Source organism: Ylistrum balloti, unplaced genomic scaffold (genome assembly GCF_031769215.1).
Source record: "Ylistrum balloti isolate Yb309-2 unplaced genomic scaffold, AGI_CSIRO_Ybal_v1 Utg370726, whole genome shotgun sequence".
NCBI lineage: Eukaryota > Metazoa > Mollusca > Bivalvia > Pectinida > Pectinidae > Ylistrum > Ylistrum balloti.
In genome coordinates, this window is record NW_026782430.1 from 6,106 (window position 1) to 78,194 (window position 72,089).

At 38.8% G+C, this 72,089-nt stretch overlaps 1 protein-coding gene across 1 annotated transcript; it reads left to right on the forward strand.

Annotated features, from left to right (window-relative positions):
• Nucleotides 1-4,014: 4,014 nt before the first annotated feature.
• LOC132557794 (spermidine synthase-like) lies at nucleotides 4,015-37,145 on the forward strand (the record flags this gene model as incomplete). Its single annotated transcript, XM_060222321.1, has 8 exons — nucleotides 4,015-4,040; nucleotides 4,672-4,792; nucleotides 18,172-18,261; nucleotides 20,192-20,345; nucleotides 21,569-21,652; nucleotides 21,851-21,996; nucleotides 22,617-22,739; nucleotides 33,854-37,145. Coding segments are annotated over 8 exons (792 nt in total), but the record flags the coding sequence as incomplete, so codon positions are not given.
• Nucleotides 37,146-72,089: the final 34,944 nt, after the last annotated feature.

The window sequence follows — 72,089 nt, forward strand, 5'->3', positions numbered from 1 at the left end:
TGCGGAATCCCCCCAGTGTTCTGCTACTTCGGGGGCCTTGTTGGCCGGTCCTATAAAGGTTTGCCAGACCTTAAGGACTTCCGCCTCCAGCGCGGACCCGTCGGTCTCCTGTTCCCAGGGGTCGGCTTCGGGGCTCCGACCCAAGCCTACAGCTACGGCTGTTGGTCGCGCTGCGTCCAAATGCCATAAAGAGGAGTTCCCCTCTGCAGAGATGGCTCCTCTGGCGGCCCCTGTTCCTCCCAAGGGGACTTCGGTCTCTATTGAGGAGGAGATGGACATCGAGGGTGCGGGCTCGGCAGAGGAAGACGATGTCATTCATCTTTCTCCTGGGCCAAGAGGGTTTACAAGGGGAAGATGGCCCTGAGACTGCTGAAGCCGAGGCTCAGCATGTGCTTTCTGGGATGCGGGTCCTCCGGGCCAGCATCTCCCAGATTCTCAGGGTGGAGGTTTGCCCACCGCCTCAGCATCGTCGGCGCCTGAATCCACCATCATTCTGGGTTCCCTGGTGGCTCCTCGGGCTTCCGTTCGCTCAGATCGGTCTCTGCCAGAAGGCAATATCATGTCTTCGGTTCTGGCCACGGCCCGGGCTCCGGTTTTAGAGAAAGACTCCTTCTCTACCCGTGCTCCCGGGTTTGTTGGTCTGCAGCTCAGTGTTGGTGAATTGTCGGAGGCTTCAGCTTCCGACTATGCCACACATGATGGGCAGCTGGCCTCTCAACCAGCACAGCTGGAGTTGAGACAGCTGGCTGCCTGGCCGGCAAATCAGTGAACCAGGTGGTGCTCGATCCCAAAGAGCACCACAGGATGGAGAGAATGTTGCACCTCTCCATCCAAGTTCTGTCATACATAGACTTCCTGACAGTTTGTCTATACAGGGTATCCGATTTGCCTGAGTGTCGGTTATCCTAGACAGAACAGCTGACATACAGGACACGGCAGCCTTGCAGGTTCTCTGCTCGTCAATGCCGTGTTGGCTAGGCAGTTTTCAGTTCTGAAATTCTGCCCAGTCCAGTAACCCTACCGTTTCCGCTTGTTGAATGCCCCCTTCTAGGGCTCTACCCTGTTCAGGGGAGCTCTTCCTTGGGTTCAGAAGGATATGAAGGAGGACTCGGTCGCCTCAGCACTTCTGGTGAAGAGGTTTCAGGCTGAGAAGGCCAGTGCCTCGCAGGGGTCAGTGCCTCCTAAGAAGAAGGCAAAGTCTTCGGCTGCTCAGTTTTCTGCACAGCCCAAGTCCCAACCTCACTTCAACGGCAACAAGGGGAAGGGTAGGAAGGGTAAGAAACCTCCTGGGGGCAAGAAGAAGGGTTCCTGACTATTTCTGCTTCTTGGCCGCGAAAGGCGAAGGGTATGGCCGGGTGGACGGTGGTTCTCCTTTCCCGGGCTCATGTCCTTCTCCCGCAGGCTCAGGCTCCGGGTGGGCAGACGATTCTCTGGTCTGGCAGGGGCTCGATCTGCCCCATCCGGAACTCCCTGTGGGCGGACGTCTCTCTGCTTTCCTTTCCCAGTGGCAGGATATTACAGATGACGCTTTGGCTTTTGTCGGTGGTCAGGGAGGGTCTAGGTATTCCCCTTCTTCAGGATTCGTCCCTCGCCTCCTGGCCGTTTTTGTTTCTTTCCTCCTCCCGGGGATTCAGAAAGGGCACGGGTGCTCCAGGAGGAAGTAGGGACCATGCTGCCAAGGCAGAGATGCCCTTGGGGCTCACGACAGCTCCTTTGGTGTTCACCAAGTTGCTGCTGGTGTTTCCTTCACTCACGCAGAATAGACGTCCACATCTATTTCGACGACTCCCCCATGCCTCTTTTGGTGTGGGAATCATTAGTGAAGGACACTCGTCTGGTCCTGAAACTCTTGCTCAGAGTCGGCTTCATTCCTTCCAGAGAGAAGTCAGAGGTTCCTTCATATTAGGACTTCTTCTTCCTGGGGAACCATTTTGACATGGTTCGGGGCTTAGCCCTTCCACCTCTGGAGAAGTTTGAGAAGGTCAGGGCTCTGGCTCTGACTTTCATCACTTGGTCGCTTGTCCAGGTACATTGGTTCCTCAGTTTTCTGGGGTATCTCAACTCCTTGGCATATGTGGTCCCCCTAGGGAGGATTCACATCGGACCTCTCCAGATGTTCCTCCTGTCTGACTGGGTTCCGTCATCCAGGAGGCCTGGATCCCGCTTACCCAGTCGGTCAGGGAGTTCTCTTGCTGGTGGACCATTCAGGAGAACGTTTTCCACGGGGTACCTCTGACCAAGCCTATCCCCTCTATGATCCTGTTCATGGACGCGTTCATGACAGGAATGTGAGCTTACCTCGATGGCCAATGCCACTCGGGGAGTGGTCTGGCGAACAGCTCTCGGAGCACATCAGTGTACTCGAGATGAGACTGTTCATTTGGCTCTGCAGTCCTTTAGGGGTATCCTGCAGTCCAAAGTGTGGCTACCGACAACAGTTGTCGCGTATCTGGAGAGACAGGGGCCACCAGGTCTCATGTCCTGTGTGCCCTCTCCATCCACATCCTTCTTCTCTGCTAGGACATGCAGTTGACCATAGCGGTCAAGCATCTTTCTGGCAGGCTGAGTGTGTTGGTGGCCACTCTCCAGGTGCCACCAGCCGGTGTTGACGGAATGGCAGCTGTGTCCCTTGATTTTCAAGGGGAATTGTCAGGCATGGGACAGACCTATTATAGACCTGTTTGCCACTTCCCTGAACAACCAGCTGCTAACCTTCGTCTCCCCGGTCCCAGACCGTAAGGCGTTGGCTGTGGACGCCCTTTCTCTGGAATAGGAAGGGACGTATGCATATGCATTCCCTCCCTTCAACCTGGTGGGCAGGGTTCTACAGAAGTTCTGGGAGCATCACTGCTCCTTACTTCTGAGAGCCCCTCTGTGGCCGAGGCAAGCTTGGTTTCAGGAGCTCTTGTCGTTTCTGGTGGAGGAGCCCTTGGCTCTCCCCACCAAACCGAATCTCCTTCGCCAGCCTTGGCCCAGAACGACACACTCTTGACCAGAGATCCTCCACCTTCACGCGTTGAGGCTATCTCTGGAAGCCACGCCAAGGCAGGCTTTTCTCAAGAGGTGTCAGATTGCATTGAGCAATCAATCAGGGCTTCCTCTTCTGCCGTCTACCAGTCACGTTGGATGGATGATCTTCTGTGCCCATTGGTGTGTCGGTTTCCAGGTGGGTTTGCCAGGTGATTTAGTATGCTTACGAGCATTTTGATGATCTGGCTCGGGCGGGGCTCTCGATCCCGTCTGTTTTGCCCATTAAACAGGGACAACGAGATATCTCCTCCCAGTCGGTTTCCAGGTGGGTTTGCCAGGTGATTTAGTATGCTTACGAGCATTTTGATGATCTGGCTCGGGCGAGAGCGAAAGCGCGGTCTTACGAGGTCAGGGCCCTTGCTTCATCCTGGGCCCTTCTCTCAATGAGTCCTCCTTTCAGGAGGTCATGTCTGCAGTATTCTGGCAGGACAGGGATACCTTCACAGATTTTTACCTGTGATCCCTAGCTTCCCACTCAGAAGGCCTGTATTCATTGGGACCTTTGGTGGTGGCATAGTCAGTGGCTGGGCCTCCTCGTTAGCCCCGGGCCATGTCTTTCCGTACGGCGGCATGTGGGTACACCTGCTCTTTCACAGAGAGGTCCCTTCCTTCACTTTAGCACTCTGTTCTCCCTCCCTACTACTTTGGTTGTGCTGAAGGGGCTGCCTGGCTTCTAGTCACCACTACGGTAAGACGAATTCGCATACTAAAGTTATGGTAATTATTACTGAAATGAAATTGAGGTTTTTTAATGTAAAACCAATTTTCATGATGTAATACTTACCATAACTTTATGGAGTTCCACCCTATCCTCCCCTCTTCCTTGTCTGCCTGGCTGCCCCTCTGTGGGGTTTACGCCATAAAGGTTATTAGAGGAAGGGAGATCACTCTGCGTTCCTGCCGTGATGGCTCATGGATCGTAGGGAGGGCGGGATTGTTTTTCTTTTGAATCTTTTGTTGTTGGGATACAAAGATGGGTGTAGGTACTGTATTTGCATACTAAAGTTATGGTAAGTATTACATCATGAAAATTGGTTTTACATTAAAAAACCTCAAAATCACAGTCCTTTAGTAAACAAACTCAAAAATTAGTTTCCCTTGAAATTGTGGGGATCAGATTTCGTCAAAAGGTTCTTACTGGTGTGAGTTTCGTTTTTATGATTCCTGAAGATGCACACAACCAAGCTAAATGATTTCATGTCATGTGTAAGCATACTACCTTTTTAACATGCGGGTAAGTCACTGCTACAGGATGGTTACACTAGTTAAGAAGCCAACTTTTAAGTGGATAATTAAATTGATAATTAAGAGCTAGAGACGGAGTATTGTGTGCACGATTGACCCATATACAGATTTTATCAGAAGTTTCGACAAAAAATAATTTTTAGTTAACCAATGACTTTTCCATTGCTTTATAATTGAAGGAACTGAAAAATTACTTCAGCTCAACCGAAGTTTCGACACAATGAAATATGACTCGTCCAACCCCGAACTAAAATTATAAAGATATAGAAGAAACAAAATTGGGACCTAATTCGACTCAAATGGAATTTCGACTCCAGCAATTTGGAGTTTCAACTATACTTCACATTTTTCTTTTCTCCTCTTGTGTAATTTCTAAAATTGTTTTTGTTTTTTCAGCAAATCTTTTGGAAATGTCTTGGTCCTGGATGGAATAGTACAGTGTTCAGAGCGGGATGAATTTGCCTACCAAGAAATGATTGCTCACTTACCACTCAACTGTCATCCTCACCCAAAAAAGGTCCATTTTTAAACTTAAAACAAAGTTTTCTGACATTTTCTATGATTTATCTAATTCAAGCTGTAAGGTTCTTCTACAAGTGTATATTATATTCAATTACCAATTTTGTATAGAAATGAGATCTCTTTCTACATGGCCTCAACTAACTACATATCTATATATAGGAGAAAAAAGGTGTAAAAAAAAAAAAAAACAAAGAAAAGCCAGGAAAGAGAAGTAAAAGTCATTATGGTGACTTGCTTATTGAATGTAATATTTGAAATAATTTGATGCAAGTCATTATAGCAAAATTATACTGCTAGTAAAATCAAAACTAGTGATTTTGCATGTATACATCTGCATCCAGATAATCATCATTTCTTGTTTTTTCTTTCTCCTAAACTTCAACACAAGAGTCCTCCCATCTCAATTTACTCTGAAATTTTTTCTCTGAGGGATATGTCTGGTATAACTCTACTTCCTGTATAAACAGTTAACTCTGAGGGATATGTCTGGTATAACTCTACTTCCTGTATAAACATTTTTATTTAACATCTGTTTTTTACTTCCTACATCATTACTTACCATGAGATATATTGCCTGTGAATTCATGGATATTTCAAATGCACATCCTGTGCTAATTGCAAGTCTGGACATCTGTTCTATGTATATGTACAGTATCATAAGGACTGCACTACATGGTGCATTAATTAAACTCTGGTGAATTCACTTAAGGCCGTATATAAGAAATTCTTTGATTTCTACTTGAACAATATTAGTAGTTATGATTGTTTTGAATGAATATATTAGTTTGGGGAAGGAGAATTTTTTGAGAAATTTGCAAAATATCAACAATGTTTTAGGTGTTTTATCAATATGAGGAATTACAATCAATACTTATTCCAAGCTTTACATTTGATTTCTTGTTATGCCGTTTTGATTTTTGGATAAAGTAGAAAAATAATATGGCTGACAGGTGGCAAAATGACTAACAGGTGCCCATCTTTTGTTTGACAATGGATTATTGTTATTGTTTTTCTTGAGAAATGCTAGTTGGATCTTTCCTAATTTTCACATAAAGATTAGGGTAGTTGTGCCATCTTGATTTTAAGACTGATAAAATGGCTGACAGGCCGCCATGTTGGATTTTGTCAATGAAATGTTGTTATTGCTATTTCATGGGAAATGTTGAATCTTTCACAGATTTGACTTTAGGACAGATCAGGAAAATATAATGGCTTACAGTTCAAGATTATCTTTACAAAAGAAAAGATCCAACTTTTAAATACCAATTAAAGATCAAACAAAAGTAGGCACCAAGATCCTTGCAGGATCTCTTTTTTGTTTCTTTTCTTTTTGCTTTTTTATGCTAAGAGCATTTTCAATGCTATCCAGCATGTTGCTGTCGCCCCTGGCCCTGAGTATCAGTACTTCGTTTTCATTGGTTCATAAATCGAAAGTTTACTCCTACTCCATCTGCCGGACATTACTGTAATCATTGGATTATCGCCCCTACAAGTTGCTGATGCTAGTCATTAAATGAAACAAACTTATCGACATTTTCTTCATTACTTGTACATCAAGAAAACGTTTTGTGTTGTGTATTAATGATAATCAGACATCGAAATTTGTAAATACAATGACAAAGACTCACGTTTATGGTGGTAATTTTTGCGAGGCGATGCCAATATGGCGACTTAACTTTCTTTTCCGCGCGATGCATTGTGGGTGTCATATACATGTATATCTTTTTTTTTCTTTTTCGAAAATTTACTTCCCGTTTAATACTGTTGAAAACTATTAAAAATACTGAAATATGTAGTTGAAAATAAAAATGAAACTAAAATAAGAATGATTTAGAGTAGCATAAAATTTTGACGGAAACAGCTGGGGTGCTCGGTGCTGCCCCGGAAAGAAGACGGCGGCTGAAAGAAGATGGCGGGTAACTTATGTAGGTAAGTATCACTATATATATATATATAAGCTGAATTTAATGTCAATACTTATACTGAACTAGCAATTGCATTTTTTGCAACAATTCATTTGAAATGAGCCATCGCATGTATTGAATTTAGGCTCGACGGCGATGCGCAAGCTGGGCACTGCCGCCATGGCACTTTTTTCAAAATATTTTCAAGACTTTTCCTTTGAAGCAGTATGCATTTGAAAAAATGTTATGTAAGCATCTAGCACATTTTTGTTGCTTCCGTAAAGTATTTCAGTGTTTTGAAATGAATTTATTTTTGAATGATCATTTCATAATGGTCTCATCGCAGTCACTTCTGTCCGTGGCCCAACAGATCGGAAATTAAACAGAAAAAACTTATCCATAATATTGTACTGTACTACTTACGCTACTGTGAATAGATCTAGGAATCTATCGGTGTAATATATTGATTTTACTTTAAAATATCAGTCACTGTCCGTGCTATTGTAGATCTAGCTCTTTCAAATTTCTGATCGGAGATAATTTATAAGTACCCCAAGTCCAGGGTATGAAATCGTATGGGAACTCTACAGCTATGCCAATTGTAAGGTTTACATATGAAGTTTATATATATAGTTTTAGCTTAAATTTAGTTTTTGTCTTTCTGACATGATGTCTCGTTGATTCTGTTGAAGAGTGATGCATGTGAACGATTACAATATGAAAATTGGGAATAATGAAGATGTCAATTAACATCTGAATCCCGGAAAGTGTTTTAATGAAGATTAGGATAAACCTAGCAAAGTGTTAGATCCCAGTGTGAATGTGTAAAGTGTAAGGTCCCAGTGTGAATGTGTAAAGTGTAATTGGTACAATTCTTATTATGCCTGAACTTTTAATATATGTACTGTATTTGTTCATCTCAGAAATTTCAGTATTATGTCAACTGCGTCAACTTTCAGTTCAACACTTGATTCATCAGTTTTACACAGCCCTAGGCTCAATATTTGTCGTTAATTGTCGACTGTTTTTAAGCGTTTTAGAGTTTTGTTTCCATGGTGAATGGAATGAAATGGGATAAATAGTCTAACCAATACCCCTCGAGAGCTTATTAAGACATTGCAGTATTATCACTTTGGGCCTTATTAAAAGTCAAATTGAAACTTTAAGAAACTCAAGTGACTGGAAGTACAACAATAAGATGTCGATAATGAATAAAATTGATTAATTGAGACGACATTTTCTTAGTACAGTTAACCAGGCTTTGTAGTGGTTTGTTCAGAACTTTCAGTTACAATGACGTACATTTTTGAAATACCTCTACTGTAGCTAAATGTGGCATTTGTAATAGACATAGTCAAAGTTAATTTTGTGATCGACGTAGCCAAAGTTAATTTAGGATCAGTTAGGACGGCTACTGTTTGTAACAGGCATGGGTTCAATTACATGATGATGTAATTAATTAAATTACAATTACATTATGAAAATGGCATTGCCATTACAGGTATTTTCAAAATAATTAAATTGCCGTTACATGACAGTCCATTGTAATTAATTAAATTACACATTACTTTTTAAGTCAAAATGATTTTTGAAATACAAATGTCAAATTAAATTATCATACTGCACAGATTTAATTTTATGATTCAATCTCTGTATGACCATGGTCAAGATATTATTATTTTGTCCTATTGGGAAGACTATAGGCTTATACAGAAGTGTATATTTCTTGCACATAATCATAGCAATAATGAAATATAGTTATTTATTTCCCTTACTCTCTTTCAGCAGGTGGATGTCCCTGAAGAAATGAAATCTGGAATGGTAGAAGGTATCTCTATTGATTCTTCTAAGTTGGAATTGGCCATTGTGACCAACAATGGATTTGAAAACCTTATGGTGGAGAAAAACGTCCTTCTTTCCAACCTCCAATTAGATGTTGAAGATGATTAATAACTTGAGGAGATGCTAACAACCATGTTGCCTTTTAAGGTCACAGTACTCTCTAAAGCAGCAATATATTTACCATCACAAAAGAAGAATCAACAAATCGCGGAAACTAAAAAATATGGAAAAGATCATTGTATACTGCATTTGTAGTAAATTTGTATACAATCTTCAATTTACTTGAGTAGAAAGATTCACTAGTTATACCAAGTTTGTGTAGGAAGGATCACTGTATACTAAGTTTGTAGTGTACATAGAAAGGTTTCCTTATTTATTTTTTTTCTGAGTTTAGTGTATACAATATATATAAAAAAAACTTTTTGTAGAAAATATCACCGCATACTGAGTTTGTTGTTTACAAATGTGTAGAAAAGATGGCTGTATACCAAGTTTATAGTTTACAATTGTCTAGAAAAATCACTGTATACTGAACATAATACGACTTCTGTTTAAAACCTTCATTTAAACTTAGGCATGTATTTTTTTATGTATCTTAAAAGTCTACCTACAACAATTTTGTGTATGCAATCTTGTACTAGGATATTGACATGACAAGATGTAATGTAAAACAAGATATAAGCATCTGTATCATGTTTTATTATTATTATTTTTATTTTTCCATAATGTCTGTACACATGGAATTTGTAAGCACTCTTGTGCATTCTTAAACCACCAAAAGGGTGGGTAAACTGGAATCAGGTTGTCTATCAGTCCATCCATCTGTTTGTCTGTCTGTAGACACATCTTGTCTGGACAACTCCAATGAAACTTTTCAGTAATATTCAAGACAATGTGTAGATGTGCATGCACCATTTTCCCTCGAAATATTGATTGCCATGGCAACTGGTCAATATAGACGGCTTTTGCTCGTCGGTCAACTTCTAAACCTGCGGACCAATTTCAACAAAACTTTGCAGGAATGTTGGGTAACGTGCACATGCCGCTGTGTTTCAGAGGATGTTTCTGTGCAAAAGGTCACCATGGGGAGATAGCTAAGGCTGTGGGTGTTGGGGGTATTAGTTATCGTTTGGATTACAGTTTCAGTTATCCCTGGGCAATGTGGAGAGGATATAGTAATGATTTTGAGGATTGAATGTAGAGGTCACAGTACTTGCATAAGTACTATATATTACCTTGTAAACGCATTGAGACTAAGACAGTATACCTTAATCAAATTTGGAACATGTATCCCTTATAAGAAGTCGGTTTCTTTAGAAATTCAGGGTCAGATGTCAAAGATCAAGGTCACAGTCTAAAAACGGATAGATGCATGGGGGTCTTCTTTGCATTACCCTCATTTTTCTATCAAATTTCCCAACCTGAAAGATTTCACATCTTGCAAATTTCAAGGTTCAAGGTCACTGTTAGGATGTTAAAAAATGATAATACAAGAGGAATAAAATATCTTGCGACAAGTTTTAGAGAACAAAGAATATATAAACATGTCAACAGAATTGTAGAACCAGCAAAACAAGTGTAAAATTGAAACAAAGACAATATCTACTCGAAGATTCCCTGAAAAAGTACAAGGAGAATAAGACCAGGTGTTCCGAAAGAATAGGCATCTTTTATTTTAAGTTATGGTGACATATCATGTTTGTTGTAGAAAATTGGCACTCTTATGCAGTCATTTACAAACAATCTGGAAAATGAAGCTGCCCAATATTTGTATGTAGCATGTTATTTGCATGATGGTCTAACTAATGGTCTTAAACCAATAAGATACACAGTTTTTAAAGTGATAATATGTTGTCCAAGATCAACATTTCCTACAATGTATCCAAAGAAATGGACAACTTCCCTATCATTGCATCTTGGAGCCTACTTGGGACATGTATTACATAAGTAATACTACTATGCTTGTTATTTCTGATATCTGCTGGTCATTTTTTATGGGCTGCAATGATTTACTGCTTGCATATAGTTGGTTTCAGTATATAGCAAGCTAATAACAAAGAATTTATTTTTTTAATGGTCTTAGCATACCAGTACTTTCAGTACTTTGATTTAATGTGTAGTAACTATATCCTTGAGCTATGACTTGTACTTACTGAAAAACAAGTGTGGAGGAACACTAATGCAATCACTTACTGAAAAACAACTAGCATCAATTCTACTAGTACCTTTAGACAAGCTAACTTTTGTAGCATCAATTCTACCGGTAGCTGTAGACAAGCTAACTTTTGTAGCATCAATTCTACTGGTAGCTTTAGACAAGCTATCCTCTGTAGCAATAATTCTACTAGTAGCTTTAGACAAGCTAACTTTTGTAGCATCAATTCTACTGGTAGCTTTAGACAAGCTATCCTCTGTAGCAATAATTCTACTAGTAGCTTTAGACAAGCTAACTTTTGTAGCATCAATTCTACTGGTAGCTTTAGACAAGCTATCCTCTGTAGCAATAATTCTACTAGTAGCTTTAGACAAGCTAACTTTTGTAGCATCAATTCTACTGGTAGCTTTAGACAAGCTATCTTTTGTAGCATCAATTCTACTGGTAGCTTTATACAAGCTTTCTTCTGTAGCATCAATTTAAAAAACTCAATTATAGCAATAGTGTGTGTTATATAACTCAGACATAGCAATATTGTGTGTTATATAACTCAATCATAGCAATAGTGTGTGTTATATAACTCAGACATAGCAACAGTGTGTGTTATATAACTCAATCATAGCAACAGTGTGTGTTATATAACTCATTCATAGCAATATTGTGTGTTATATAACTCAGACATAGCAATATTGTGTTTTATATAACTCAATCATAGCAATAGTGTGTGTTATATAGCTCAGACATAGCAATAGTGTGTGTTATATAACTCAGACCAAGCAATATTGTGTGTTATATAACTCAGACATAGCAATATTGTGTTTTATATAACTCAATCATAGAAATAGTGTGTGTTATATAACTCAGACATAGCAATAGTGTGAGTTATATAACTCAGACCAAGCAATATTGTGTGTTATATAACTCAATCATAGCAATAGCGTGTGTTATATAACTCAATCATAGCAATAGGGTGTGTTATATAACTCAGACATAGCAATATTGTGTTTTATATAACTTAATCATAGCAATAGTGTGTGTTATATAACTCAATCATAGCAACAGTGTGTGTTATATAGCTCAGACATAGCAATAGTGTGTGTTATATAACTCAATCATAGCAATATTGTGTGTTATATAACTCAATCATAGCAACAGTGTGTGTTATATAACTCAGACATAGCAATAGTGAGTGTTATAAAACTCAGACATAGCAACAGTTTGTGTTTAAAACTCAATCATAGCAATAGTGTGTGTTATATAACTCAATCATAGCAATAGGGTGTGTTATATAACTCAGACATAGCAATATTGTGTTTTATATAACTTAATCATAGCAATAGTGTGTGTTATATAAATTTATCATAGCAACAGTGTGTGTTATATAACTCAATCATAGCAATAGTGTGTGTTATATAACTTAATCATAGCAATAGTGTGTGTTATATAACTCAATCATAGCAATAGTGTGTGTTATATAACTTAATCATAGCAACAGTGTGTGTTATATAACTCAGACATAGCAATAGTGTGTGTTATATAACTTAATCATAGCAATAGTGTGTGTTATATAACTCAATCATAGCAATAGTGTGTGTTATATAACTTAATCATAGCAATAGTGTGTGTTATATAACTTAATCATAGCAATAGTGTGTGTTATATAACTTAATCATAGCAAATGTGTGTTATATAACTCAATCATAGCAATAGGGTGTGTTATATAACTCAGACATAGCAATATTGTGTTTTATATAACTTAATCATAGCAATAGTGTGTGTTATATAAATTTATCATAGCAACAGTGTGTGTTATATAACTCAATCATATCAATAGTGTGTGTTATATAACTTAATCATAGCAATAGTGTGTGTTATATAACTCAATCATAGCAATAGTGTGTGTTATATAACTTAATCATAGCAACAGTGTGTGTTATATAACTCAGACATAGCAATAGTGTGTGTTATATAACTTAATCATAGCAATAGTGTGTGTTATATAACTCAATCATAGCAATAGTGTGTGTTATATAACTTAATCATAGCAATAGTGTGTGTTATATAACTTAATCATAGCAATAGTGTGTGTTATATAACTTAATCATAGCAAGTGTGTGTTATATAACTCAGACATAGCAATAGTGTGTGTTATATAACTCAATCATAGCAATAATGTGTGTTATATAACTCAATCATAGCAATAGTGTGTGTTATATAACTTAATCATAGCAATAGTGTGTGTTATATAACTCAATCATAGCAATAGTGTGTGTTATATAACTCAATCATAGCAATAGGGTGTGTTATATAACTCAGACATAGCAATATTGTGTTTTATATAACTCAATCATAGCAACAGTGTGTGTTATATAACTCAATCATAGCAATAGTGTGTGTTATATAACTCAATCATAGCAATAGTGTGTGTTATATAACTCAATCATAGCAATAGTGTGTGTTATATAACTTAATCATAGCAATAGTATGTGTTATATAACTCAATCATAGCAATAGTGTGTGTTATATAACTTAATCATAGCAATAGTGTGTGTTATATAACTTAATCATAGCAAGTGTGTGTTATATAACTCAGACATAGCAATAGTGTGTGTTATATAACTTAATCATAGCAATAGTGTGTGTTATATAACTCAATCATAGCAATAGTGTGTGTTATATAACTTAATCATAGCAATAGTGTGTGTTATATAACTTAATCATAGCAATAGTGTGTGTTATATAACTTAATCATAGCAAGTGTGTGTTATATAACTCAGACATAGCAATAGTGTGTGTTATATAACTCAATCATAGCAATAATGTGTGTTATATAACTCAATCATAGCATTAGTGTGTGTTATATAACTTAATCATAGCAATAGTGTGTGTTATATAACTCAATCATAGCAATATTGTGTGTTATATAACTCAATCATAGCAACAGTGTGTGTTATATAACTCAGACATAGCAAAAGTGTGTGTCAGACATAGCAACATAACTCAATCATAGCAATAGTGTGTGTTATATAACTCAATCATAGCAATAGTGTGTGTTATATAACTCAGATCATAGCAATATTGTGTGTTATATAACTTAATCATAGCAATAGTGTGTGTTATATAACTTAATCATAGCAACAGTGTGTGTTATATAACTCAATCATAGCAATAGTGTGTGTTATATAACTTAATCATAGCAAGTGTGTGTTATAACTCAATCATAGCAATAGTGTGTGTTATATAACTTAATCATAGCAACAGTGTGTGTTATATAACTCAGACATAGCAATATTGTGTGTTATATATCTCAGACATAGCAATATTGTGTGTTATATAACTCAATCATAGCAATAGTGTGTGTTATATAACTCAATCATAGCAATAGTGTGTGTTATATAACTCAATCATAGCAATAGTGTGTGTTATATAGCTCAGACATAGCAATAGTGTGTGTTATATAACTCATACATAGCAATAGTGTGTGTTATATAACTCAATCATAGCAATAGTGTGTGTTATATAACTTAATCATAGCAATAGTGTGTGTTATATAAAATCATAGCAACAGTGTGTGTTATATAACTCAATCATAGCAATAGTGTGTGTTATATAACTCAGATCATAGCAATAGTGTGTGTTATATAACTCAATCATAGCAATAGTGTGTGTTATATAACTTAATCATAGCAATAGTGTGTGTTATATAACTCAATCATAGCAATAGTGTGTGTTATATAACTTAATCATAGCAATAGTGTGTGTTATATAACTCAATCATAGCAATAGTGTGTGTTATATAACTCAATCATAGCAATAGTGTGTGTTATATAACTCAATCATAGCAATATTGTGTGTTATATAACTCAATCATAGCAATAGTGTGTGTTATATAACTTAATCATAGCAATAGTGTGTGTTATATAACTTAATCATAGCAATAGTGTGTGTTATATAACTTAATCATAGCAATAGGGTGTGTTATATAACTCAGACATAGCAATATTGTGTTTTATATAACTTAATCATAGCAATAGTGTGTGTTATATAACTTAATCATAGCAACAGTGTGTGTTATATAACTCAATCATAGCAATAGTGTGTGTTATATAACTTAATCATAGCAATAGTGTGTGTTATATAACTCAATCATAGCAATAGTGTGTGTTATATAACTTAATCATAGCAACAGTGTGTGTTATATAACTGAGTCATAGCAAGAGTGTGTGTTATATAACTAAGTCATAGCAATAGTGTGTGTTATATAACTCAATCATAGCAATAATCATAGCAATAGTGTGTGTTATATAGCTCAGACATAGCAATAGTGTGTGTTATATAACTTAATCATAGCAAAAGTGTGTGTTATATAACTCAGACATAGCAATAGTGTGTGTAATATAGCAACAGTGTGTGTATATATAACATATAGTGTGTGTTATATAACTCAGACATAGCAATAGTGTGTGTTATATAACTCAATCATAGCAATAGTGTGTGTTATATAACTTAATCATAGCAACAGTGTGTGTTATATAACTCAGACATAGCAACAGTGTGTGTTATATAACTCAGACATAGCAACAGTGTGTGTTATATAACTCAGACATAGCAACAATGTGTGTTATATAACTCAGACATAGCAATAGTGTGTGTTATATATCTCAGACATAGCAATAGTGTGTGTTATATAACTCAATCATAGCAATAGTGTGTGTTATATAACTTAATCATAGCAACAGTGTGTGTTATATAACTAAATCATAGCAATAGTGTGTGTTATATAACTCAGACATAGCAATATTGTGTGTTATATAACTCAGACATAGCGATGGTCTTATATATTATGAGCATGTCTTTGGTGTCATAAAATATTTGTAACTTCTAGGACAACCATTTCGAATATATAAAACAACGTGAAACATTATGATGTAGTAGATTTCACATGAACTGATGTTGCATCCTGACCAATAAAGGAGAAGATAGTTCTGCTATGAATGATGGATAAAATACAGCTGTGTATGAAGAGTTCCTGGACGTACGAGGACACCAAATGCTGTTCATTTGAGAATTTATTTACTTCACAGGTACATTTTATTGTCAAAATTCATGAAAAATTACTTTCTATTTAAATAATGTATTTCCATGAATATTCATTACTTCAGTTTTAGGCCATTAACTAAAATAATCAGCAGATGATCTAACAGGACACCAATTTTTCAACCAACAAGTTTTTTGGGGTACTAATTCGCTGATCTAACAGGACACCAATTTTTCAACCAACAAGTTTTTTGGGGTACTAATTCGCTGATCTAACGGGACACCAATTTTTCAACCAACAAGTTTTTTGGGGTACTAATTCGCTGATCTAACAGGACACCAATTTTTCAACCAACAAGTTTTTTGGGGTACTAATTCGCTGATCTAACAGGACACCAATTTTTCAACCAACAAGTTTTTTAGGGTACTAATTCGCTGATCTATCAGGACACCAATTTTTCAACCAACAAGTTTTTTGGGGTACTAATTCGCTGATCTAACGGGACACCAATTTTTCAACCGACATTTTTTTGGGGGTACTAATTCGCTGATCTAACGGGACACCGATTTTTCAACCAACAAGTTTTTTGGGGTACTAATTCGCTGATCTAACGGGACACCAATTTATCAACCGACATTTTTTTGGGGGTACTAATTTGCTGATCTATCAGGACACCAATTTTTCAACCAACAAGTTTTTTGGGGTACTAATTCGCTGATCTAACGGGACACCAATTTTTTAAACCAACAAGTTTTTTGGGGTACTAATAGGTAATATAAACTGAATGAATAATATCTTTACAGATTTTAAAATTTATGTTTATATTTGAAAGAAATTTTTCTCTTGACAATGACTTTATTCACTAGTTGCAATTCTGGTGTCCTGCATTACATCCAGTTCAAAATCTGAGAATAGATACACCTGTTATACAACAGGAAATTCCAATGTTAAAACTAATGTCATGTCAAGTTGCTTTACATAGATTTAATGTCTATGCACATTCCATCATCAAAGTAGTAAACCTATTGCAGAATGGAATTACGTAACGAAGACACTAAATTATGTTTGGTGAACCTGTGCGTCCAAGGAACAACTACCTATATGATATGCCACATGCTTCTTATCCACCATTTGTTAAATATAGAATGGCCTTTCTTATAGATTTTAGGTTTTCTTGTGTAATATTAAATATATCAATCACATCTAAGAGTAATTTACCAGGACGTAACACTGGATGCTTAACTGCATCAAACAATATTTTTTGGTTGTTATATTCTTGTTTGAGGAAGGAGCAGAAGTAACAAACACATGCTCTTTGTCCAATGTAAGGTATATTCTGTGGCATTCCTTATTTTTCCGTCTTGAGCGATTGCATCTAAATGAAATAAAAACCATTGAATATGCATATGTCTCTTGTCTGATCAAATTTTTAAAATATGTATCACATGTTTTTGCATTGATTAATTTGATTTCTTTTATTTTGTCCCTTGTAACAGGATTTTTATAGGTCACCTGAGGCAAAGTCTCATGCTGACCTATTCTAATCACCTTCATCAGGCGCCATCCATCCATAAGCAATTTAACATTTTCGATTTCTTTTTAAAAACCTCTGATCTGATTTCAATGAAATTTTGCAGAAACCATCCCTGGATTTCAAAACTTTTCTTCTCAACACCCAGATATGGTAGAATCAAATACTCTTCATGCATGGAAGCATTTTAAGGAGCTTTACCAAAATTATGAATTTCATGGCCCCAGGGTCTCGCATATCCCCGTGGGGAGGGGGTAAAGTTTACTGTAGTTTATATAGGCAAAATAGATTTTTGAGCATAATTTGTTTAATTTCCATTGGAAATATTTCAAACTTGGTTAGAATTATAAGTGAAGGATGACAACTTCATGGTATGCCCATTTTGATCCTGACTGACCTCTACGGGCTGATGGGTGGGACCAAAAGGGTTCATATTGACTTATATTTCAAAAATCTTCTTCTCAGCACCCAGATATGGTAGAATCAAATACTCATCATGAATGGAAGCATCTTAAGGTGCTTTTACTACCAAAATGAATCTCAAATTTTCTCCAGGGGAGGAATATTTTTGTTTAGACTTTACCGTAATTCTCATAGAGAAATGGTATTTTTGAGCATAACGTTGTTTATTTCCGACTGGAAATAACTTTATTAGAATAATCAGTATAGGATGACAGTTTTGATGGAATGCATGTATTGACACTGTCTATATTCAGTGTCACAATTTCTGTTTCATGACACTTTAACCTATACAAACAATATTGCTATCTCAGATGACTGTCAAGACTGCTAGGCCTCTTGTCATTTTACTGTATAATGAAGCAGTTTGTGTTCAGTGTCTTCTGTCTTCACTTTGAGGTGTAATTTTCCAGTTGGATTTTACCTGTGACTCATGTTTCAACAGGTCCTGGTTGTCGGAGGTGGTGATGGAGGCGTTGTTCGTGAAGTCCTGAAACATAACATCCAGAGTGTGGTTCTATGTGAAATTGATGAGGTATAACATTGATTTGATTATATATTTTTTCCTTTGTCCCAGAAATATAAGATCTAAATATGATTGTACTATTACAGATTTTAGCCAATCATCATAGGCTGTTCAAATCACTATTCATCCATGGTCCATCCTTAAACATTTCTATTTATTATTTGGATCTTTCTCAAAGTTCCTCCTGATTCCTGGTATTGCTCACTTCATTTTAAGTTGGATCAGAAAAAAGTTAATAGTTAAGAGTCAAAAATGGTTGGCCCAGAAAAATCAACTTTTGATAAATTGACAACACTAGGGCAATTGGTCACATTCAAATCAGGTACCAGATATACCACCTTCAAATCAGGCACCAGATATACCACCTTCAAATCAGGCACCAGATATACCACCTTCAAATCAGGCACCAGATATACCACCTTCAAATCAGGCACCAGATATACCACCTTCAAATCAGGCACCAGGTATACCACCTTCAAATCAGGCACCAGGTATACCACCTTCAAATCAGGCACCAGATATACCACCTTCAAATCAGGCACCAGGTATACCACCTTCAAATCAGGCACCAGGTATACCACCTTCAAATCGGGCACCAGGTATACCACCTTCAAATCGGGCACCAGGAATACCACCTTCAAATCAGGCACCAGGTAGGTATACCACCCACCCAAGATATCAAATCAGGCACCAGGTATACCACCCTCAAATCAGGCACCGGGATATACCACCTTCAAATCAGGCACCAGATATACACCTTCAAATCAGGCACCAGATATACCACCTCAAATCAGGCACCAGGTAACCATCAGGCACCAGGTATACCACCTTCAAATCAGGCACCAGATATACCACCTTCAAATCAGGCACCGGGTATACCACCCTCAAATCAGGCACCGGGTATCCCACCCTCAAATCAGGCACCAGGTATACCACCCTCAAATCAGGCACCGGGTATACCACCTTCAAATCAGGCACCGGGTATACCAACTTCAAATCAGGCACCGGATATAGCACCTTCAAATCAGGCACCTGGTATACCACCTTCAAATCAGGCACCGGATATACCACCTTCAAATCAGGCACCGGGTATACCACCCTCAAATCAGGCACCGGGTATACCACCCTCAAATCAGTCACCGGGTATACTATTCTCAAATCAGGCACCGGGTATACCACCCTCAAATCAGGCACCGGGTATCCCACCCTCAAATCAGGCATCGGGTATACCACCTTCAAATCAGGCACTGGGTATACCACCCTCAAATCAGGCACCGGGTATACCACTCTCAAATCAGGCACCGGGTATACCACCCTCAAATCAGGCACCGGGTATCCCACCCTCAAATCAGGCACCGGGTATACCACCCTCAAATCAGGCACCGGGTATCCCACCCTCAAATCAGGCACCGGGTATACCACCCTCAAATCAGGCACCAGGTATACCACCTTCAAATCAGGCACAAGGTATGACAGAATACATAGTCACCTGTAAAACATTACCATTGATGGTTGTACATGTACGTACATCAAAATTTGGCATCCGCCCATTTTAATTGTCAGTGGAATTTTATGTTAGGAACCAGAGACAGCAAATTACTCATTTAACACTATCAAGTGATAGATCTTTTTTTATTGTCTACAGTATGTCTTCAGTACACTTAAATGATACCATGATCAAACCTCTATCATCACTTACAGTGTAACCTACAACATCTAGTCAGAATTCGGGATCAGGACTTTCTAAGTTTTGACAGAGTGATTCAGAACAATGTGTATCAACTGATCACATTTTTAGGCTGCTGCGCCGTACAGCGTTGAGTTTTTTACAGAAGATTATCATCTCTTAATTCCTAAACTCCTGTATAAATATCCTATCTGTACACTGTAACCTGCCATGAGACTTTTCTTTATTGATGGAATATATTTATCATTTCAGCAAGTTGTAGAGGTGAGTAAAAAGTACCTCCCTGAAATGTCCAAGTGTTTTGGAGACCCAAGACTGCGTGTGTTAATCGGTGATGGCGTAGAGTTCATGAAACAGAATAAGGGAGAGTTTGATGTGATTATTACAGATGCTCCAGACCCGATAGGTAAGTAGAAGTAATCTTGATACTCATCATCACTCTTACAGGTTACAGGAACCAGGAGGTAATAATAATGTCATATCTAGTAATAACCCCATGTCTGGTAAAACCCAGTGTCTGGTAATAAGCCCATATCTAGTAATAAACCCAATGCTTGGTAATAACCCCATGTCTGGTAAAACCCATTGTCTGTTAATAAGCCCATATCTAGTAATAAACCCAATGCTTGGTAATAACCCCATGTCTGGTAAAACCCAGTGACTGGTAATAAGCCCATATCTAGTAATAAATCCAATGCTTGGTAATAACCCCATGTCTGGTAAAACCCATTGTCTGGTAATAAGCCCATATCTAGTAATAAACCCATGACTGGTAAAACCCAGTGTCTGGTAATAAGCCCATATCTAGTAATAAACCCATTGCTTGGTAATAACCCCATGTCTGGTAAAACCCAGTGACTGGTAATAAGCCCATATCTAGTAATAAACCCATGACTGGTAAAACCCAGTGTCTGGTAATAAGCCCATATCTAGTAATAAACCATATGCTTGGTAATAACCCCATGTCTGGTAGTAACCCAGTGTCTGGTAATAAGCCCATATTTAGTAATAAACCCTATGCTTGGTAATAACCCCATGTCTGGTAGTAACCTAGTGTCTGGTAATAAGCCCATATCTAGTAATAAACCCTATGCTTGGTAATAACCCCATGTCTGGTAGTAACCCAGTGTCTGGTAATAAGTATATGTTGGGTGATAAATAAGTCTATAACTGATAATAAGCCCTCCAATGTCTGTTGCTGTTGCTCAAAATTTGTGGTTTTCTAAACATATTCTTTTTATTGACACTTGATTTCATATAAACTTTATCTCTTTCACAAAAATTGCGAAAGAAGCGATCAGCTTATGTGAATCACTCGTGTTGGCCTGGATGGAAGTGGGCAGGGGGTTTCTTAATGTAGGAGGAAATTGGGGCACTAAGGGAAAACCAGATCGGTGACATCATACCTTCTCACATTTGCTGCGGGTATGGAACTCCCGAGGGCAAGGTGCAAGGCAAGGAGTGAATAACCACCGCACCACCCAACCACTTGATTTCATGAATAAATCTTCCTCACAAAATCCACCTCCACTTACGTCTGTCCGTTACACCATAGACATGGAAGAACATTTCCCAATAATTAAATAAGTCTCCACAAAATCAAGGATTGTACACTTTATTATCACACAGGTGTAGCCAAAGGTTTGTTTGAAACAGATTACTACAATAGTATGAAGACAGCAATGGCTCCTGGGGGTATTGTATGCTCACAAGGTAAGACCATGCAGAAAATCACTCTTCAACATCGTATTGGCCAGCTTTATGCTTATTATGCTTATAAGGAATAATGCTAAACTGTATATTTAAGAAAGGCATCGTCTTCATATATATTTGTATGTAAAATATCAAAAGTATTTTAATCTCCACATCCTGATGATAAGGAAACTAACATATTATTATGTTTTTCTACAGGTGAGAGTTTCTATTTTGACTTGGAATTTATTCGAAACTTTTTAACAATGGCACGCACATCTTTTCCCAGTGTAGGGTTTGCCTACACGCTTATGCCAAGCTACACAGGTGGCCATATTGGATTTGTTATGTGCAGCACGAACCCGGTATGTACAGCTATCTTTTTGTTTGTACATATAGTTACTATCCACCAATAAGTCAGTGCCTGGTTATAAGCCCGCTCATTTCCTAGTCTTGCTACTTTAAGTTATGTCTTAACTTTGTCCTGAAGTTGTCTTTAACTGCCTTGCTATAAGGTTGCATCTTCTAATCACCTTTTGTACCATAGCAATGTCACACTGGGATAACATTATCATTTTTTTGGTATATTTGTAGCACTTTTGAGAATAACTTTGCCCTAAGATAGAAAAAATGATGGGAGAAAACCCTGCCCTAAGATAGAAAAAATGATGGGAGAAAACATAAATCACTTCTTTGTTTCAAAGATTGGAATCGCTTTAAAAGGATGGGAGAAGTAAAAAGGTTTGGAACTTCTCTGTGTAAAAACCTTTCACTTTCTAGCCCAGATGTAGCCATCACTTATCTTTGACTAGATGAAATACTAGTGTGGGTGATGAAAAAAAATAGATCTTGTATTCTGTCATCTTGTCTTGAGTTTCTCTTTCCGCTGGCAAATATTAGAACATTCACATTGACATTTTACCTGGACTGGATACATTGTATATCCTAAAGTAGACACGACAATAATATAATGTACGGTTTCCAGGATGTGGTGTTTGAGGAGCCAGTTAAATGTTACACAGATGAAGAGATTTGTCGGATGGATCTCCGCTATTACAACACAGCTATACATCGTGCAGCCTTTGTCTTACCACAGTTTGTTAAAAAGGTAGGCTAAATTTACTCTTACAATGCCCTGATGGAAAGTTAGAGTAGTTGAAATATCTGTCTCCCATATAACAGATATAGTCTTTATCTTCCACAGAACAATGGAGGTACCGGTAAGTCTTTTTTATCTCATACAAAGAACAAAGGAGATAAATCTGTTCTATTTTCACACACAGAACAAGGGAGGTAAATCTGTTTTATCTCACACATAGAACAGAGGAGAAAGAGTTAATGGTTCACATAGACCAGCAAAGATCAATCTAATTTTCACACACGGAATAGGACAGGTAAATGTATTCCTTATATCACACAGAACAGGACAGGTAAATGTATTCCTTATATCACACAGGACAGGTAAATGTATTCCTTATATCACACACAGAACAGGACAGGTAAATGTATTCCTTATATCACACACAGAACAGGACAGGTAAATGTATTCCTTATATCACACAGAACAGGACAGGTAAATGTATTCCTTATCACACAGAACAGGACAGGTAAATGTATTCCTTATATCACACACAGAACAGGACAGGTAAATGTATTCCTTATATCACACACAGAACAGGACAGGTAAATGTATTCCTTATCACACAGAACAGGACAGGTAAATGTATTCCTTATATCACACACAGAACAGGACAGGTAAATGTATTCCTTATATCACACACAGAACAGGACAGGTAAATGTATTCCTTATATCACACAGAACAGGACAGGTAAATGTATTCCTTATATCACACAGAACAGGACAGGTAAATGTATTCCTTATATCACACACAGAACAGGACAGGTAAATGTATTCCTTATATCACACACAGAACAGGACAGGTAAATGTATTCCTTATATCACACAGAACAGGACAGGTAAATGTATTCCTTATATCACACAGAACAGGACAGGTAAATGTATTCCTTATATCACACAGAACAGGACAGGTAAATGTATTCCTTATATCACACAGAACAGGACAGGTAAATGTATTCTGTATATCACACACAGAACAGGACAGGTAAATGTATTCCTTATATCACACAAAACAGGACAGGTAAATGTATTCCTTATATCACACAGAACAGGACAGGTAAATGTATTCCTTATATCACACAGAACAGGACAGGTAAATGTATTCCTTATATCACACACAGAACAGGACAGGTAAATGTATTCCTTATATCACACACAGAACAGGACAGGTAAATGTATTCCTTATATCACACAGAACAGGACAGGTAAATGTATTCCTTATATCACACACAGAACAGGACAGGTAAATGTATTCCTTATATCACACAGAACAGGACAGGTAAATGTATTCCTTATATCACACAGAACAGGACAGGTAAATGTATTCCTTATATCACACACAGAACAGGACAGGTAAATGTATTCCTTTTATCACACAGAACAGGACAGGTAAATGTATTCCTTATATCAGACACAGAACATGACAAGTAAATGTATTCCTTATCACACAGAACAGGACAGGTAAATGTATTCCTTATATCACACAGAACAGGACAGGTAAATGTATTCCTTATATCACACAGAACAGGACAGGTAAATGTATTCTGTATATCACACACAGAACAGGACAGGTAAATGTATTCCTTATATGACACAGAACAGGACAGGTAAATGTATTCCTTATCACACACAGAACAGGACAGATAAATGTATTCCTTATATCACACAGAACAGGACAGGTAAATGTATTCCTTATATCACACAGAACAGGACAGGTAAATGTATTCCTTATATCACACAGAACAGGACAGGTAAATGTATTCCTTATATCACACAGAACAGGACAGGTAAATGTATTCCTTATATCACACACAGAACAGGACAGGTAAATGTATTCCTTATATCACACACAGAACAGGACAGGTAAATGTATTCCTTATATCACACAGAACAGGACAGGTAAATGTATTCCTTATATCACACAGAACAGGACAGGTAAATGTATTCCTTATATCACACACAGAACAGGACAGGTAAATGTATTCCTTATATCACACAGAACAAGACAGGTAAATGTATTCCTTATATCACACAGAACAGGACACGTCAATGTATTTCTTATATCAAACAGAAAAGGACAGGTAAATGTATTCCTTATATGACACAGAACAGGACAGGTAAATGTATTCCTTATATGACACAGAACAGGACAGGTAAATGTATTCCTTATATCACACAGAACAGGACAGGTAAATGTATTCCTTATATCACACACAGAACAGGACAGGTCAATGTCTTCCTTATATCACACAGAACAGGACAGGTCAATGTTTTCCTTATATCACACACAGAACAGAACAGGTAAATGTTTTCCTTATATCACACACAGAACAGAACAGGTAAATGTATTCCTTATATCACAAACATAACAGGACAGGTAAATGTATTCCTTATATCACACAGAACAGGACAGGTAAATGTATTCCTTATATCACACACAGAACAGGACAGGTAAATGTATTCCTTATATCACACAGAACAGGACAGGTAAATGTATTCCTTATATCACACAGAACAGGACAGGTAAATGTATTCCTTATATCACACAGAACAGGACAGGTAAATGTATTCTTCATATCACAGGACACACATCACACACAGAACAGGACAGGTAAAATGTATATCACACACAGAACCTTATATCCTTATATCACACAGAACAGGACAGATAAATGTATTCCTTATATCACACACAGGACAGGACAGGTAAATGTATTCCTTATATCACACAGAACAGGACAGGTAAATGTATTCCTCATATCACACAGAACAGAACAGGACAGGTAAATGTATTCCTTATATCACACAGAACAGGACAGGTAAATGTATTCCTTATATCACACAGAACAGGACAGGTAAATGTATTCCTTATATCACACAGAACAGGACAGGTAAATGTATTCCTTATATGACACAGAACAGGACAGGTAAATGTATTCCTTATCACACACAGAACAGGACAGGTAAATGTATTCCTTATCACACACAGAACAGGACAGATAAATGTATTCCTTATATCACACACAGGACAGGACAGGTAAATGTATTCCTTATATCACACAGAACAGGACAGGTAAATGTATTCCTTATATCACACAGAACAGGACAGGTAAATGTATTCCTTATATCACACAGAACAGGACAGGTAAATGTATTCCTTATATCACACAGAACAGGACAGGTAAATGTATTCCTTATATCACACAGAACAGGACAGGTAAATGTATTCCTTATATCACACAGAACAGGACAGGTAAATGTATTCCTTATATCACACACAGAACAGGACAGGTAAATGTATTCCTTATATCACACACAGAACAGGACAGGTAAATGTATTCCTTATATCACACAGAACAGGACAGGTAAATGTATTCCTTATATCACACAGAACAGAAAAGGACAGGTAAATGTATTCCTTATCATCAACAGAACAGGACAGGTAAATGTATTCCTTATATCACACAGAACAGGACAGGTAAATGTATTCCTTATATCACACAGAACAGGACAGGTAAATGTATTCCTTATATCACACAGAACAGGACAGGTAAATGTATTCCTTATATCACACACAGAACAGGACAGGTAAATGTATTCCTTATATCACACACAGAACAGGACAGGTAAATGTATTCCTTATATCACACAGAACAGGACAGGTAAATGTATTCCTTATATCACACAGAACAGGACAGGTAAATGTATTCCTTATATCACACACAGAACAGGACAGGTAAATGTATTCCTTATATCACACAGAACAGGACAGGTAAATGTATTCCTTATATCACACACAGAACAGGACAGGTAAATGTATTCCTTATATCACACAGAACAGGACAGGTAAATGTATTCCTTATATCACACACAGAACAGGACAGGTAAATGTATTCCTTATATCACACAGAACAGGACAGGTAAATGTATTCCTTATATCACACACAGAACAGGACAGGTAAATGTATTCCTTATATCACACAGAACAGGACAGGTAAATGTATTCCTTATATCACACAGAACAGGACAGGTAAATGTATTCCTTATATCACACACAGAACAGGACAGGTAAATGTATTCCTTATATCACACAGAACAGGACAGGTAAATGTATTCCTTATATCACACAGAACAGGACAGGTAAATGTATTCCTTATATCACACACAGAACAGGACAGGTAAATGTATTCCTTATATCACACACAGAACAGGACAGGTAAATGTATTCCTTATATCACACAGAACAGGACAGGTAAATGTATTCCTTATATCACACAGAACAGGACAGGTAAATGTATTCCTTATATCACACAGAACATGACAGGTAAATGTATTCCTTATATCACACAGAACAGGACAGGTAAATGTATTCCTTATATCACACACAGAACAGGACAGGTAAATGTATTCCTTATATCACACAGAACAGGACAGGTAAATGTATTCCTTATATCACACAGAACAGGACAGGTAAATGTATTCCTTATATCACACAGAACAGGACAGGTAAATGTATTCCTTATATCACACACAGAACAGGACAGGTAAATGTATTCCTTATATCACACAGAACAGGACAGGTAAATGTATTCCTTATATCACACAGAACAGGACAGGTAAATGTATTCCTTATATCACACAGAACAGGACAGGTAAATGTATTCCTTATATCACACAGAACAGGACAGGTAAATGTATTCCTTATATCACACACAGAACAGGACAGGTAAATGTATTCCTTATATCACACAGAACAGGACAGGTAAATGTATTCCTTATATCACACAGAACAGGACAGGTAAATGTATTCCTTATATCACACACAGAACAGGACAGGTAAATGTATTCCTTATATCACACAGAACAGGACAGGTAAATGTATTCCTTATATCACACACAGAACAGGACAGGTAAATGTATTCCTTATATCACACACAGAACAGGACAGGTAAATGTATTCCTTATATCACACAGAACAGGACAGGTAAATGTATTCCTTATATCACACACAGAACAGGACAGGTAAATGTATTCCTTATATCACACAGAACAGGACAGGTAAATGTATTCCTTATATCACACAGAACAGGACAGGTCAATGTTTTCCTTATATCACACACAGAACAGAACAGGTAAATGTTTTCCTTATATCACACACAGAACAGAACAGGTAAATGTATTCCTTATATCACAAACATAACAGGACAGGTAAATGTATTCCTTATCTCACACAGAACAGAAAAGGACAGGTAAATGTATTCCTTATATCAGACACAGAACAGGACAGGTAAATGTATTCCTTATATCACACAGAACAGGACAGGTAAATGTATTCCTTATATCACACAGAACAGGACAGGTAAATGTATTCCTTATATCACACAGAACAGGACAGGTAAATGTATTCCTTATATCACACACAGAACAGGACAGGTAAATGTATTCCTTATATCACACACAGAACAGGACAGGTAAATGTATTCCTTATATCACACAGAACAGGACAGGTAAATGTATTCCTTATATCACACAGAACAGGACAGGTAAATGTATTCCTTATATCACACAGAACAGGACAGGTAAATGTATTCCTTATATCACACAGAACAGGACAGGTAAATGTATTCCTTATATCACACAGAACAGGACAGGTAAATGTATTCCTTATATCACACACAGAACAGGACAGGTAAATGTATTCCTTATATCACACAGAACAGGACAGGTAAATGTATTCCTTATATCACACAGAACAGGACAGGTAAATGTATTCCTTATATCACACAGAACAGGACAGGTAAATGTATTCCTTATATCACACAGAACAGGACAGGTAAATGTATTCCTTATATCACACAGAACAGGACAGGTAAATGTATTCCTTATATCACACAGAACAGGACAGGTAAATGTATTCCTTATATCACACAGAACAGGACAGGTAAATGTATTCCTTATATCACACAGAACAGGACAGGTAAATGTATTCCTTATATCACACAGAACAGGACAGGTAAATGTATTCCTTATATCACACAGAACAGGACAGGTAAATGTATTATCACACAGAACAGGACAGGTAAATGTATTCCTTATATCACACAGAACAGGACAGGTAAATGTATTCCTTATATCACACAGAACAGGACAGGTAAATGTATTCCTTATATCACACAGAACAGGACAGGTAAATGTATTCCTTATATCACACACAGAACAGGACAGGTAAATGTATTCCTTATATCACACAGAACAGGACAGGTAAATGTATTCCTTATATCACACACAGAACAGGACAGGTAAATGTATTCCTTATATCACACACAGAACAGGACAGGTAAATGTATTCCTTATATCACACACAGAACAGGACAGGTAAATGTATTCCTTATATCACACAGAACAGGACAGGTAAATGTATTCCTTATATCACACAGAACATGACAGGTAAATGTATTCCTTATATCACACAGAACAGGACAGGTAAATGTATTCCTTATATCACACAGAACAGGACAGGTAAATGTATTCCTTATATCACACAGAACAGGACAGGTAAATGTATTCCTTATATCACACACAGAACAGGACAGGTAAATGTATTCCTTATATCACACACAGAACAGGACAGGTAAATGTATTCCTTATATCACACAGAACAGGACAGGTAAATGTGTTCCTTATATAAATGTATTCCTTATATCACACAGAACATGACAGGTAAATGTGTTCCTTATATCACACAGAACAGGACTGTATATATCACACACAGAACAGGACAGGTAAATGTATTCCTTATATCACACACAGAACAGGACAGGTAAATGTATTCCTTATATCACACACAGAACAGGACAGGTAAATGTATTCCTTATATCACACAGAACAGGACAGGTAAATGTATTCCTTATATCACACAGAACAGGACAGGTAAATGTATTCCTTATCATAAACAGAACAGGACAGGTAAATGTATTCCTTATATCACACAGGAAAGGTAAATGTATTCCTTATATCACACACAGAACAGGACAGGTAAATGTTTTCCTGATATCACATGGAACAAGACAGGTAAATGTATTCCTTATATCACACAGAACATGACAGGTAAATGTGTTCCTTATATCACACAGAACAGGACACGTAAATGTATTTCTTATATCAAACAGAACAGGACAGGTAAATGTATTTCTTATCACACATAGAACAGGACAGGTAAATGTATTCCTTATATCACACAGAACAAGACAGGTAAATGTATTCCTTATATCACACAGAACAGGACAGGTAAATGTATTCCTTATATCACACACAGAACAGGACAGGTAAATGTATTCCTTATATCACACAGAACAGGACAGGTAAATGTATTCCTTATATCACACAGAACAGGACAGGTAAATGTATTCCTTATATCACACACAGAACAGGACAGGTAAATGTATTCCTTATCATCACACAACAGGTATTCCTTATATCACACAGAACAGGACAGGTAAATGTATTCCTTATATCACACAGAAAAGGACAGGTAAATGTATTCCTTATATCAGACACAGAACAGGACAGGTAAATGTATTCCTTATATCACACAGAACATGACAGGTAAATGTATTCCTTATATCAGACACAGAACAGGACAGGTAAATGTATTCCTTATATCACACAGAACAGGACAGGTAAATGTATTCCTTATATCACACAGAACAGGACAGGTAAATGTATTCCTTATATCACACAGAACAGGACAGGTAAATGTATTCCTTATATCACACAGAACAGGACAGGTAAATGTATTCCTTATATCACACACAGAACAGGACAGGTAAATGTATTCCTTATATCACACACAGAACAGGACAGGTAAATGTATTCCTTATATCACACAGAACAGGACAGGTAAATGTATTCCTTATATCACACAGAACAGGACAGGTAAATGTATTCCTTATATCACACAGAACAGGACAGGTAAATGTATTCCTTATATCACACAGAACAAGACAGGTAAATGTATTCCTTATATCACACAGAACAGGACAGGTAAATGTATTCCTTATCACACAGAACAGGACAGGTAAATGTATTCCTTATATCACACAGAACAGGACAGGTAAATGTATTCCTTATATCACACAGAACAGGACAGGTAAATGTATTCCTTATATCACACAGAACAAGACAGGTAAATGTATTCCTTATATCACACAGAACAGGACAGGTAAATGTATTCCTTATATCACACAGAACAGAACACGTCAATGAATTTCTTATATCACACACAGAACAGGACAGGTAAATGTATTCCTTATATCACACAGAACAGGACAGGTAAATGTATTCCTTATATCACACAGAACAGAACAGGTAAATGTATTACTTATATCACACACAGAACAGGACAGGTAAATGTATTCCTTATATCACACAGAACAGGACAGGTAAATGTATTCCTTATATCACACAGAACAGGACAGGTAAATGTATTCCTTATATCACACACAGAACAGGACAGGTAAATGTATTCCTTATATCACACAGAACAGGACAGGTAAATGTATTCCTTATATCACACAGAAAAGGACAGGTAAATGTATTCCTTATATCACACAGAACAGGACAGGTAAATGTATTCCTTATCTCACACAGAACAGAAAAGGACAGGTAAATGTATTCTGTATATCACACACAGAACAGGACAGGTAAATGTATTCCTTATATCACACAAAACAGGACAGGTAAATGTATTCCTTATATCACACACAGAACAGGACAGGTAAATGTATTCCTTATATCACACAGAACAGGACAGGTAAATGTATTCCTTATATCACACAGAACAGGACAGGTAAATGTATTTGGTTATATCACACAGAACAGGACAAATGTATTCCTTATATCACACAGAACAGGACAGGTAAATGTATTCCTTATATCACACACAGAACAGGACAGGTAAATGTATTCCTTATATCACACACAGAACAGGACAGGTAAATGTATTCCTTATATCACACAGAACAGGACAGGTAAATGTATTCCTTATATCACACAGAACAGGACAGGTAAATGTATTCCTTATATCACACAGAACAGGACAGGTAAATGTATTCCTTATCACACAGAACAGGACAGGTAAATGTATTCCTTATATCACACAGAACAGGACAGGTAAATGTATTCCTTATATCACACAGAACAGGACAGGTAAATGTATTCCTTATATCACACAGAACAGGACAGGTAAATGTATTCCTTATATCACACACAGAACAGGACAGGTAAATGTATTCCTTATATCACACAGAACAGGACAGGTAAATGTATTCCTTATATCACACAGAACAGGACAGGTAAATGTATTCCTTATATCACACAGAACAGGACAGGTAAATGTATTCCTTATATCACACAGAACAGGACAGGTAAATGTATTCCTTATATGACACAGAACATGACAGGTAAATGTCAATTCCTTATATCACACAGAACAGGACAGGTAAATGTATTCCTTATATCACACACAGAACAGGACAGGTAAATGTATTCCTTATATCACACAGAACAGGACAGGTAAATGTATTCCTTATATCACACAGAACAGGACAGGTAAATGTATTCCTTATATCACACAGAACAGGACAGGTAAATGTATTCCTTATATCACACACAGAACAGGACAGGTAAATGTATTCCTTATATCACACAGAACAGGACAGGTAAATGTATTCCTTATATCACACAGAACAGGACAGGTAAATGTATTCCTTATATCACACAGAACAGGACAGGTAAATGTATTCCTTATATCACACAGAACAGGACAGGTAAATGTATTCCTTATATCACACACAGAACAGGACAGGTAAATGTATTCCTTATATCACACAGAACAGGACAGGTAAATGTATTCCTTATATCACACAGAACAGGACAGGTAAATGTATTCCTTATATCACACAGAACAGGACAGGTAAATGTATTCCTTATATCACACACAGAACAGGACAGGACAATGTATTCCTTATATCACACAGAACAGGACAGGTAAATGTATTCCTTATATCACACAGAACAAGACAGGTAAATGTATTCCTTATATCACACAGAACAGGACAGGTAAATGTATTCCTTATATCACACAGAACAGAACACGTCAATGAATTTCTTATATCAAACAGAACGGGACAGGTAAATGTTTTCCTTATATCACAGGGAACAGGACAGGTAAATGTATTCCTTATATCACACAGAACAGGACAGGTAAATGTATTCCTTATATCACACAGAACAGGACAGGTCAATGTATTCCTTATATCACACATAGAACAGGACAGGTCAATGTTTTCCTGATATCACACACAGAACAGAACAGGTAAATGTTTTCCTTATATCACACACAGAACAGAACAAGGTACACAGACAGACTACACAGGTACATAGACAGACTACACAGGTACACAGACAGACTAAACAGGTACACAGACAGACTACACAGGTACACAGACAGACTAAACAGGTACACCACAGACAGACTACACAGGTACACAGACAGACTACACAGGTACACAGACAGACTAAACAGGTACACCACAGACAGACTACACAGGTACACAGACAGACTAAACAGGTACACAGACAGACTACACAGGTACACAGACAGACTAAACAGGTACACAGACAGACTACACAGGTACCCAGACAGACTACACAGGTACCCAGACATACCACACAGGTACCCAGACATACTACACAGGTACACAGACAGACCACACAGGTACCCAGATATACTACACAGGTACCCAGACATACTACACAGGTACCCAGACATACTAAACAGGTACCAAGACAGACCATACAGGTACCCAGACAGTCCACACAGGTACCCAGACAGACCACACAGGTACCCAGACATACTACACAAGTAATGTGAAAATAGATTACCATACGTGAATACCAGTCCAGGTGCATGGATACAAGCAAACACATATAAGAGATATACAGCCATTCACTTGTAGTAAGATGTACATGCCATTAAGAATGAAAATATTACTTTGTGACATAATATTTGTGGTATATTTTAGGCACTGGAGTCAGCACCAGACACAGCTAATGGCCAGACAGACACATGAAGCGAAGATTGAGGAATAACTATCATTACCTATCATTTTTACTCATTACTATTCGGAATTCTATGATATTCTGATATTTTTTGACATATCTTACCTATATTAAGTCTAATTGTTATGTTACCCTTTTTTTTCAAAGTTCCATTTGATTTTTTAAATTTTACATGAATATTGAAATTGTTTCATTTTCTTAAAATTTTTTTAGAGTGGTTTATATTTTTAATTTGATACCTGAGATTTCCACCAATCATTCCAAATAAGCCCATTTCAAATGAACTAATTTTATTGGAAGAAGGTACCCCCCAAAACTAACAAATCTAGCATAATTGTAATGATGGAAACTAAAGTAGATAGATCAAGTAATCCCAGTCATAAAAGTAATGTTTTCTTGGATTTACTATCGTTACATTTTTTGGACAAAGTGGCAGGAGGACCTAGGCGATCCCCTTTTGTCCGACATTGTGCGTCGTAAACTTTTTAACATCTTCTCAAATTCCTGGCATGGTATAATCAAGTACTCTTCATGGATTTAAAGGCCTTCTGATGCTTTACCAAATTTGTAAATATCATGACCCCAGGGTCTAACATTCGCCCCTGGGGAGGGAGTAAAGTTTACTATAGTTTATGTAGGAAAATCACATTTTTGAACATCTTTTGTTTATTTTCTTTTGGAAATGGTTCAAACTTGGTTAGAAATTATTTTTTATTAGTATAAGCTGAGTGCTTTATGAGATGCACATATTGACCTTGACTGACCACCAGGAGCTGAGCAGGGCCAAAAGTAGGTCAAATTGACTGAAATTTCATAGATGTTCTACTGTCCCTGGATGGAAGATTTTATATAGGAAAACTCAAATCTTGAGTGAAATTTCTGTTAATTCAAACTTGGTTAGAACCCTCAGCATGGGACAGCAGTTAATGTATACACAATTCACGTTTTTATTATGTGTACAATATATAGTTAAAGTTATATATCACTTTTTTTAACAAGATAATTTCTATGACATGTTACAAGAAGCACTGTGACTCAGGTGACCATTAAGGCCCTTTAGGCCTCTTGTTTTAGTTGAAAATGCATATTTTAATTGGTGCTTATTTCTATTAACTTCTTTTGTTTTACAAAGTTAAGTGCTATCAGAACCTAACTTGAAAAATTATAGTTATTTCAATGTGCATGGACATTATGTCATCTACTATGTGCATCTGTTTCTAATTTTACTTGTATAAAAATACCTTTGAGTAAATGTACAATCACTGTGTGGTAAAATTTAAAATGTTATACTATTTGGTTTTATTTGTTTAGAAGGAATCAAAGCTTGTCTGCTTTGGTTGTTATGATTTCTATATTAATCACGCAATTTCCTTTTCCACAGAATACAGATTTCGTTAAATGTTTGAGATAGATATGTTTATAGATTAGTGAGCTGCACTACATTTCCTGTTAGCGACCTTTAATGTGTTCACAATAAAATTATTTGTCCTGTTCAGTTTTACAAATATACAGGATTAAGTATTCTGTCATAAAAAAGGAGAAATATTTTAAATCCTACTCCTCTTGTAGGAATGAATGGATTTTTTTGAGTCTGAAGCATGGTTGGGTGAAAGGGAATCAATTTTGTATAAATGGTAGATCTGTGCCCTCTGGGGCAGGAGGGGCCCAATCGGGGAAATAAAGAAAATTCTTCAAAATCCTACTCCTCCTTTAGGAATGAAGGGTTATTTCCCAAATCACCTAAATTTTTTCAGAAGTATTCTTTGGTGAAGGGGCTAAGTTTTGAGGAGGGATTGGCCCAGTTGTTGAAATGTAAGTTGTTCAAAATCTTTAATCCATACTAGGATATGGTCCAAAACAATTTTTGATAATAGTGAATCTGACCTCTGCTTGACCACAAGGGCATGTCCCAACAGGGAAATTATATCAGAAATTTTTGTCATATTTCAAATTATCTTTTTAAATGACTGAATAGCTAAATTAGCCAGATAAGCAATGCAGGCCTCTTGAGTCTCTTGTTTGCTGTATTTATTAAGAGGGATGGTGTTTCATGGTTTTTATCAGAGGAATCATTCCTATTATACTAAGGTTTGGCAGCTTGATCGAAAGTTCTGTATACAAATCAGGAATAGATTCTGTTATATCGGACACATTCATTTTGGTATGTGTATCAGGTGAGGATATTAACTGCATGTTGAAAAGGAGGTTCCACAACTAACTTAGAAATAAGGTAGATGGTTCAACTGTATATGAAGTGATTTTCCTTTTTCATTCCCAATATTTTTAAACAATGATAAATTTGGTCTCTTTGGTATATGTAACATTATAAATGTAAGATGGATAATTGTATTATAGTTTGTCACGAATGATTTCTACTGCCACTTTTCATCTGTTATATATATATAATTACCAAGTGAACACATTGCATCATGTACAGTAATGTAATGAAGATTTCAGATTTGAGATACCTGTTGTAACTGTATCCAGGTATGATGTATGTGTTCCTTGTAGAGTTGATATCTATGAATATATGTAAAATATTGTGACCCAGGTGTGCATGTCATGTAAAGACAATCGGCCACTATGACAATGTTGGTAATTTCTAGCTGTCTGTCACTTCAACTTCCAAACATCCTTTTTTGGGGATGTCGTGGTGATATAACAGTGAGGCCGTTGTAAAATTTCTTGTCTAAGCGATTTGGTGGCGTAAATGTTGAGCTTGAGGCAAGCATCAGGCACAAGTCAAAAATTATCTTCCTTCATCAACTTCATTACAGTGTTCAGATATTCATAGATTAACAGAATGTATCACTTACAGTAATGTATGTTGATCTGAATGTTTCAGATTTGAATTTCTTGTCGTTATTGTACCCATGTACGATGTAGTTACAAAGTGATATAAGTTGTATAACTATGTACTGTATCTATATAGACATGTGTAAAAGTAGTTAATGCTTGTTCCTATAGAACTTTACATATCTTATATATATAATGTAAATGAATGTACCATGTGTGGAAAACGACCAAAAAACAATCTAACTTCACATTGATCTCCTCTTAGAAGGAAGTGAGATCATCTTATTAAGAATTAGACAAAGCACAGTTTATTGGGGAACAAGTTCTGTTAGTAATTCTCTTACATGTACTTGAAATTGGTAAATATCTTCCAGAAAATTACTTTTTGAAAATTAAGTTAGTGATAAGACCTCTGATGAAGAAGATTTTACAGTGTGTATTAAATATATGTTAGTGACATATTTGTGTTTTACTTATTTTATCAGTTTATGTAAGTTGAGACTCAAGAAGTAGGTAAATACGTTCAGACAATAAATCACAAAGTTTATGTTTGTCATGCAAATGTATATATTTTGGTCATTAAATACAAAACAGTCTGTTGATGTGCACAATGACCAGGGACAACTTTACACAACTCTAAACATAAATACAGACGAAGTAATTATGTCCCTGTGGTTATATAACCAGTGTTGTCTGGTTATAAGATAATCTACCAAGGACCATGACATCCATTGCCTAGTTCTTGTTCTACCTCTGACTGCTGTAACTGGGCACTTTGTGATTGGTGATTTAAGCATTATCCAAAATTAAGCTACGAGAGTGAAGATATTATGAAACGGCTTCCATGAATACAAATTTGAATTTCAAGGTACTGATGGATTCCATTGATAACTCTTTAAGAAACTGGTGAAATGAGTCACTTTCAGAGTGAGTTAAATCCATTCTTAATAGAATACTGGCTAAAATGAAAACAAAACGAAAGTGGTCCTCGATCCTGATTTTAGATCAAGACTGCAAAATTTACACGATAGGTATGTTATTGTGTTTGCTGGCATGCTTGATGATGAAGAAAACCACACCTATTCATTATGCAATCTTTCCAAAAAAGAAATACCGGCTAATCCTAATTCGGTAATATGATCATTTAGTTTGCCACGAAAAGCATACGGACCTCCCCTGTTCATTTGGATTCATAAACTTCACAAAAATTCTCATAAACGGGGAGGCCTTATGAATATTTTTGTCGCTGGCAAGTTTAAGCTATTCATTCATACCCATGTCCAAATCTTCTTGCTATCATTCTTGGCACCGTCATATCTTGATTACAGTCTTATTGTGATACTAAAGCACTGGAAGTAATAGTATGTGGATTTCAAACGATCCTTTCACAAATATCCTTGTCTAAAATACTTTTCTTCTGTACACCACTATACACCATGCTAAACTGGGAAAAAAAAAACCTTCATTCTCTTGTTATGAGAGCTTTCTTTTCCAAGAAAGCTGAAAGAAGGATCAAGTATATGTTTGTGAACTATACTGTTGTGTGTTCCATGAAATATACGTCCATTTCAAAAGTAAAAAACAAAATCATAAAAATTATCAAATTTTTGAATGACAAATTCTTCGTTGAATCATATAATTTTCCATTTCTGGATAGCAATATTCCTATATCCCTAACCTATGGTGTTAACATGTCACGATCTTTGTGCGAGTTGTCAACTGACAGACAAACTTGTAAACAGGGTTTCAAAAATGCAGGTTGATAAGAGTCATTGAGGAGTTCTGTTGTTGTCATAGTGATACCATTGAGAAATAATCTAACCCTTTTATTTAGGACCCGAAAATAAATAAATATACAAGCCTCCCAAGTTTCTTTCTTGGTCATGGCAAAAATGATCTCTCTCTCTCTCTCTCTCTCTCTCTCTCTCTCTCTCTCTCTCTCTCTCTCTCTCTCTCTCACCCGCATTTCGATCTCATGAGGAAGCAATTACATCACCTTAGTTATGGGGAATCCCACTTCCCGTTACGTTAAGAGCAATTTCTCCTGTTCCTTACATAACCTTTTATGTTAACCGCTGAGGAGCTGGAATTTCTCAATCATATTAAAAAACTATCGAGGGACCGATCTCAAACATATTCTTTAATATATGATTTTCAACCTTTCGAAATTATTGTTGCCATAGAACAGAGATAGGCAATTATTCAGAATACTCGTTTTTCACAATTGGTTGTCAAGGAAGTGTGTTGTCTTTTTGCACGTTTACCCATTTTTTTGTTGTTTTGCTACATAGTTGTAAAGAACATTGTATTTGTAAGGAATACAATCTTTTGCTAACACCTACATGGTTGTGAGGAATTCGTTTTCCTCACAAGTATGAGATATACGTTTTCACACTGCTACATGGCTGTGGGTAGTGATATCTCACATTTGTAAGGAATACACTTTTTTAACGCTGTTACATGTTTTGGAGGAATGTAATCCCATTTTTGTGAGGAATACAGAATACTTTTACACTGCTAAATGTTATGGGGAATGAAATTTTATAATTATAAGGAATACAATTTTTTCACACTGCTACATGGTTGTTGGTATAAACTCATACCTGTGAGGAATGCACTTTTTACGCGGTAACATGTTTGGAAGGAATGTCATCTCATTTTTTGAGCAATACAAAATGTTTTCACATCGCTAAATGTTAGAGGGAATGATATTTCATAATTGTCAGCAATGAATACAATATTTTCCTATTGCTGCCTGGTTGTGGGGAATTATTTCTCATACTTGTGAGGAATACAATACTTTCACATTGCTAGACGTTTGTGGGCAACAGTATCTCATACTGGTGAAGAATACAATAGTTTCACAGCTACATGTTTGTGGGGAACAATATCTCATACTTGTGAGGGAAACAATGTTTTCACACTGCCAAACGTTTATGGGGAATATCTCGTACATATATGTAATTGTGAGGAATATAATTTTTCACATTGCTAGACGATTGATGGGAGTGATATCTCTTATTTGTGAGGAATACGTTTTCACACTGTTTCATGGTTGTGAGGAATGATTGCCGATATTTGAGAGGAACACAATGTTTTCACACTGCCACTTGATTGACGGGAGCGATGTCCCATCTTTGTGAGGAATTAAATGTTTTCACATTGCTACGTAATTGTTGGGTGTGACATCTCTTTTTTGTCAATACCATGTTTTCACATTGCCAAATGGATGGAGGGAATGTTATCTCATAATTGTGAGGAATTATTTCATTCTCTAAACGTTTGTGGGGAACAATATCTCATATCTGTAAGGAATACAATGCTGTGACGCTGCTGAACGTTTGTGGGGAAGGATATTTCATAATTAGATGTCTGGAAAACGAACTTTCCTCATTTTTACTCTATGCCTCTATGCATTTTTCACGAACTTTCCAAGCATGCCTTCAAAGCTGACAATGGAAATCATTTCATTTTTTGAAATGTGAATTAAATTATTAAAGAACTCGAATTGCTCAATGACGAAAAGTTAAAGACAATGTGTACTGTGTATATTTTTTAACTTTCAGAATTAAGTAACGAAAGAAAAAACATAGTAATCAAATTAGAAGTTCAAGCAAATATTTCTCCTACACCTAAAAATACATGAATTTTGTTATCTACATTGTAATTACACTACATTGCTTTCACATTATTCGCCCTAGTCCGGCGGTAACATGCAAATTGACAAAGCCAACAAAATAAAGGCGCAATCATTTATTTCAATAGCTAAATATGAAACGGTATTACAATGACAAATGGCAACTCAAGAGCTGCAAAACAAATATGTCCAATCTACCAAATTATTGTCACAATAAAATGATGTAGCCACACATCGAGTGGTTTAAAGAGAGGGCAAACCTATAGAGTTTTATTAAGTAAAAGATCAATCCCGATATATTGTTTATACTATAAATATAAACTAGAAATCTTGATATAATTTGTTAATTCTAAAAGTACCAACTAGGATTTTTATGTTAAGCTACATGTTAGTGAGGAACAATATCTCACACTTGTGAAGAATACAATGTTTTCACACTGGTAAACGTTTGTGGGGAATATCTCACACTTGTGAGGAATACAATTTTTGCACACTGCTAAATGTTTGTGGGGAACATCTCATAGATGTGAGGAACACAACGTTTTCACACAACTACACGTTTCATTTGACCTACTTCAGGGACGTTTTTGCTTTTTTTGTGATGTTGCTGTGTTAAACCCCACAAGTAATATTTTACTTTCTTCCATCCTCTCTGCTCTATTTTTTTTTATTCTCTGATTTTTGAGACCCTGCACCATTACATCATTTTAAGATGGTGGCGTTCTGTCAATGATACTTTTACAGCCTATTGTCTTCGACACTCCATGGAATCCTTTGCACCTTTTTGGCTGAAAAAAAATTAGTTTAATTTCAGCTGATGCAATCTACTGCAGCCTGCATGCCAAAAACTGCAATATATAGCTTTTCATGCCAATAAACATGTTATTGACTCAATGCACAATTGAGCAATGAATATTTGATAATCTAACTTTAACAACAGCAGGAAAAGTTACCTCGTTCATTATTTGAATACCTTTTTACTTTTGATGTAACTAACAAAATATCAAATAAAACTACTGTGCGTACCACACCATAATGTCATCATAATTGCAGTCAATATTAATTAACTATCCATATAGATCACTCATGGCCACTTTGAGTTCAAAACATTTTAGTGGTAACTGATATGCTTTTTTGAAATAATCTCTGATGGCTGAATTTTAATTTACAGGCAGTGTAAGAAAATAATATCTTCTGTTTTATGCCACTACTGGGCCCTCAATGCACTCTAATTAAAACAAAACTGAATTGCCATCTTCAATAATGCTTCAAAACGAAATTGGTTTTAATAGGCAAGGTAGTTTTGAGATGTCATTTAAAGCAACACCCAAGGGCCTTAACGGTCATCTAAAAAGATTTTTTTCCCTTATTTGGACTGAAAAGAGACAATTAATCCTTATATTTACATTTATCAATTTAAAAATCCTACCATTCGAATGCACTTTCTGTTGACCCTGCAGTACAATGTACTGACAGTTTGTTACGTTGTTGCAATTATTGTGCATGTGTGCCCACATATGGAACAGCTGATAGATAGATTCATTTGTCACCAAACAACAAAAAATATAGTTAAAAAATGTGATTGAATTTTTATACTACACCTTTGTTAAAAAACATGCATTTAATTTTTTTCTTTCATTTTCAATAAATAGGAATCAATAATGTCCGATAGTGTTCTTCAACAAAGGTTGTATGGCGTAGCAGTAACACACTTCGATTTTGACACACCTGAAGCGAGTCACATGAAGTTGTCGGCTGTACCATTTTCGGTACGTAAAATCTTATTGATAAAGTGGAATTTTACATAGGCCATAGACTTAAACAAGATAACGAAAATGGTGACGAGAAAGTCCATGGTATTTGTGTTTTAGAAGGATTTAATTCAGTGACGGGATCAATTCGGCCGCAGCTAACATTAGGCTATGCAATACAGTAGGGTCATGCAGCCTAGACAAGCTCAACATTCTATCATATCTCGCTAATAAATGGCAATTGAATTGTTATAAATTATCACTTGTAGCTTTGAAGAGATGCTTTCATTACCTGACCATTCATGAACATTATTTGATATTGTAATAATGAAATCTAACCGACAGAGCAGATCATATTTCGCAAGAAATCTGGTAGGCAAGCTCTGAGAATATCGAGTAAAATAGGATTGTCTGAGTGATAATATTGATGCTTTCAGGAATGTCAGTGCTTTGTGCGATCACACATTTATAAGCTTTCTGCATTATACAGGTATTTTTCATTGGCAGATAAAACAGTTTTTTTTAAAATGTGAACACATTTAGCTCTAGTACATTATAGACCTGTACAGCAATGTTACAGAACGACGCCACTTTGTTACAAAATTGCATCTTTTCACCAAGAACAAAAACACGCAACTCACTTTTTTCATTGACAAATGAAGTGACTGAAGTTAACTAGTTTCATTGAAGCGAAGCAAAGCCAAAATGTAACTATTACTCTATCACTGACAAGTACCCCTATCATTAATGCATTTGTCAAGTGCTGGCATCTTACTTTGTTATTCTTAGAGTCACACATGCCAATACTTTATGTGATGATGTTTTCCTCATTGCAGTCACAATGTCACAATTCCCACAGAAATCAACAAGTTTTGAAACAAGTTTTATATATTGAAATGAAATGTGCTTTAAAGAAAATAAGAACTATTTTTTGAAAATATATGCAAACAGCCAAAATACAATGTCAATGTCAATAGCTGAACAGAATTGCACCTAATTATATGCCCCACCTTTCTTGCTTAATTATATGTAATGTCCAAGTCCATACAGAAATATAATAGTATGATTAAATTAACAGGTTAAAACCACTTAGTCCAGTTTTCACAATGTTATTGATATCTTATCCCAGATTGGATTTTAACTCAAAATTCTAAAACTGCATGCACCATCAGTTTTTTACACCATAAACTGAAGTGGTAGAATAATTCCCTGTAAATCAGGGGATAATCGGTATGATGGTATGAACAAAGTGACCATGTTTAAACTAAATTGGATAACAAGAACTGTGCACAGTTAAAAACAGACTTCAATGCAAATAATGACGCAGTCTCGGGCTGATGGAAAAGTAACACCTTGGCTTCGCCTTCTTCATCTACTGGCAAATGCGAAAAAAAATAGTTTAGATCTACCACAGTATCAACAATTACTTGTATCACTCAACAGATTTTACTTAAACACTTTCGTAAGGCACTTTGACTGAATATATACAAATGAACTTACCTTGGTTAAGGCTTTTGAGAAAGGATAAATACAGCAAATATACAGATATTTTTAACAACATAGATAGCAAAATCTATTTTAGCATTTCAATTAAAATCAACTCGCTAAATTAGCTAAATATGCATCCTGCTAAATAACCCGCTATAGGGTACTACATTAATTTAGGGTATTCATAGAAGACCATGGTCACCAACTTTTAAACCATTACGTTAATAAACCCATGTGGCAGCTATTGGAGTCCATAGCGGCTTTCATTATTTTTTTTCATGAAATTCTGAAGGCATTAACATCAGCAAACTCTTCCTATGGCATATTGATTGATGACGTAATATGTTTGACACCCTGCCTAACAGAGATATTGCATTGCAGTGGAAATTATTTCACTTCTTGTATTAAAGATCTTCATGTTATGAAGAGTCTTCTTTATCTCGTTTTTCTTTTGTTGTTATCTTAATTATTTTTAACATCTAGAATTTCTAAATGGGTGTATGATTCAGGATTTTTATTTTCGAAAGGTATATATTTCCAGGTATATTCGAAAATCAACCTTAAATAATTACCATCAAGTGCGATCTCATCCTACTTTTTCCCTGCATACTGGCTGCATTCTCCTCGACCAACAGCAATTACGAGTTTGCTGACTTAACTAGTTCTAGAGTGTGCTATAATAATTTCTATGCACAGCAATGTTATGTCCCATTGGATTCGCAAGCCACTCTAAACTGTCAGATCCGAGATCTACAATCTGTAAAGACAATGCATATCTTATGTACACTTATTAGTAAATCACATAGGAGAGGTCAAAACATCAAGCTGAAATCAGTTTTTCCTACCTCCTATGTAGTGTGAATCAGTCCTCATTCAGTACAATACATTTTATGTGAACATTTTTATAGCTTTGGTGAAGAGGTGTAGAAAGGTGCATTTGATCAAAGTATAAATTTTGATGGATGAATGATAAAAGGACACATTAAGAGCTGAATTGTTCAACATATTAAGTTTTAGATCATCAGTTGACTAGCTTTAACTTAATGATGATATTGTGCTTAATAATGATCAGTCTGCCTTCTAGTGACAAAATTGAATAACTATGGGGCAATGACACTCTAGATGAAATTACCAAGCTTTTTACACCACTGTCATTCTGATTATAAAGGATACACTTAGGATAAATCACTTCAATCTAATAAAGTTTTACAAAAATACAGGTGGTTCAACGTTGGTGAAAATGAAGCATACCATGTCAAAATAAAAGATTGTATCCGCTTTAATTTGTGGAGTAGCCAATTTTGTAAAAAATAACTTTGAAAATTAATCCACTGTTTGCCACAATAAATTTACATTACTTAGTTTTCCATTGTTCCATTCTATTTGGTTAGAGTAAGAAATGAAGTCTAAATGAGAGTAATATATAAATGACATATCTGAACTCCTTCTCTATATAAAATATGGAAAAATAGCAACTCAAGCCTGGAGCAGCCTTCTTACAACTATTGTGGGCAGAAATCCGCACCTACACAGATCACATGGAACAAACGTTATGCTGAAATATTCACCATAAAAAATATCTGTGATATTTTTTTGTCAAGTGTATAGATCAGGACAGAACCATTGATAATTTTTTTCTCTTCATTTTCATGTCATAATTCTTTCTATGATTACAAAAAACGATTTCATAAGGTTCACAGAACAAATGTTGAGTGAACTGAAACCTTCACTATTTTTTTTATATCAAATTGTTTTTAAAATTATTGAGTCAGAAAACAACATCATAATGTGATCTCGGCGCCCACTGTGAATAATTATATCTGGTCTAACAGGACCGACAGAATACAGATAACACTAACACGTGTAGCCGCCATGATCTACTGTATTCGACTGAAGCACATGGTACCACATAGGTAGACACAAAATTGGGATTGGTATCCTAGCGAGGCTGTCACAATTATGCGGAACGAATGCATATATGTATATATATCTTGGAATTAATATGGAACGAAATGTCATCAACATCCCCTTTTCTTTAAGAATGAAAATAGACATCAAATTTGGCACTTATTGTTAGCACAGTTCTTGAGGCTTTAATAAATTGTATAAAACTTATCACCAGTATATTACTAGCAGTAGTCTTTGGATGCAGCAGTATAAAGACAGTTCTATAACCTTTAACAACTAAAATGTTCAGAATTACACCATTACTTTATGAGATTAATTCTTTGAACATTAACACAAAATTAAACACTTGAACTTGAACACAGTTCCGGAACACCTAAAAAGTAAAAACTGGATCGAATTGCATCAGTCACACATCACTAGCGCACATAGTCCTTCAAATAGGCTGGCTCGCGAATTGTCCTTGCTGGTCGTGATGATTGCATAATGCCAGGCTCGGCCTTGGGTGCAGTCGGAGTGTCTGATTGTCCAACACTGGTCGCGATCGGAGTATTGTTTCCAGGCGCGGTTTGCTTGGTACCGATATCGACATCACGCGAGTCGTTGCGGCCCACATCCTCGTTGTTGACGACCACACCATCGTATTGAGATGATTTGATAGGCTCACTTTTCACTGGACGTGTTGGCGTGTGATCACGAATGTTCACGTTCACTGTAGTTGGGCGTAGATTAACACGATTTCTACGATAAATCGCACCATTGGGAGTTTGAAGCGTGTACGACCTATCAGCCACTTCATCTATTATCTTTCCTTGTCTCCAGATATCAGACGGGAATTTCTTGTAGTACACATTCTGTCCTTTCCTCAGTTTCAGGAGTACTCGAGACTTCTTGTCGTAGTTACGTTTGACAATATCTCTACAGGACTGTCTACGGGTCATAGCTTCGACGTCACGCGGTTTGTGATGTATTGACGGCAACATAGTGCGCGTACAATGTCCGAACATCATTTCGGCAGGACTCTTGCCAGTGTCCTGCCTTGGAGTATTTCTCAGTTCCAAAAGAGCTTCATATTGGTCAGATCCATCGCGCAAGCACTTAATCATCATATGTTTGATGATCTTTACAGCTGATTCTGCCTTGCCATTACTCTTGGCGTAGTTTGATGATGAGACCTTGTGATGGATTCCCCAGGATTTAACAAATTTGGCAAAGTCGTGGGAGGAGTACTGAGGTCCCCCGTCCGATACAATTTCCGACGGTACACCAAATCGGGCAAATTGCTTCTTCAGCACATTTATTACTTTGTTCGAGGTAGTTGACGTCAGGTGCTCGACTTCAATGTAGTTGGAGTAGTAATCAACACTGACGATGTAATTACGCCCCTGAATTTCGAACAAATCGGTCCCGATCTTTTCCCATGGAGTACCCTCTGTATGTTGTTTCAAGCTTTCCTGCGGGTTACTAGGTTTGAGTTCTTGACATGCCTCGCAGGCATCTGCCATTTGCTTGATATCTTTGGCCATGCCGGGCCAAAATATGGTGCCTCGGTTCCTACGCATCATACTATCATAGGCAAGATGAGCACTATGTAGTCTGGCTTTCATGTCCGCGCGTAACGATTGCGGGATCACTACGGATTCACCTTTCATCACAATACCATCATGATATCCTAACGTGTCGCGGAAATCAAAGTAGGGTCTCCCAGCGGCAGGAACGCTAGCCTTGTCACTAGGCCACCCACACAGAATCAACGATACGAGTTCCTGCATCCCAGGATCCTTTTCAGTAGCCTCACGGACTTCCTCGAGTCTTGCATCGGGAATGTTACTGAAAGCATTTACAGACATGATTCTCGGTCGCGGTTCAGTTTCAGAAACCAGTTCAGCTCTGCTCAACGCATCAGCAATGGTCAGGTTCATTCCTTTCACAAATTGGAATTCGAAATCATATAGGTTCAAACGCACTAGAATGTTCTGTAGTCGTTTTGGCGCATCACTCAGTGGCTTTTTCAGTATCAATGCTAACGGTTTGTGATCATTTTGGATTGTAACGGCTCGTTCATACGTGTACTGATCAAAACCCTCGAGACCAAAAAGTATCGCCAGGGCCTCCTTCTCTATCTGTGCCCAGTTTCGCTCAGATGTCGTTAGGGATCGTGATGCAAATTCTATGGGTTGTCCACATTGCATCAGTACGGCGCCAATTCCATGTTGACTACTGTCGACCTGAACAACGACTTCCTTGTTGGCGTCGAAATAAGCCAATACGGGTGCTTTCGTGAGTTTGCGCTTTACTTCGTCGAACGCGGTTTGACAGTCTTTATACCAGTTCCACTCCACATCTTTGCGCGTCAATGCACGAATGGGTTCCAAAGTGATCGCGAGGTCTGGTAGAAACTTGGCCATGTATTGCACAACTCCGCAAAATCGTTTCACACCAGAGACATCCTCGGGAGCTGGCATCTCCATAATTGCCTTGATCTTCTTGTCATCGGGCTTCACACCATCACTGGTTATCGAGTGACCATGGAATGAAATCTCGCGTAGGCCAATAGCCTTTTTATCCTCATTTAGAGTGATGTTCTGCTCCTTACACCGCTTATAAAGAGAGCGTAGTTTCCGGTCGTTGTCGCGATTAGCTGCTGAGTCGTCGCTTCCGCAACCGGCTACAATGATGTCGTCCACTATCGTGAAGACTCCATCTAAGTCACCTAACGCTTCAGTTATTTTCCTGTGGAAAATTTCGCTGGACACCTCGAGTCCGAAAGGTAGTCTCGCCCAACGAAAACGACCGAAAGGGGTTATCATGGTTGTGAGCTTGCTAGACTCCTCCTCAAGTCTCGCGTGCCAATATGCGTCCTTGACATCTAGCTTGCTAAAACATCTAGCCTTGCTTAACTTTGGCAATACATCATCCAACACTGGGAGTTTGTAGTGTTCACGCATCAACGCCGTGTTAAGGGCTTGAGGGTCGATGCAAATGCGCAACTTTCCATTCGACTTGTGAACAACTGCCATTTGACTTACCCATGTGGTAGGTTCTGTGACTGGTACGAGAACATTGCGCGCGACTAATGAGTCGAGCTCGCGTTTGACCTCATCCTGTAGTGCAATAGGGATTTTACGACATGGCAAGGCTTTCGCAGGTATCTCCGGGTTGACCTTGAGAGATGCTTCACCGAGATCTCCAAGTTGTTGTTGGTTCACAGCAGCAATAATCTTGCTGTTATTTATTGTTACTAGTCCCATTTCTTGAACTGTCTGTAGTCCAAGAAGACACATTAGCCCATTAGGTACCACCACAAAAGTCACATTGTGTGCCTCACCAGTTTTCGCATTAGTCACCTCCAGATCCGCTTCACCAAGGGGTTTCAAATCTGACTTATTCCACATCTTCAATGTTATAGATGTAGGTCGAACTTGAGTTTTTCTCACAAACTTCTGATTGATAGTGTTCACATCTGCAGCACTGTCGAGTTGGAATCGAACCTCCTGCTCGTTCACTATCATGCACGCTGACACATTCTGACGTGGCTTGGATTTCACAGCTGATAGCCAATGATAATTGTCGTCATCACTATCCTCACACTGTGTATCATTCCCTTCAACCAAATGTATCTTTTTACATTTTTTTTTTGAAGTGGTGTCTCCCCTTACAGTGGTCGCAGACTTTCCCATAGGCTGGGCATTTATACTTATTACGTTCATGTTTGCCCCCACAAAAATCACACTCACCGTGTCTGTCCTCCGGTTTTTTGGGTCTGCTGGGTTTCACAGAGCGTCCAGCACCGGGTTTCTATTTTCGTCATTGGAATGTTGACTCCGATTACTGTTACTGGTTTTACGATGAGCCTTTGTGACTTTGTTTACTTTAGTAGCGACTGACACACCGCCATCCCTCAATTCTTTCACATGATTTGCTGACTGTTCAAAAGCACGACACAGTTTAATAGTTCCTTCTAGAGTGTTACTGTCGTCTTTCAATAACTGTAGCTGAAGCTTACCTTGACATGAGAAAATAATCTTGTCTCTGATCAGACGATCCTTCATGGCGCCAAAATTACATCGATCGGCCCTGTGTCTCAACTCCGTAAGGAAAATGTCGAATGGTTCCTGCCACGGTACACACCAGAATCTGTGTGATTCAATAACCTCATTCGCTCGGGGATTACAGTATTTCTCAAGTTTTTTGAGTACTTTATCGGGATCCTTATCATCATCCTCGTTATCCCATGTGAATTGATCAAACAGTTCAACCACGTGTGGACCCTCACAATGCAAAATAATAGCAACTTGGGTTACATTATCCTTCGCCGCGGTACCGCTCGCCGACATGTAAATTTCCACTTGTCGTTTCCATTTCCGGAAATTTGCGGCAATATTACCTTCCGTAATGTTTAGTTTCTCCGGCAAACGAAATGCTGCTTCTGCCATGTTGAGTTTACCGCTGCCACCATGTGAATAACTATATCTGGTCTAACAGGACCGACAGAATACAGATAACACTAACACGTGTAGCCGCCATGATCTACTGTAGTCGACTGAAGCACATGGTACCACATAGGTAGACACAAAATTGGGATTGGTATCCTAGCGAGGCTGTCACAATTATGCGGAACGAATGCATATATATATATATATATATATATATCTTGGAATTAATATGGAACGAAATGTCATCAACACCCACCATTGAGTGATCTTTAATAATTCTTTAAATCTGATGTCGACATTTCCCCACGTTCTATCTTTTTATGTCAGTGACCAATTACATGCACAAATGCCACAACGGAAGAAAGGTACTTCTCTGTAATTTTGTTATAATGCTGAAACAGAGAAAACTACAACTGTTACAATTCCTTGTCATGTTATTTGACACCATGGAGTGTTTTTAAAAGGCTCTATTCATATTGGTTACTTTACCTCTCATATGAGTGTTCCTCATCATCAGATAGCTCCGGGCAGTAAAGTGGATCTCTGTCGTCCTCATCCTCATCATTATAAGGGTCAGCATCATTACTGAAAACAAAAGAGAATGGTTTTAATATCTGCGTACATTTTTAACTAGGAAAAAATAATTTTGTAAAAGGTGAGCAGAATAGGTGATGTCCACAAACTATCCCCATCCTCTCACTCCTTAATATTCCTTCTAGCAATAGAATTATTTATAAACAATAGCTTAAAGGACCACGGAAAGTAAGGGATTTGAAGGCCCGACATTGAATGGTTATGCTCATTCTAGAATACATGAATATGAAATTTTGGCTACTACAATATTTGTAGTCACTGTTCGGTTTGTGCAACTTTGTTGTTTTCCACTGGTACGTGTTCTTGTGTGCTACCTCCTGGTGCTGCAATATTCGTCCTTCCTGAATCCTTCTGGTAAACAAAACTGGATTTTATAAGAGCATATTTGCAATTGCTACTATTTCTGTTTTGTTTTTGTTTTCCTGATCAGCCCCAAAATCTAACAGGCAAAGCTAAGGACCAAGAGGAAATTTGAGAAAGATCCATCCAGCACATTTCGAGAAATAATAACAAATACTGTTTACTGTCGGATGAAAGGTAATTTCATTAACTGTCTGATAATGGTGTGCTAAAAATGAGAAATAGAGCAAAAATAATTAAGTCACCCTCTTTGTTTGGAAGACTTATTAACAGCGAAGGGACAGTACAGAAGTAAGGCGCCTGACTTTCAAGAAATTTAATAAGGTACAGAATAAACACAATATTTTAGTAATTATAAAGTCATCAATTTTGTTACCTTCTTTCTCCATGGGAGTTCTTTTACCCCATAATCATATCTGAGTTCCTGTCCATCCCCAAGTTATTTTTGGCAAAAAGACTTAAATGTGGTACACCGTCACTTGTAGCAATTTTTTTCATTTTGCAGTTGGCTTCTTCTCCCACCCCATCGTTTACGTAACGCCCTAAGCTTTGAACAATTAGCTGTATCAAGTCTGAAAAACAAATAATCTTTGATTATGAAATAAAAAAAAACAATTCTATTGAATAGAAAGCTATAGGCCTTTGCAGCACCATTGGCCCTTTTATTACATAAAATTTAAGGTTTTTTTATTTAAATTGACATTTTCACTCTACCAAAATAACATCATGTGACCTTAGCACCTTACCAGAATTTCTTCACAATTATCATTCCTATAAAGTTTGTAAACATACATGTGCATATGTTAGAGAAATGCACCATTTTTGAGAACGTCAGCATATAATTTACTGTATCAATGTTTCAGTATAGCTGTGTCTTGACTTTTAATTGTGTGAACGTTGATAATTGTGATTCGATAATGATGGAGTCCAAAATGCATGTATATAAAGATAATGGTTATAGTCGTTTTAACAAAATATCCATATTAGAGTTAATAAAGAGCATTATTTAACGGAGGTATGTATTGAATTTGAAGGCGATCTGATCGTCCCCCGGTTAAGAAGTTACAGCCTATTCTTAAAATCTGTCAGAATTTAATGTCTAATTTTCCTGACTTTTGCTGAATTCAGATGTACACCATGTGCATTAAATATACAAAAATTGGTTGATGGAGTGTCTTTTGTCCATGGGGGTGGGCAAGACCCAGGGGATCAACTCTAACATTACAAATGTGTTCGGGAACTTCAGTTGTGAATGCTTAACCTGCTTACAACACAATATTTGATTATGGGGTGGGGACAGTGACTGTTTAAAAGTTATTACACCAAAATAATCTTTGGGGTGGAGACAAACCCCAAGTTAAACTCTGATATCTTTAATGTCTTAATTTCTGTATGCCTAACATTGCTATTTCTTGCTTTGCAGAGCTATTGTCTTATGGGGAGGTATCTACTATTATATCATTTGTTTGCATGTGCAACGTCATTAATTTGTGAGAAAACAACCTCATTTCATCACACAAAGTAATGACATTACAATCAATACCTCTCCGGAAGAGATGTTTTAGAGTTAAAACCAGAGCCTATAGCCTAGACTTACATATATTCCTTTCCATGCTCTTTAAAGTAATACACATATCCGTTTTTCACTATCATTATCAGCACTTAAGAGAAAAAGAATTTCGCACGCTTAAGAGATATATTTCTTTTATTTTTCAAAAAGATCATATAGAGCATGACATCATCATCATCATCCATATTCAAACATCATCATCAACCACAATCACCAGTCATCAGCATCGTCATCATCATCATCATCATCATCATCATCATCATCATCATCATCATCCATTTTCAAACATCATCATCAACCACAATCAACATCATCACTGTCGTCGTCATCATCATTCATTCCGAAATCATCATCATCCAATATCATCAACAATCATCATCATGTTAATAATTGATACTCATCATTCATCATCATCAATCATTCAAACATCTTCATCCATAATCCTCAACAGTCATCATCAACATCATCATCATCATCGTCAACACCAACATCGTAGTCATCCATCATTCCATCATCATCATCATTATCAACATTATCGTCATTATCAATAGCATCATCATTAACAACATCATCATACTCTTCAATTTATACTTGTCAATCAATATAATCATAATTTTTCATCAATCATATCCTCACACATACATCTTTCACACCCTCACTTCCTCATACACTTTCTCAGCATTAATATTATCAACGCAATCACCATATTAACAAAAATACTGTAACAAACATACATTGTACATACATCCTCACACACATCTTCATACTTTCCACAGAAGTGAAAAAATAAACACTGCAGAAAGAGGTATTCTTTATTAATACTAAGATACTGAAAGAAAAGAGAGAGAGGGAGAAGGAGAGAAGGAGAGAGAGAGAGAGACAGAGAGAGAGAGAGAGGGGGGGGGGGGGGGGGGGAGAGAGAGAGAGAGAGAGAGGAGTGGTTGGGCTAGGTATGCATTTAAAAAGAAAATCAAAACATATATGCATATGGAAAAATAATTACCTTATCACTGATGTTTTCACACACAATTTAAATTAGTCTGCAAGGAGGAGTAAAATGTTAATAGATACTTGATCAGTAAAAGGCCTTCATAATCACAACCAAACTGATTAAAACAGTACAAATTATAACTTAATTATCCCCAAATTCTAATAACCTTCTCCATTTCCTCCATTCATTTTCTAAAAGCTGCCGTGCATGGTCATCTTGACTATTTGCAACATATTTTTGACAAATGTGTAGTAGGAGGGTTCGGAAGAGGAGAGTTAGGCCATACAAAAGACTTCGCGTTGTGTAATTTTAGTTCAATTTCAGAGAAAATAGGCCGAGACAAGTATAATTCGCAACAGAACAATGGCCAACAGTCAACTTCCAAGCACACCTTCAGGTTCTTTATCCTTGATTAGTCGAAGTGTTAGGAAAGACCCACGACAACACAGAAGTTTAGTTCCACAAGTTTATTATGTAGACATTGATGGAAAATGAAAATAAACTGGAGTCAACAGATCAAAAATAAGTCACTTAAATAAATGTAAAGTGAGGTAGTACTGCAAGGTACACAGTTCCTAGTCCTGGGAAGTTCCCATGGCAACATTCCCTCCTTACACTTCAGACTCTTGCCTATAAATACAACTAGAGGTAGATTTAAATATAAACAATGTCCATTACTGTAATGGACTAGTACTCCTACAGTAACACTAGACAGAACTCTAATGGCCTCCGAGACGGACCAACAACTATCCTCCCACCCAGGGAAAACACTACATGATAACTGTCTATAAATCCTTACATAATGCTAATGTTAGTGTTAGTAGGCCGTAGCAGTGATAACACCGCTTAGATTAACGAAGCCACTTATAAGTCAGAGTTCATACCAAAGGTTGCTCTGGTTTCAGAGCATAATAACAGGAGTATTCTTATTTCAGAGTATAGAAATAGTCACATGGCCGTAGCCACAAACCGAAAGTGAAAGTACTGCCCTGTTTTCAGAGCATCGTAACCTATGGTCTACCCTAACTCAGAAAGCAATGTCACTCTGTTTTCAGAGCATTTCTCTATTGTTTAAGTCGCTCTGGTCTCAAAGCGTCAACAACGGCTGCTGAAGTCTAACCTATACTCACCAATTCTCCGGCAGAGAAAAACCGAGAAGCCCGCACGTGTTTATCTTTTAATACCCGTAATCACCTGACCCATAGCAATGTATCTAAAACTTAAAAGACTTAGCGATTGGCTCCACCGCTTAAGTCTCAACCAATCACAGCACGTATTACGCTGGAGCACGGCACACTTCACAAAATGGCCGACGTAATCAACAAACTAATTTCCTAAATAAACATTCGTCAAACCAGACAGAATATCACCACTAAACCCTAGGCTGAACTCCCCAAAGTACAACTAACAACGTGACTAAGGGTATGTTAACCTACCAAGAGCCAAAATTACTACTGGGTCACAATAATTATCGCCATTCGTAACGAAGCAGTCCGAATAAAAGACTCTGTAAAATGACCTATCCCACAAATGTAATGCTCTTTAATTGAATTTATCAGAGCATTTGGATTTAGAATTTTATGTAGACATCTTGTCTTATATATGTAGCGCCGAGTATTTTTAGGTTTACATCCGGAGCATACATTGTCACGTGACCGTTTATTTTCGTTTTTTTTTGTGGTGTCATGTGATTAGTTATCACGTGATCGTCTTGTCTTACTTTTGCTTTACCCGTATCGGTCTGTTTGTGACGTATTGTGCATGTATTGTCAATCACCTGTCCATCATTTGTGCTGACTTGACAAGTTTGACTGACCCCTGACATGGTAGGAGACACGTTCTCCACGCTGATTTTTGGCGCCTTCTTTTCCTTTTTTTTCTGTCCTGTCCTTGTGTCGGCACTTCTCAGCTACCCGAGGGCCGGTGCACACATATTTGTCCCTCTTCGCTGTGCGGCTATTAATCCGCATTATTAATCTATTTCCCTATAACCGGGTTCCCCAGCACCACATGCACGGTAAGTGGATATTTCATTTCAGTAATAATTACCATAACTTTAGTATGCAAATACAGTACCTACACCCATCTTTGTATCCCAACAACAAAAGATTCAAAAGAAAAACAATCCCGCCCTCCCTACGATCCATGAGCCATCACGGCAGGAACGCAGAGTGATCTCCCTTCCTCTTACCTTTATGGCTGCCGACGAGTGCGGAGGTGTCTGAGCTAAGTGCTTTTCTTACTCCTTCTCTTCGTACTGCCATTGTCGTTTGAGTATATTGTTACTCTATTAGTAGTCTATAAACCCATCTCCCAACTTATATTGTGAAATTAAGTATTGTCATTTGTTTATTTTGACCGTATTTCCGGCCGTTTTTTCCTCCACGTATTCGAGTGCGTGACTACTTGTCTCGTTGCTCGGATTTGCGTGAAGTTGGAATTTGTTTTCTTGCTGCTTTGTCGGCCGTGTTATACGGCCGTTTTATTTATGCAGTGCAATCTTGCTGCGTACGGTAGGCTTTGTGCTCTCGTTCGTAGTTTTTTGATTGTTCGAGAACTTCGTTTCCGGCCGTGTTTTTCCTCCGCGTGTTCGAGTGCGTGACTACTTGTCTCGTCACTCGGATTTTCATGAAGTTGAAATTGTTTTCTTGCTGCTTTGTCGGCCGTTTTGTACGACCGTTTTCTTTTTTTTGCAGTACAATCTTGCTGCGTACGGTAGGTTTTATGATCTCGTTCGTAGTTTTTTGATTGTTAGAAAACTTTTTATCCTTGTTTTCATTGTTACAATTTTTTATTGTTTCGATGCTGGATAAAGGTGCCGGGTTTACGTCGGGGGTCAGCGCATGGATGTTCCTATTTCTATAGATAATGGGAACCCCATGATACCTGTCCCATTTGCCGACATTGCAGCCAGACCTCGCTATGTGAACTTTGTTTGCACATGGAGTCTGCTGCTTAGGCTCCCATGCCTTTCCAGCTAACTTTCCGCCGGAAGAGGGATTCGTCCTCTTCTTCCGGTAAGGGAAGTAAGCTTTTTAAGACCTCCCTCCTCAAGTTCTGAACCAGAGCGTTCCTGCTGGGGGTGCTCTCGTTCCACCGAGCTCCGCCCTTCAGCAGGGGGTGGCTCCCCCTGTCCAGGTGCGTCCTGGAGTAGGGGGGGGGGGCGGCAGCCCGACCCTGACTCGGCGCAGTCAAGGGTCGAATTGGCCGGTAGCTCTCGATAGGCGGCGGTGTTACCGTCGGAAAGGGACTTCCGGTCGAGGTCTCTGATTCCTTCAGGGACCTCGGCGCGCCAGGTGGCGTCGTTGGTGGGGGCCGCTTTGACTCCGGAACTGTGCCTTAGGGTATAGGGTCAGGGGCCACAGACTTTTTGTCAGGATTGTCTGTGGCTACGGGGATTAGTGACACTTGAGTTCACTAATCCTGGTGTCAGCGCGGGGTCTGTTTTCCCACCCTCACAGGCTTCTGGCTCTGGGATTTTCCGTCCCAATCCAGATTTCCCAGTGCAGGGTTTCCCAGGAGGTTTTCCCCCAAGGGTTTGGGGCTTCAGGCCAGGAGCCCGGTTTCCGGTCTCCCTTTCCCCCGGGCTCAGGGAGTAGGGGTGCCTGCGGGCACTTATTCCTGGGTCGCCCAGGCCAACCTGCGGATGGTTTTGGGTACCAACAGTTACTCAGCAGTTACGGGCTTAGCCCGTACATGTCTGGGTTTCCACCTGGTGGGAGTGGCGGTTCATCCTGGTCCTTTGGACAGGGTGTCCAGCCCCAGACTCAGGCAGGCCATCTTGGCCAGTTCTGGGGTCACTCCCGGCCCGCTGGACCGTTCCCATTCCCTCAGGGGTTTGGGTTTTTACCCCATGGGTCTTCACTCGTGGAACCCATAGGGGTTGGTCTCTCCTCTAGGAGATGTTATAGCAGTGCGGAATCCCCTCAATGTTCTGCTACTTCGGGGGCCTTGTTGGCCGGTCCTATAAAGGTTTGCCAGACCTTAAGGACTTCCGCCTCCAGCGCGGACGCGTCGGTCTCCTGTTCCCAGGGGTCGGCTTCGGGTCTCCGACCCAAGCCTACAGCTACGGCTGTTGGTCGCGCTGCGTCCAAATGCCATAAAGAGGAGCTCCCCTCTGCGGAGATGGCTCCTCTGGTGGCCCCTGTTCCTCCCAAGGGGACTATTGAGGAGGAGATGGACATCGAGGGTGCGGGCTCGGCAGAGGAAGACGGGCGGAGGTTTGCCCACCGCCTCAGCATCGTCGGCGCCTGAATCCACCATCCTTCTGGGTTCCCTGGTGGCTCCTCGGGCTTCCGTTCGCTCAGATCGGTCTCTGCCAGAAGGCAATATCATGTCTTCGGTTCTGGCCACGGCCCGGGCTCCGGTTTTAGAGAAGGACTCCTTCTCTACCCGTGCTCCCGGGTTTGTCGGTCTGCAGCTCAGTGTTGGTGAATTGTCGGAGGCTTCAGCTTCCGACTATGCCACACATGATGGGCAGCTGGCCTCTCAACCAGCACAGCTGGAGTTGAGACAGCTGTCTGCCTGGCCCGGCAAATCAGTGGACCAGGTGGTGCTCGATTCCAAAGAGCACCACAGGATGGAGAGAATGTTGCACCTCTCCATCCAAGTTCTGTCATACATAGACTTCCTGACAGTTTGTCTATACAGGGTATCCGATTTGCCTGAGTGTCGGTTATCCGAGACAGAACAGCCGACATACAGGACACGGCAGCCTTGCAGGTTCTCTGCTCGTCAATGCCGTGTTGGCTAGGCAGTTTTCAGTTCTGAAATTCCGCCCAGTCCAGTAACCCTACCGTTTCCGCTTGTTGAATGCCCCCTTCTAGGGCTCTACCCTGTTCAGGGGAGGTTTTCCTTGGGTTCAGAAGGATATGAAGGAGGACTCGGTCGCCTCAGCACTTCTGGTGAAGAGGTTTCAGGCTGAGAAGGCCAGTGCTTCGCAGGGGTCAGTGCCTCCTAAGAAGAAGGCGAAGTCTTCGGCTGCTCAGTTTTCTGCACAGCCCAAGTCCCAACCTCACTTCAACGGCAACAAGGGGAAGGGTAGGAAGGGTAAGAAACCTCCTGGGGGCAAGAAGAAGGATTCCTGACTATTTCTGCTTCTTGGCCGCGAAAGGCGAAGGGTATGGCCGGGTGGACGGTGGTTCTCCTTTCCCGGGCTCATGTCCTTCTCCCGCAGGCTCAGGCTCCGGGTGGGCAGACGATTCTCTGGTCTGGCAGGGGCTCGATCTGCCCCATCCGGAACTCCTTGTGGGCGGACGTCTCTCTGCTTTCCTTTCCCAGTGGCAGGATATTACAGATGACGCTTGGGCTTTTGTCGGTGATCAGGGAGGGTCTAGGTATTCCCCTTCTTCAGGATTCGTCCCTCGCCTCCTGGCCGTTTTTGTTTCTTTCCTCCTCCCGGGGATTCAGAAAGGGCACGGGTGCTCCAGGAGGAAGTAGGGACCATGCTGCCAAGGCAGAGATGCCCTTGGGGCTCACGACAGCTCCTTTGCTGTTCACCAAGTTGCTACTGGTGTTTCCTTCACTCACGCAGAATAGACGTCCACATCTATTTCGACGACTCCCTCATGCCTCTTTTGGTGTGGGAATCGTTAGTGAAGGACACTCGTCTGGTCCTGAAACTCTTGCTCAGAGTCGGCTTCATTCCTTCCAGAGAGAAGTCAGAGGTTCCTTCATATTAGGACTTTTTCCTGGGGAACCATTTTGACATGGTTCGGGGCTTTGCCCTTCCACCTCTGGAGAAGTTTGAGAAGGTCAGGGCTCTGGCTCTGACTTTCATCACTTGGTCGCTTGTCCAGGTACATTGGTTCCTCAGTTTTCTGGGGTATCTCAACTCCTTGGCATATGTGGTCCCCCTAGGGAGGATTCACATCGGACCTCTCCAGATGTTCCTCCTGTCTGACTGGGTTCCGTCATCCAGGAGACCTGGATCCCGCTTACCCAGTCGGTCAGGGAGTTCTCTTGCTGGTGGACCATTCAGGAGAACGTTTTCCACGGGGTACCTCTGACCAAGCCTATCCCCTCTATGATCCTGTTCATGGACGCGTTCATGACAGGAATGTGAGCTTACCTCGATGGCCAATGCCGCTCGGGGGAGTGGTCTGGGGAACAGCTCTCGGAGCACATCAGTGTACTCGAGATGAGACTGTTCATTTGGCTCTGCAGTCCTTTAGGGGTATCCTGCAGTCCAAAGTGTGGCTACCGACAACAGTTGTCACGTATCTGGAGAGACAGGGGCCACCAGGTCTCATGTCCTGTGTGCCCTCTCCATCCACATCCTTCTTCTCTGCCAGGACATGCAGTTGACCATAGCGGTCAAGCATCTTTCTGGCAGGCTGAGTGTGTTGGTGGCCACTCTCCAGGCGCCACCAGCCGGTGTTGACGGAATAGCAGCTGTGTCCCTTGATTTTCAAGGGGAATTGTCAGGCACGGGACAGACCTATTATAGACCTGTTTGCCACTTCCCTAAACAACCAGCTGCTAACCTTCGTCTCCCTGGTCCCAGACCGTAAGGCGTGGGCTGTGGACGCCCTTTCTCTGGAATAGGAAGGGACGTATGCATATGCATTCCCTCCCTTCAACCTGGTGGGCAGGGTTCTACAGAAGTTCTGGGAGCATCACTGCTCCTTACTTCTGAGAGCCCCTCTGTGGCCGAGGCAAGCTTGGTTTCAGGAGCTCTTGTCGTTTCTGGTGGAGGAGCCCTTGGCTCTCCCCACCAGACCAAATCTCCTTCGCCAGCCTTGGCCCAGAACGACACACTCTTGACCAGAGATCCTCCACCTTCACGCGTTGAGGCTATCTCTGGAAGCCACGCCAAGGCAGGCTTTTCTCAAGAGGTGTCAGATTGCATTGAGCAATCAATCAGGGCTTCCTCTTCTGCCGTCTACCAGTCATGTTGGATGATCTTCTGTGATTGGTGTGTCGGCAAGGAAGCTTATTCATTCGAAGCCTCTGCATTTGATTGCGGACTTCCTAATCTCTCTGTTTAGGTACCGCTATCTGCCACCTGGCACTATTGCTGGCTATTGTACAGCTATTGCCAGAGTTCTTGCTTGTTATGGCAGGAAGGAGATCGGTTAGTCCTCCTCTCCTTCTGCCCTAATCAGAGGCTTTGCTATGAATAGAGTTGTTTTTAGCGAAGATTCAGGTTCCGGGGTTCTCGCACGATCCCATCAGGATCCAGGCTGTGACTAGCTCGGAGGAGCGAGATAGGTTGCTTTGTCCTTGTCGGGCTCTTAGGTTTTACCTTGATAAAACCGGGGGGGGGGCGGGGTCTCTCGATCCCGTCTGTTTTGCCCATTAAACAGGGACAACGAGATATCTCCTCCCAGTCGGTTTCCAGGTGGGTTTGCCAGGTGATTTAGTATGCTTACGAGCATTTTGATGATCTGGCTCGGGCGAGAGCGAAAGCGCGGTCTCACGAGGTCAGGGCCATTGCTTCATTCTGGGCCCTTCTCTCAATGAGTCCTCCTTTCAGGAGGTCATGTCTGCAGTATTCTGGCAGGGCAGGGATACCTTCACAGATTTTTATCTGTGATCCCTAGCTTCCCACTCAGAAGGCCTGTATTCATTGAGACCTTTGGTGGTGGCATAGTCAGTGGCTGGGCCTCATCGTTAGCCCCGGGCCATGTCTTTCCGTACGGCGGCATGTGGGTACACCTGCTCTTTCACAGAGAGGTCCCTTCCTTCACTTTAGCACTCTGTTCTCCCTCCCTACTACTTTGGTTGTGCTGAAGGGGCTGCCTGGCTTCTAGTCACCACTACGGTAAGACGAATTCGCATACTAAAGTTATGGTAATTATTACTGAAATGAAATTGAGGTTTTTTAATGTAAAACCAATTTTCATGATGTAATACTTACCATAACTTTATGGAGTCCCACCCTATCCTCCCCTCTTCCTTATCTGCCTGGCTGCCCCTCTGTGGGGTTTATGCCATAAAAGGTTATTAGAGGAAGGGAGATCACTCTGCGTTCCTGCCGTGATCGCTCATGGATCGTAGGGAGGGCGGGATTGTTTTTCTTTTGAATCTTTTGTTGTTGGGATACAAAGATGGGTGTAGGTACTGTATTTGCATACTAAAGTTATGGTAAGTATTACATCATGAAAATTGGTTTTACATTAAAAAACCTCAAATTTAATGTATTATGTTTGTAAATAGTTGCTAATAATTAAAACCTAATTATAATGCTTGAGTAAAGTTAATACTTTAGCTCTAGAGTCATATAAACTTATTTTTGATACTTATAAAATAACAGCTAAAAGTAGTCGTTATTTCCTAAATATTTCTTGATTATATTCCTAAGTCTAATATTAGCTATGAGCCTAATATCATTCGAAATGCCAGTGTAATCATCTTTATTCATAACCTTTCCCATGCTTGTCAGTTCGTGTAGAAAGTCGGTGGAAATTTCGTCAAGTATCGTCTTTATAGTAATGTGTATTTGAATGAAGGTTATGTGCGTTCATGTGTGATTTGTACTTGTATGTTATTTTAAATATATTTTACAGGGATTTTAATTCCCGGATAAATAAATACCTCCACGAAACACACGGGCTTGTAGTTGTCGTGTCGCTCCTGGCGAAAGAACCCTGGATGAATGTTACATATATATAAGACTTAATCATGATTAAAATTTCATTATCCACCCTATTTCTTAAAACATTCTCATGACTCAAGGTAACTCCAAAAAGAAAACTTTTCTTATTAAATGAAAATGGTATCAAAAGTGCATCAAAGAGTGTTTCAACAATAAACAGAAATCTCTGAGTTTCTCGACATTCCCACATAATGTGAATAATTGTTTCTCTCTCCAAGTTACAGAGAGTACAAATAGGATTATTTGATAACCCAATTTTAAACCAGTATACATTTGTTGTTAGAATATGCTGCACTATTCTATACTGAAACCACTGTAACTTTGTATTTTTTGTAGCTCTAAAGGGAGTTTTATAAATATCAGTCCAGTTCAAATCAATATCTTCAAATATTTCTTCCCACTTCTTACTACCTGTAGAAACATGACTGTGTTTTACCTTAGGTTATATAAATCCTTGGTCCCCATAACTTTTTTTCATGAAAAAAAATATGTTACTTGGGATAATTGGGTAGCAAATTAATTGCTTTTTGTAACCTACCTTTTCTAGAAATAATTTAATAGCAGAGATCACACCATTATATTGAAGAAAGTTTGTTTTAACTTGATAAATTTCTGTAAATTCTTGAAATGTGTAAAAAGAGAAAGTGTTTATATCTTTTACTAAATCATGAATTATTGTTACTCCCTTCTTATACCAAGCCTTGTAAAAAATAGTACTTTTCGCAATAGTTAAATTCCTGTTATACCATAATGGTGATGTTAAAACTGAGTTTTCCATATTTTCCTTTACTGCATCTGAATCATTAAATCTAACCCAAGCTTTGTACACATCCTTCCAAAACATATTTTTGCATTTATTTTGACAATCCTGAATATAGGCATTACCAAATATAGATATCATATGCAAGTCTGTAAATGTTTCAAAAATATGTTGCCACTTAGATGTTTTCTGATATGACCTTCTTGTCCATCCTAATTTTGAAGAATCTATAAATGACCTAACATTAACCATTTTAAGACCACCGTCATAATAATTCTGGGTGATGATATCTCTCTTAATTTTATCCACCTTACTATTCCACAAAAAGTTAAATAAGACTGAATTGAGATTTTTCAAAAACTGCTCATCAGGATCAGGTAAAGCTATAAATAAATGATTGAACTGTGAAAGAAGAAGAGATTTTATTAAGACTATTCTACCAATAGGTGTAAGTGTTCTTCTACTCCAAGATTTAATGAGCGTTTTCAATTTAATTAATTTTTTATCAAAATTCAATCTGGGGATCTCATGTAAGTTCACACTAAAGTCTATTCCTAGCATATTAAATTTGATCCTTCCCCATTGCAAGCCTAATTCAGGTAAAAAAGTATCGTCACTGTAACTTTTGCTACCTATCCAAATTACCTGGGTTTTATCGACATTAAGATTTAAACCAGATATCTTTGCAAAGTATTTCAATTCAACAATAGATTCTTTTATAGACATTTTCGAACCATCTAATATAAGTGAGGTGTCATCTGCGTATTGAGAAAGGAGAATGGGACAGTTATTCACATTAATACCTATAATCTTACTATTATTTCTAAGTCTGATGCCTAATACTTCAACACATAGTATGAAAAGGTATGGAGCTACTGGGTCACCTTGACGACAGCCTCTTTTAATATTTAAAAAAGAAGATAGATTGCCCCCCTGATTTACGGCTGCAGTAACATTAGTGTGAAACAATCTGACCCAGTTTCGAATATCATGACCAAAATTGAAATAATTTAAAACTTTGTCAACAAATTTCCATGAAACTGAATCAAAAGCTTTCTCAAAATCCAACATTAATAGCATTCCCGGAATATATCTTTCTTCTGCATATTGCATAATGTCGTACACTAATCTAGTATTTACTCCAATATAGCGACCTGAAAGAAAACCTGTCTGATCCTCACAAATTAACTTATCTAAAACTGTTCTGATTCTACCTGCTATACATCCTGAAGCTATTTTGTAAACAATATTGAGTAATGTTATGGGTCGCCAATTTTTCAAGAAATGTCTGGGCTTAGCTCCCTTGGGAATACAAGTAATAAGACCTTGTCTCACAGAAAGCAAACCTTTACCATATCCAAAATTAATTGATCTAACAATAAAAACTCCTAGCTGCTTCCAAAAGCATTTGAAAAATTCAACTGTAAAACCATCTGTACCTGGACTTTTGTTATTTTTCATGTTTTTCAAAGTTTTTGCTGCTTCTTCTACAGTAATTAACCCTTCTAAATTTTTAGCTTCATCATTATCTAATTCTGGAACATCAAATACATCTAAAAATTCTGTAAAATCAACATCTTCTATTTCACTACTGTCATCATACAACTTTTCATAAAAAGAACGTACCTCCTCAAGAATATCCTCCTACTGTGTTATTATGACATTAGTTTCTTTCTCTATTTTTGGTACTATTTTAGAGATAAAATTTCTATTTTCTAAATTAAAAAAATATTTAGTCGGCTTTTCACCTTCTTCTTGACATCTTGCCCTATATCTTACAATACTACCTCTAATCTTCTTAAGTCTAATATTCTCTAATTCTTTCTTCTTATTTTCTAATTCTTCAGTATCTACTTGCTCTTGTTCCTCCAACCTCTGTATCTCTTTACTAATAATATCTTCACTTTTATTTTGCTGTTTTTTCCTAAATGATGAATAAGAAATGCTCTTGCCCCTAATTTCCATTAACAATGTTTCAAGAAAAAGTTGATCATCAATTAAAAATTCAATTTCAGTATCTGGTATGTTAATTATATTGTTTCTATTGTAAACAGGAAGACAATAATGGGTTTTTGTCTGTAAAATAACACTTTCAACCAAGTTAAGATATGCTTCGTCATAGAGCAAAGATGAATTAAGTTTCCATAACCCCTTTCCTCGTTTAAATTCACTAAATTTTAATTTAAGTAAAGGAAATGAGTGATCTGACCTGTATCCCTGTTCAATAGTTGCATTAGTGACAATCGATAGTAAATTGTCTGAAATAAGGAAAAACTCTAATCTTGCCTGTTTCAGTGGGTTCTTCCTCCTCCATGTACATCTTCTTTCTGAATGCAATTCCCTATAGATATCAACTAAGGAGTGACTTTCAATAATTTCCAAAACTTTCTCCCTTGCCCTCTTATTATTTATTGTCTTGTAGCTACTGTCATAATCTAGGTCAGGATCTATAACTAAATTAAAGTCACCACATATAATGAACTTATCATTACCAAATTCCTCAATGGTATCAGCTAAAATATCATAAAAGATAGGCGAATCGATATTTGGGCCATATAAAGTAATTAATGTAGTCTTTGTACCCTCCAATACAATATCAAGTGCCAAGAAATTCCCAGAGCGATCTTTCTTTTCTTTATTAACCTTAAATTCAAAAATATTATTAATAAAAATAGCTACCCCTCTTGAATTTGATCTAAAGGAATTAAAATAACAATGAAACCCCCATTCATTTCTAATAAAATTTTTATTTTCTTCCGTAAAGTGGGTGTCTTGCAGACAGTAAATACAATAATTCTTAGCTTTTAAGTACGAGAAGAGGTCTTTCTTTTTAATTCTATCCCCTAGGCCTTGACAATTCGCAGACAAAATGGATACATCCCCAATCATGTTAACGTTTACAGCATTTTGAAATACATTTCCTAGCCCAACCAAAGAGTACAGAAGTAAAGATGGGGAGAAGAGAAAAGATGAGAAATAAAAAAACATACAATAAAAAGGTCTACAGGTGCAACTGTCCACTTACGCACTCACATTCATGCAAAAATCTGTACCGTACATGCAGGCGAACAAAAATATTGTATACACCGGAAGTAGTATACTATACTCTAAAAAACGAAAAACGGCGTTTATTATTTTCCGGATCTATAATAATAGTTAAGATAAAATGCGGAAACTTCCAAACGCACAGGTACTAGCAACTTCAACAATTTCAACACAACAGCGATAAATTAACACCAACCTAGATGTAGATTAGCAGATTTCCATGCAACTGAAGTAACGATAAACCTAGTACTACATAATAATATTAATAAATAGAAAAATATATGATACGCTGAAAATAATAGTAATACTGATAAAATAAGTGACTTACCGGTCTATATGTTTTTTTCCCCACTGTATACCATCCACAATTAACTTAGAATAAAAAACACACATAAAGAACACACACAAACACAAGCCAGAGTAAGAAAAAAAAAATATCACCAAGGATTGATCGATAAAACCAGAGTCCCTCTCTGGTGGTACTGAGTCGTACCTAAATCCACCATCGATCACATCGCTTGCTATTCACAAGATATTAACATTTCAGTCGAAAAGTTCCGTCCTGAAATTATTGTCCTCCGCCAAGTATTGATCTGTTAATTCTGTATCATAACGCAGTCTACGTTTCTTGTCATTTGACAAAACTACAAAAAGTTTTCCGTCCACACTATAGGTATATTTGACACTCTTAAGTCTGTAAGCTTCTTTCAATATCTCTTGGTTTCTTCTTGTCAGATTTTCAAATACCAGTTGTCTCTTCCCCTTTAGCTTCCGACGGTTTTTGAGAATCTCAGTCTTTTTCCTCCTGTGTGTTAACTTACAGATTATGGTTTGCGGCTTCTCTCTGTTGTATCGTCCCAACCTATGGGCAATGTCTATGTCCTGCTGCTCTATGTCGAATCCGAGGGAGTTCCGCACAAAAGTCACAATTTTTCCAACACATTCGTCCACCGATTCTCGTTCATTAGTATCCTCCAGTCCAACAATACGGATGGAATTTTTTTCTGCCGTGCTGTTCTAAGTCGTTCAACTTATAGTCAAGAGAGGCGTTGGATTTCTCGGACTCTCTCACATGGTCCTCCAGCTTCTCCACCCTGTCTCGTAGAACATCGTTTTCCTTTTCAAGTTCGAAAATTCGTCCTTCTAACTGATCCACCAACACACGGTTCTCCTCCCTAATATCTTCTCTTAATCTTTCCAACTTTCTGTCCATTATCTTATCCATATCAGATTTGGTCACCAGTGCTGATATCATGTGAAAAAGTTCCTCTACCCTGTCTTTCTCTACTGGTTCGTTAACAATATCCAGGGGTCGGCCTTTACTTCCCGTCCTCCCGCTTCCCACACTGGTCCTCGATCCCGGCATGGTTATCAAATCTAAATATCTTATTCCCCAATCGTTCAGGTAAGAAACGTGCAGGTAAGGTACAGTACTAATATATACACACAATACTAGTGCGCGCGAACAGTCGTCACTCCCAGTGGTCAGTCCATTGTTCTATATGTCTTTTCCTAAAACATCTTTTCATTTCAGTAATAATTACCATAACTTTAGTATGCAAATACAGTACCTACACCCATCTTTGTATCCCAACAACAAAAGATTCAAAAGAAAAACAATCCCGCCCTCCCTACGATCCATGAGCCATCACGGCAGGAACGCAGAGTGATCTCCCTTCCTCTTACCTTTATGGCTGCCGACGAGTGCGGAGGTGTCTGAGCTAAGTGCTTTTCTTACTCCTTCTCTTCGTACTGCCATTGTCGTTTGAGTATATTGTTACTCTATTAGTAGTCTATAAACCCATCTCCCAACTTATATTGTGAAATTAAGTATTGTCATTTGTTTATTTTGACCGTATTTCCGGCCGTTTTTTCCTCCACGTATTCGAGTGCGTGACTACTTGTCTCGTTGCTCGGATTTGCGTGAAGTTGGAATTTGTTTTCTTGCTGCTTTGTCGGCCGTGTTGTACGGCCGTTTTATTTATGCAGTGCAATCTTGCTGCGTACGGTAGGCTTTGTGCTCTCGTTCGTAGTTTTTTTGATTGTTCGAGAACTTCGTTTCCGGCCGTGTTTTTCCTCCGCGTGTTCGAGTGCGTGACTACTTGTCTCGTCACTCGGATTTTCGTGAAGTTGAAATTGTTTTCTTGCTGCTTTGTCGGCCGTTTTGTACGACCGTTTTCTTTTTTTTTTTTTGCAGTACAATCTTGCTGCGTACGGTAGGTTTTATGATCTCGTTCGTAGTTTTTTGATTGTTAGAAAACTTTTTATCCTTGTTTTCATTGTTACAATTTTTTTATTGTTTCGATGCTGGATAAAGGTGCCGGGTTTACGTCGGGGGTCAGCGCATGGATGTTCCTATTTCTATAGATAATGGGAACCCCATGATACCTGTCCCATTTGCCGACATTGCAGCCAGACCTCGCTATGTGAACTTTGTTTGCACATGGAGTCTGCTGCTTAGGCTCCCATGCCTTTCCAGCTAACTTTCCGCCGGAAGAGGGATTCGTCCTCTTCTTCCGGTAAGGGAAGTAAGCTTTTTAAGACCTCCCTCCTCAAGTTCTGAACCAGAGCGTTCCTGCTGGGGGTGCTCTCGTTCCACCGAGCTCCGCCCTTCAGCAGGGGGTGGCTCCCCCTGTCCAGGTGCGTCCTGGAGTAGGGGAGGGCAGCCCGACCCTGACTCGGCGCAGTCAAGGGTCGAATTGGCCGGTAGCTCTCGATAGGCGGCGGTGTTACCGTCGGAAAGGGACTTCCGGTCGAGGTCTCTGATTCCTTCAGGGACCTCGGCACGCCAGGTGGCGTCGTTGGTGGGGGCCGCTTTGACTCCGGAACTGTGTCTTCGGGTATAGGGTCAGGGGCCACAGACTTTTTGTCAGGATTGTCTGTGGCTACGGGGATTAGTGACACTTGAGTTCACTAATCCTGGTGTCAGCGCGGGGTCTGTTTTCCCACCCTCACAGGCTTCTGGCTCTGGGACTTGCGTCCCAATCCAGATTTCCCAGTGCAGGGTTTCCCAGGGGGTTTTCCTCCAAGGGTTTGGGGCTTCAGGCCAGGAGTCCGGTTTCCGGTCTCCCTTTCCCCCGGGCTCAGGTAGTAGGGGTGCCTGCGGGCACTTATTCCTGGGTCGCCCAGGCCAACCTGCGGATGGTTTTGGGTACCAACAGTTACTCAGCAGTTACGGGCTTAGCCCGTACATGTCTGGGTTTCCACCTGGTGGGAGTGGCGGTTCATCCTGGTCCTTTGGACAGGGTGTCCAGCCCCAGACTCAGGCAGGCCATCTTGGCCAGTTCTGGGGTCACTCCCGGCCCGCTGGACCGTTCCCACTCCCTCAGGGGTTTGGGTTTTTACCCCATGGGTCTTCACTCGTGGAACCCATAGGGGTTGGTCTCTCCTCTAGGAGATGTTATAGCAGTGCGGAATCCCCCCAATGTTCTGCTACTTCGGGGGCCTTGTTGGCCGGTCCTATAAAGGTTTGCCAGACCTTAAGGACTTCCGCCTCCAGCGCGGACGCGTCGGTCTCCTGTTCCCAGGGGTCGGCTTCGGGGCTCCGACCCAAGCCTACAGCTACGGCTGTTGGTCGCGCTGCGTCCAAATGCCATAAAGAGGAGTTCCCCTCTGCGGAGATGGCTCCTCTGGCGGCCCCTGTTCCTCCCAAGGGGACTTCGGTCTCTATTGAGGAGGAGATGGACATCGAGGGTGCGGGCTCGGCAGAGGAAGACGATGTCATTCATCTTTCTCCTGGGCCAAGAGGGTTCACAAGGGGAAGATGGCCCTGAGACTGCTGAAGCCGAGGCTCAGCATGTGCTTTCTGGGATGCGGGTCCTCCGGGCCAACATCTCCCGGATTCTCAGGGCGGAGGTTTTCCCACCGCCTCAGCATCGTCGGCGCCTGAATCCACCATCCTTCTGGGTTCCCTGGTGGCTCCTCGGGCTTCCGTTCGCTCAGATCGGTCTCTGCCAGAAGGCAATATCATGCCTTCGGTTCTGGCCACGGCCCGGGCTCCGGTTTTAGAGAAGGACTCCTTCTCTACCCGTGCTCCCGGGTTTGTCGGTCTGCAGCTCAGTGTTGGTGAATTGTCGGAGGCTTCAGCTTCCGACTATGCCACACATGATGGGCAGCTGGCCTCTCAACCAGCACAGCTGGAGTTGAGACAGCTGGCTGCCTGGCCCGGCAAATCAGTGGACCAGGTGGTGCTCGATCCCAAAGAGCACCACAGGATGGAGAGAATGTTGCACCTCTCCATCCAAGTTCTGTCATACATAGACTTCCTGACAGTTTGTCTATACAGGGTATCCGATTTGCCTGAGTGTCGGTTATCCGAGACAGAACAGCTGACATACAGGACACGGCAGCCTTGCAGGTTCTCTGCTCGTCAATGCCGTGTTGGCTAGGCAGTTTTCAGTTCTGAAATTCTGCCCAGTCCAGTAACCCTACCGTTTCCGCTTGTTGAATGCCCCCTTCTAGGGCTCTACCCTGACATGTCCCTTTGAATATATAACTGAGTGCAGAATGTGTGATAATAATAACTAATAATGGAAATACTACGGAATCGTATTCCGGCCAAGTTGAATTTTATTTCATCTCGAAATTTCGAGATAGCAATCCGAAATTTTGAGATATTTACCCGAAATTTCGAGATAGCAACGCGAAATTTTGAGATAGCAACTCAAAATTTCGGATTACTAACTCGAAATTTCGGATAACTAAATCGAACTTTCGAGTTACTATCTCGAAATTTCTAGTTAAAGTAAAACACAACGTGGCCGCAATACGCTTCTGTAAAATAAAATTATCGTAATTTTTTTTAAAATCTACCTTTCCCACAAGTCCAGCGAATCCATCGCTCACATGTGCTGCCGCAGATGGCATTCTGACGAGGGGAAACTCTTTCTTTGCAATTTTTGCAATTGTCTGCCATGATGTACACATAGTGAGCAAGTAAAGAAATACATGTATAATGAATAAAAAAGACTGAAATACAACCCAAATAATAATTAAAAATTCCATCAAAATTTCCGATCTGTTCAGCAACAATATCCCTTTTTATTTTTATTCCGATGTTTCAAGGCTTCACGATGTTTTTTTGTTTTTTTTTTTTTTTTTTAATTTTTATTTGTTTTCTTCAATCATTGATATTAATGTTTTTCACAGTGGAATAAGTAAAGCCTGCGGTAGTGTGTCATGACACCTAATAAACAACCGCAAGCTGAGTAGATAAAAAAGTGCACAATATCAACGATCGTGTTGATATAGGTGTCATTACAAGCTGACATAAATTAATAAAAGTTTAAATCACTTTCTCCCCTTCCGAAAAAAAAGAAAGAAAACTTTTTTCACTCGAATTAATGTAGTTCACTTACTCTACACTAGTATTGCACAGTGCAATATAAGAAAAACGAATGAAAATGGTTTATTCGTTAAAATGAAACCAACAAAACGATTGAAGTGAGTCAAAAAATATATATTTTACAAAAACACTTTAGTTGCTGGAAAAAGGGATGGGATGTGGCCGGAACACCTACGAAAACGGGGCCGGACTGGGATTGGGCCGAAACTACTGAGGGCGGATCGACTATGGAGAGGGACAGAACTACTACAGGTGGCTGGAACAACTTGTAAAGTGGATTAATCTAGATATGTGCCGAATGTACAAAATTACCCATGATTCTCAAAGGCTCGATTTACAGTGGTGAGATAAAGTCATGAATATGCAAAAGTTACTGTTTTAAGATGTCGACGTAATCTGAATGATTTTGGCGCGCAGAATTCGAAAATACGTGTCTGAAATGTGGGGAACGAAAATATTCCTCACAAACCGCACTTTCCTCGAAACGTTGGTCTAAAATCAAATGAAATTCCTCACATGCATCTCTGTCTGTCTCTCTAACTCTCTGTCTCTGTCTGTCTCTCTGTGTCTCTGTCGCTCTCTCTCTGTCTCTGTCTCTGTCTCTCTCTGTCTGTCTCTCTGTCTGTCTCTGTCTGTCTTTCTGTCTGTCTCTGTCTGTCTCTCACTCTCTGTCTCTGTCTCTCTCTGTGTGTCTCTCTCACTCTCTGTCTGTCTCTCTCTGTCTGTCTGTCTCTCTCTGTCTCTCTCACTCTCTGTCTCTGTCTCTCTCTCTCTCTCTGTTTGTCTCTCTGTCTCTCTATGTCTCTGACGCTATCTGTCTCTCTGTCGCGCTCTCTCTGTTTGTGTCTTATTACAGAGCCAGCGATACCCATATTGGTTTCAAACAAAGCCAGAAATTAAAATGTGTGCACTGATTCGATAAC